Source organism: Aythya marila, assembly GCF_965140915.1.
Source record: "Aythya marila genome assembly, contig: HAP1_HAP1_SCAFFOLD_181, whole genome shotgun sequence".
Taxonomy (NCBI): domain Eukaryota; kingdom Metazoa; phylum Chordata; class Aves; order Anseriformes; family Anatidae; genus Aythya; species Aythya marila.
Window position 1 is genome coordinate 481,033 of NW_028137510.1, and position 71,006 is coordinate 552,038.

Here is a 71,006-nt window from a genome sequence, read left to right on the forward strand (position 1 = left end):
ATAATTAAGCAAACAGGTACAACTTTGGGAATGAAAGGTTTGATTATAGAACTAACTACTTGGTGGTATCATCCTGACCATATATATCCAGTACCAGATTTGTCCTCCATGGAACAACGCAGTGTCTCCACGTATCACTCTTTTGTTCAAGTTGTCATTTTTTTTTTTTCCTATAAAGTTGGACTTTGCCATGGTAGCACTAACGTTGAATTTAAGTTCTCACCTCTTTATTTGGCAAGTTGAAGAGGAAGTGTCTGCCAAAGCGTCCTGGTCTTCGTAAAGCAGGATCTATAGAATCCAGTCTGTTAGTAGCTCCGATTACCACGATCTCCCCTCTGTTATCTATGCCATCCATAAGCGTCTGAAGAGTTGAAACAATGGAAATAATAGAAAAATATAAGTTTTACTTACTGGTTCAGTACATTTTGTTACATTCCACATGACTTTCTTGATGCCGGAATAACCTTCTTCCTAGTGGTCATTCAAAACTGAGAAAAAAATAGTCTACCAAGTTGGGGTTTTTTTGATTTGATAATAAATCTGCAGACTGTTAAGTCATCAAGCACTTCAAGACTGTTTGAAATAATCTCTACGTTAATATAAAAGGAGTACCGCACACTTCTGCTCAGGAAGAAAATCACGGAAAATGTCAACTTTGATTTTAGATGTTGAATTTGTTGCAGTGAGATCTTCCTCATCGCACGATTCTATTTGGATTTAAACCATATTATCTATGGAGAGACCAAGATTAGGACAAGAACAGCACAGAGTTCAGCATGAAGCCAATCAGGAGTTCAAGTTTGTATTCTTTGTATTCCACTTTATCCTTCTCTTGCTGGAAGGACCTGCTTTTTGACTCTCCTTCTCTTCACTAGGAGCATGCTCCCTCTTGCTTTGGTAATGCTCTTTCTCAGTGGTTTTAGTCTTGTCCTCTGTATCTTGGCATCTCTCTGTAACAGCTGAGGAGGAAAGGTTTTTAGAGCTACATTCAGTGTCAGACTCGAGAGAGGAAGTATGCCGCAATTTCTCACCAGGCTCACAAGACTCTTTGCCGTACAAAACGGTTTCTTTTGAAATGAGGTCACGTTCTTTTGATCATCTTGCTTTCTCCTTGTCTCCACCGTCATCACATTGGTACTATGCGAGGTATTCATCGTTCCCAGGAGAGTTCGGAGGGTCCACGACACTGCACAAAATAAAATCACATTTCTCACTTCTGCTGAAGAACGTGAATATTAAGAGTAAAACCTTCCAAAGGCAAACAAACAAACAAAAACCTCCGGACTACAGGAACCCTCGCAAAGATATGCCATTTAGAAACCTCTCCGGTGATTAGGACACCTTCTTCAGCTCCCAGAGAAAGTGCTTTTGCCCCTCTTGCTTCTGAAGCCATTGCACTAAAAAAGCAAACGCATCTGTCTCCCTCCACATGCTGCTCTGATTAAGAGCCAGAATATTCAAAGCCACTCGATTTGTTCTCCCCACATAGCCAAAAAAACACCAGTTGAAACGGTTTTCTACCTCTCTCCACGAATTTACATTCACATATCCTATGACTGCAAAAATGGAAGGCGGAGCTCAGGAGGAACAGCCAGTGCTGGAATTAAAAAAAAGCAGCCTGTTTCTTCAGAGTCTTAAGCCTATGCTACTAGGAACAAAACAAAACAAAACAAAACAAGAGGAGAGGAGAACAACAGCGGGAAATTTACCTATTCTCCACGTGTTCAATTGCAAAGCCTCCTCTGGAGGATCAACAGTTGTGAATTCAGTGTGCTTAGGAGAAATCAGATCTACATCTGAACCGCAACTATTTCAGTAGTATCACGAACTTCTGTTACTCTGAAGAAGCAGTCAGCACCGTTTCTATGTTAGGAAAGAGCTGAACAGAGTCTGTTATTCACATCAAGTAGTCAGGCAGGTTTCTTCTTCTTCAGGCTGGGTTTCACTAGAACATGACTAGCCTGTAAGCCTCATGGCATCACCTTCCATCTTGACTGCTGAACCTCCTTGCTCCCTACTATCTTCTTTGCCAAGATACAGCTGTCCACATTTACTTTTCCTACTTGGCTGGACTGAATTTAAGAAGATCTTGCATCTAAGAAAGGGAACAAAAGCTGCTGCCCAGCAGCGTGTGGCTCAGGGAGGAGTGAGAAAGCTCTGTGCAGCCCCCAAGGTCCGTGCAGCAGGAGGCAGGAGGTGCTCCAGGCTCACAGCAGCAGTTCCCCTGCGGCCTGTGCAGGGAGAGGCCCCTGGTGGAGCAGGCTGTCCCCCTGCAGCCCATGGGTCCCCCGTGGAGCAGATCTCCACGCTGCAGCCCCCCTGCGGGTGGAGGAGCCCCCAGTGGAGCAGGTGGCTGTGGCCTGGAGGAGGCCGCGGCCTGTGGAGAGCCCCCGGTGGAGCAGGCCCCGGGCTGGACTGGAACAGGCTGTGCTGAGCCTGCTTTGCCCGTGACGCTCCTTGTGGAGTGATCTCCCTGTCCTTCTGGCAGCCCTTGAGCCCTTGCCAGCCTCTTTTCTCCCCTTGGCGTTGGAGGAGGGGCAGGGAGAGAGCGCTTGTGCTGGAGCTCAGCTGGCCGGCTGAGGAAAACCACCACGGCTCTGTCTTGCCGCTGCTGCAGCACGCTGGTAGCAGCCAGCACCGTCTGTTCTTCGAGCCTCAGCAAGCCCACAGCATCTTCCCAGAAGGGATCCCTTTCCTTCACGCCTCCAGAGGCTGAGGGCTTGTGCCCCGTTTGCAAGCGCTTTCTCAGTGCCCCCTTCCCCAGAGAAGGATCCCAGCTGCTTGGCTTCCCTGCCCTCTGCTGCCAGGCTCCCGCAGCTGCTATCCCAGCAGCGCAGCAGCCAGCTGACAATGTGCTCACCTGGAGGACAGCTGCAATCTTGTCCCATGGCTCGCAGCTCGCCCAGGGATGGGGATCACCTGCTTCCTGCTGCTTTTCTCTCTGCTCTCCTTTCCAACAGCTTCCTGTGCCCTGGGATGGCCCTACCTTGGGGTAGGCTGCCTCGCCTTCCTCTTGCTCCTTCCCCTTCTTGGGAGGACTTTCTGCCCTTCCGAAACGAGATGACTTCTGCATGCATTCCTTCCCCTTGTGTGTATTGGTGCCTGAGACAGCAACGGGGTCGTCCCCGGAGCCAGCTCTCAGGGCCTGTGCCAGGCTTGGAGGGGCTGCAGGGAACATGCCAGGGGCTGGAGGGGCTGCAGGGAACATGCCAGGGGCTGGAGGGGCTGGATGTGAAGTACTATCAGTAAAGAATTTCTTCCTAACATATATCAGAAATCTAACTTTTCAGTGTAAAGCTATTAGTCCATGTCCTGTCACTCCAGGCCCTGATAAAGACCCCCTCCCCAGCTTTCCTATAGGTTGCCTTTAAGTACAGGAAGGCTCTCAGCCTGGCTGAGTGATGGCAGATCCTTCACAATATTATTTGAATTTCACGTAAATAGAACAGACTATCAACTTACTTAGGAGAAGTAATACAATTTCAGAACTATTCAAAACCAAAGGCATTCCAAACTAAGTTTAAGTTCAGAGGAAATCCAAAGAAAAAAACTAATTTTGAAACTAATAATCAGAGACCATAATCTTCTTCAAATGATAGATTTTCCTCCTGTACTGGGTAATTTTGATCTGTCTTTAATGATCATCCAGACATGGCTTTGACACCGAGTATCTTGCTTTGCCTCTGCATTAAGTCTTCTTCTCATGTGAGGTAAATGTCCTGCTCTTATGGGATGGGCCTAGGAGACATACGCGCTGTGTCTCATGATGCTTGGATATCATCTTAATTCTGTGTGAAGATGAAAGGTCTCACTGCTTCCTGAACAGGGAAGTGGATGTCTGCAGTTAAGAACCCTCTGTCTAATCTAGAAACATGAAGGAAGGAGTTTGCTGGATTGCAAGTGACAGTGAAGAAAGCCACAGGTGACATATCAAACTGATTAAAATGTTATTTAGCTCAGGGCATGGCTAATGATGTGGAGCTGGAATAGTTTGATGACTGTAATTACACTCACTATCACTGTGACTTGTTTATAGGATGGTAATGCCTAAAGGTCCCACTGGAGCCTGAAACAAGGTTGTGCTGGGTGCTGCACGTGCATATCTCAGTAGCGCTTTGATAGCTAGTGATACAAACAGACAAAACAGAGATTGAAAGGAGAAACGGGGGGACAGAGATAAGAAGATCTTCCTGCAGGTCATTTAGGGTATGAGCCAGGACTTCAGTGCATCCAGCTCTCTAGTGCTCTGCTGGCCCAGTGAGATGAATGGAAAACATTGCAGCCTTGGAAAAATAGTGCTTCTTCTAATTCTTTGGCCAGTTTTGATGATTTAGGACTGCTCTATTTATTTATTTATTTATTTTACTTTCCCCATTTGTGCTGGAGAAGGTGAACTTTTTAAATACCTATTCTGAATTCAAATATCATTTTCATTGTTATGTTTCTGTTTTGTTGGCACTATTCGTAATGACTTCTACCCTTCAGTGGAAGCAAAAGCTTATCATACCATAAAAGTGGAAAGGTCACAGAAAACTTCAGAGCTTTTGAAGAAAGCTGAGGAAAATCCATTCCCTGTTCTAGGCAGAGGGAGTGGCTGATTTCCAGACAGGTAAATGGGCAGGATAAGGCCACTTCATGTCCGCTGATGGCCAGTTGTATGGACCGCGAAGATAATGGACTAGCAGCACAAGAGACAGTGCCAATAATCTAATCCAATACAATCTATTTCAAGTGGTAGAGACCTGATACTCTACGACAATGTGAGGAAGACCAAACTGTCAGGCAAACTTTGAGATGATCATGTTCAGGATCTAAAACTCTTAAGACAAGTGTCAACACAGGAAGGGTGAAATAAAGGCATGAATGCCATACAAGTACTGATAAATCTCAGGAAGTCTGGAAACCAGGGCAGATGGATGGAATAAGATGGTGCTTTGTGTTAGCAAGAAGCAGAGGTTAGGGAAATGTTATGGGTCAGCAATAGAGTGGTTTTGTGCAAATCGCTGCTAAAGAAAGACAGCCTTGCTAGCCTGCTCTTTGCTCTTAGCTCCAGTCTACAGTTATCAGACACATAAACAATAATGGGAATTACGGGAGACTTCAACTTCCCAGCAAAAGACTGAAAGATGATTACCACTTATTCTCATACAGATATACTATGTGATGGATTTCTTCACAAAAGTGAAAAAATATAAGACCATTTTAGACTTGGCTCCTGTACGGGTTTAAATGTAGTAAGATTTGAATAAAGTCTGATCATGAGCTGACTTTTCTCATTTTACATTTCAAGACAGACAACACCAGGCTTAGAACGAAGGTTTTGAGGCTTACAAATGCAAACTTTGAAATCTAAGGAAATGAATCATTGAGTCTGACTAAGCATCTCTGGGACTGGAGTGCAGAGAAGGCAGAGTTAAAATTCAAAATTCAGATGGGAAAAAAGCAATGAGAAAAGGTACATTTCAGAGGTTAAAAACTGCAAAAATAAAGTACGAATGACCCAAAACCTCCTTCACGTAGGAAATTAAACAATAATAGTAAATGATACTTAAGCCACAGAAACCAGGGGGAACAAAGAGAACAAATTAGGACAGTTGCATACTCGAGGCAAAAATAGATCAAAAGTTAATGATGTCTCAAATGCTGCAAATCTTATTTCCTGCATCTAACAGCAACAACAATGTGATATTAAGGGCAGTGACAGGATTCCCATTGCAAATGAGGGTAGGGCACTAGGCACAACATCATCTGAGGTGAAATAAAAATCTACAGTGATTCAAGTGAAAAATGACAAGCTGATATCTACCTAGCCTATTAACAGCATTGGCACACAGAACAACAAGTCATGTAGGAAAAATACATCACAACTGTGCAAATCAGGGATAGTCCCCAGAATGGGAGAGTAACAAATATACTTCTGTCCAGGAGAATGTAAAGAGTGATCCAGACAAGTGCAGGCCTGTTAGTTTGACATCAACGCTGAGCAAAGTTTTGTAGCAAGAAGAGATAAGACTAGGAAAGTAGCGGGTAATGTGGAATTTACAAGATAATTTATTAAAGCTAATTTGTTTCCAGAGAATTTAGTAGCTTGCCTTTGTAGGACCAGTGCTCCCCTACACAGGGGATGAACTACATCTATTTCACTTTCTGTGAGCTTCTGATACATTATCTATGGATTTGGGCTTTGGGGCTGCAAGTGAATCAAGGGAGTTTGCAATTGTTCACACTGTTCGAAGAGGGAATTACCAGCAAAGGAGAGGTTCCCTGTAGTGATTCTCAGAGACAGTTCTGAAACTGCAGCTGCTAAGGAGGCAAAGACTCATGGAGAAATGTAGGCTGGAAGGGAGCTCTGAAAACCCAACCTCCTATTCAGAGCAGAGATGACTTCAAATTTAGGTATGTTCAGTATGGACATGGTGGCCGAAGACTAAAAATTACATATGAGCTTTGAGATTTCCAGGTGACATAAAGTTGGGAAGTACTACCGAGCCTGACAGAAGGATATCCCTTGTGATTGAAATGGTTCAGGTGAAGTGACATTTGATAATACAAAGCAGAGCCATGCTAAGAGATTCTCAACCAAGGGTGGTTTTTTTTTTTTTTCTTTTTTTTTTTTTTTTTTTTGTCATGTTTGCTATATGGCAGTCAGGAGTTTAAAACAAACAATAAAACAACAAAACCCCATGTTCATGCACTGTTAACAGAAGAACTGAAAAAGTTAAGTGGTTATATGGTGTGTATGGCTATTCTTTTTTTTTTTTTTTTTTCTCCAGTATAAATACACCTGACAGGGCAGCCCTGCCACACATTTAAGACATGAGGCAAAATTCTGCCACTTGTATTCACATTGAACTTAGGAGGAAGTGTTCAGAAGACAGAAGGAACAAGTTGCCTATTGTGTGGAAGGGAATTAAAGGACATCATTCTGCTCAGCCAGATGCCAGTTGAGAGAAAAATATGACGTCTCTGTGAAAATGCATTTCTTGAGTAAATATCAAGGAGAATTAGGAAATGTGTAAGTTGGGAGATACATCTGAAATGATGATTGCAGTTGGCTTATGAGGAACTTTGGACAGGAAATTGGTAGAAACTTCCCATTTTAAGAATAAAGTGCACCATAGATATGAAGTCAGCATTCACCTAAAGAGTAGAGGCCAACTCAAAGCCCCCACAACAAAGCAGTGGACAAACCAGAACACTAACATGTTGTGGTCTAGAGTCACACAGATATACATAAGTTTACTATACCTAAACATCTGAGGGGTTCCTTTGAGAGGCGGAGGGCTTGTGCCCCGTTTCCATTTCCACTCTCAGTGTCCCCTGCCTCAGAGAAGGATCCCAGCTGCTTGGCTTCCCTGGCCTCTGATGCCAGGCTACCAGAGCAGGTATCCCAGCATCGCAGCAAACAGGTGACAATTTGAGTGCCACAGCAGTCCTCAATGCTAGCTGGACACTCAGGGCATTTGTGGCCACCCACCTTTGTGAGCTCCAAGGCTGACAGTGACTCTCTGCTGAGCTGCCACAGCTCTCAGGCGTCCCGGTGACAGAGCTTTCGGCGCTAAGCTGACTGCCAGGAGAAAAGGCTGCCGTGAAATGGCTGCTCCACAATGCCAGGAGCAAGGTCTGCTGGGCTGGGGGTTCGCAGGGGAGCTCAGCCTTGGGCCTGGCAACTGCGCCTGGAAGCCAGGGACGGCCTTGGTGTGCAGCTGGACACCTGGGCCTGAGAAAGCAAGGTCTCTTTCCAGACACTTGGCACCATCGTCACCCAGTGGCTGTCTGAGGGGGACGAGAGAAATGCACAGCATCTCTTGCTTTCCTGAAAAAGGGATGGATTTTGACCCCAAAGCGAGCTCCTTTCTCTCGGAAGCATCACGTCCTCCTGTCTTTCTTGTATTTGGCTATGACTTTAGGAATCCCTGCAATCCCTGCAGCTGTGTCCCCTGCCAGCTTCTTGTGTGCCCCAAGCATCCTCGCTTGCAGGGCAGTAGAAGATGCAGAAAAGGCCTTGCCTTAGTGGAAGCACTGCCCTGCAGGAGCTCCAACAACCCTCTCAGCAGCACGCTGTAGCCCCCAAATGCCCCCGAAATGGCACATTTCAGCTACTGGGAAGGAAACGAGCTCGCTCAAGGTGAGCTACCCGCTCAAGGCCCAGGTGTCTGTGAGGCGGTGTTGGCAAGGAGTCCTGTTGTGTGAGTCTGTTCTTTGTGGGTGCTCCGTCCCCACAAGGCTTGCTTTTCAGGGCCCTGGAGAGTCTTGTGGGCACTGGCCTGGGGTCTCAGGCTGAGCCAGCTGCTGGCTGGCAATCAGGGAGGCTCGCTCGGTGTCTTGGCTTGGGTTTGCATGGCCAGGCTGTGGGAGCGGGGGGCTGCAGGGGTGTCCTCTGTGAGGAGAATGCAGCAGCTGCCCCATGGGAGCTCAGGGCCGCTGCCAGGAGGCTCCTTCCAGGAGGGACCCACCCGCTGCTGCCCAGAACGCAGAGCAAAAGGATGATGTTTGCGCCTGGGGGAGAGCCCATCTAAGAAAGGGAACAAAAGCTGCTGCCCAGCAGCGTCTGGCTCAGGGAGGAGTGAGAAAGCTCTGTGCAGCCCCCAAGGTCCGTGCAGCAGGAGGCAGGAGGTGCTCCAGGCTCCCAGCAGCAGTTCCCCTGCGGCCTGTGCAGGGAGAGGCCCCTGGTGGAGCAGGCTGTCCCCCTGCAGCCCATGGGTCCCCCGTGGAGCAGATCTCCACGCTGCAGCCCCCCTGTGGCTGGAGGAGCCCCCGGTGGAGCAGGTGGCTGTGGCCTGGAGGAGGCCGCGGCCTGTGGAGAGCCCCCGCAGGAGCAGGCCCCGGGCTGGACTGGAACAGGCTGTGCTGAGCCTGCTTTGCCCGTGACGCTCCTTGTGGAGTGATCTCCCTGTCCTTCTGGCAGCCCTTGAGCCCTTGCCAGCCTCTTTTCTCCCCTTGGCGTTGGAGGAGGGGCAGGGAGAGAGCGCTTGTGCTGGAGCTCAGCTGCCCAGCTGAGGAAAACCACCACGGCTCTGTCTTGCCGCTGCTGCAGCACGCTGGTAGCAGCCAGCACCGTCTGTTCTTCGAGCCTCAGCAAGCCCACAGCATCTTCCCAGAAGGGATCCCTTTCCTTCACGCCTCCAGAGGCTGAGGGCTTGTGCCCTGTTTTCAAGCGCTTTCTCAGTGCCCCCTTCCCCAGAGAAGGATCCCAGCTGCTTGGCTTCCCTGCCCTCTGCTGCCAGGCTCCCGCAGCTGCTATCCCAGCAGCGCAGCAGCCAGCTGACAATGTGCTCGCCTGGAGGACAGCTGCAATCTTGTCCCATGGCTCGCAGCTCGCCCAGGGATGGGGATCACCTGCTTCCTGCTGCTTTTCTATCTAATCTCCTTTCCAACAGCCTCCTGTGCCCTGGGATGGCCCTACCTTGGGGTAGGCTGCCTCGCCTTCCTCTTGCTCCTTCCTCTTCTTGGGAGGACTTTCTGCCCTTCCGAAACGAGATGACTTCTGCATGCATTCCTTCCCCTTGTGTGTATTGGTGCCTGAGACAGCAGCGGTGTCGTCCCCGGAGCCAGCTGTAGGGCCTGTGCCAGGCTTGGAGGGGCTGCAGGGAACATGCCAGGGGCTGGAGGGGCTGCAGGGAACATGCCAGGGGCTCGAGGGGCCGCAGGGTGTGTGACAAGGCTTTGAGGGGCCTCAGGTCCTGCCGCAGTGGTTGAAGTCGATGCAGGGAACATCAGAGTTGTTGGAGGGGCTGCAGGTAAAATGCCAGGGCTTGCAGCAGCTGCAGGCTGCGTCACAGCTTTGCATCAGGTCAAGACGCATTTTCCTAGAACCATACATTTCCTCCTGAAGGGGCTGAAGAGCATGGAATGGTCTTCAAAATGCACAGAGCAGACCCCAGCAAATGTAGAGCTGCTGCTAGCAAGTAGGTAACTTTATTGTTCCTGTTGTTAATTTTGTTTCACAACAACAGATGCAAATATGTATCTTGAATGAGGGCAAAGGTGACCTTGGATCTGAAGCACACAGGCGTTCGCTAGTGTCCCCCCATCCGGAGTGAATCCAGAACGACTCGGAAGGAAAAATAAAATCCAAACCAGTGCGTTGTGATAAAGAGAGTTTAATAGGGTAGAAAAGGAATAAAAACCAACAAAATAATAAATAATGATACTTACAGTTTATAAGATATTAATATATAAAAATATTTAATGCTATTAAATACTTATAATTTTATAATAATAAAACAATGCCGTACCGTACAACACAGTCAATAAAGTGGATTTAATTAAATAAATAAGAAAACCAATAAATTAAATGAAAATTTTAAAATTTAAATTTAATACAAATAAAACCCATTTGTCCCATTCCAATGAATTGCTATCCCCATCATCACTTCCCATCCCACTGATCATTTGCTATCCCAAAGACCTCCCAGTTCTTATCCCCTTGGCATGCCAGTGCAAGAAGAAGTGCTCTGCAGGCAGAGGCCTTGCTGAGTGACCACCTAAGGAGAGGAATTTAATCCAGAAGGCAGGAAAGAAGAGCAATGCCCCGAAAGAAGAAGCAAGTCTTGTCTCTCAGCCCTTTGGTGTCCCAAGCAGCAGTTGCCATGGCCAAGCTTTCCCAGCCCAGCTGCTGCCAGCATCTCCCCAGCTTGCCATTGCCACCTTCCTGGGTGAGGCGCGCGCGCATTTGCCATTGGCGCTGTTGCCATCCCTGTGAGTGGCAAGCCCATCCCCTAGCTCCAGCACGAGAGAGGGGAGAGGGCAAGCGAGAGGGGCAAGGGCTGAGGAGCGTGGCTGAAGCTGGAGCAGGTGCCTGCAGAGGTCTCTGTGCCTGCCTGGGTGCTGCGGGGGCCGTCGAGGAGAAGCCCGAGGTCGGTCACGGGTGGCTGTAATAGTAGGCTATGGCGTGGTCCTTCTGCCGCTGCACGAAGAATTGCACGGGGCCGATCTTGGTCTGGTGGGCCGCCCGCTGCCGCTCCTCCTGGGCCAGCTTCTTCAGGCGCTCCCGCTCGGGACGCTGCTGCGGCGTGATGGGCACCGACTCCTCCTGCTCCTCCAGCGGCGTGGGCGCTGCGTCGCGGCCCGCCCAGGGCCCCACGCAGGGCACGTAGTCCACGCGGGGCTGCGCCGGACGCTGCAGTGTGCGCGGCTGCGTGGGCAGAGCCGGACGCTGCGCTTGGCCCCCTGCGGCTGGCAGGCCCCACACTCTGGGCGCCTGCTCTGGGGGAGCTCTCTGTGCTCCTGTGCTGCCTGGTGGTGCCAGCAGCGCCTGGGCCTTGTGGCCAGCTGGGGGCCGGGGGGCAGCGGGCACAGCGCTGGAGCCTGGCAGCGTCGGCCGGGCCCTGGGCATGCCGCTGGAGGTGGGCTGCGGCTGCACACAGGGCGGCTGGCGCACTGGCCCCAGCGCCTTGGCCCTGGCCCCCAGCGGCTGCAAAGTCTCGCTGGGGGTCTTTGTCCCCGGCTGCTGGCGCTGCAGCGTCTTGGCCCCGCTGGCTTGGGGCCGGAGCCTGTCCTGGGGCCGCACCACACGGGCACGGGCACGGGCACGGGCATGGGCACGGGGCTTCATGGGGAGGGGCTCCGGCAGCAGCCGCGCTCTGCAGAGAGGCGGCGCCGCTGCTTCTTGCCCCCCAGCAGCCCCCGGGCTTCGCGCTCTCTTGCTGGGCGCCCTGGTGCTGTCGCTCGCTGGCTGCTGCCTGCCGCTGCCCGCTTGGCTGCTGCTGCCAGGCAGCGCGCTGTGGCCAGCCGTCTTGCCCTGGCGCAGCGTCTTGGGGCCTTGGCCAGCCTGGCCCAGCAGCAGCGTCTTCTCCTTGCCGGGGGTCTTGTCCGTCGTGGGCCTCCTGTGCTGGGAGCTCTGCGCTGTGCTGGGGGTGCTGGTGGGCGCGGGGCGCTTGGCCCCCCACTTGGTGCCGGTGGGCGCAGGGGCAGGCGGGGGGCTCTGGAGGGGACTGCGAGGGGGACTGGGCAGGGCTCTCCTCAGGGCTGGGAGAAGTTGAGGCCTCTTGAGGGGAGCCAAGGGAGGCTGGGGCAGGGTTCTCTTGCGGGCAGGGATGAATTCCTGCTCGGGGGGCCTTTTGGGGAGAGGCTTGGGCAGGGGTCTCCTGCGGGCAGGGTCGGGGGGGCTCTGGAGGGGACTCAGGTGAGGCTTGGGCAGGGCTCTCCTGAGGGCAGTGAGGAAGTCAGGGTCAGGGGGGCTCTGGACAGGAGCCGAGGGAGGCTTGGGCAGGGGTCTCCTGCGGGCAGGGTCGGGGGGGCTCTGGAGGGGACTCAGGCGAGGCTTGGGCAAGGCTCTCCTGAGGGCAGTGAGGAAGTCAGGGTCGGGGGGGCTCTGGACGGGAGCCGAGGGAGGCTGGGGCAGGGTTCTCCTGCGGGCAGGGATGAATTCCTGCTGGGGGGGCCTTTTGGGCAGGGCTCTCCTGAGCTGGGGCCGGGCTGCAGGCTTGAGGGGGGAGCTGAGTGGCGGCACAGCAGCTGCAGGGGGCTGCAGCGCCCGCCCAGCCTGCACCTTGTCGGGGCGCAGCCCAGGGGTTGAGGGGACCTCACCCAGCGCTCTGGTGGCTTCCAGTCCCTGTGTGCTCGGCTCCTCGATGTCCTCGCAGAGGTCGGGCAGCTGCGAGAGGAAGCGGCTGAGGGCAGGACTGCTGGGCAAATCGGGGAAGGCGTCCTGGGGCTCCACGGCATCCAGGCAGCTGAGCTGCGCCTCCAAGCCGGAGCTGTCCAGATCGGCCGGGAGCTGGTCCTGCACGTGCTGCAGCTGCTGGCTGTCCCCTGCCAGCTGGGGAAAGGCCTCAGTGAAGGCATCGGGTCCCAGCTCCAGCAGCTCCAGGGGCTCCTCAGGCACCTCTGCAAGTGTCGCCGCTGAGGAAAAAGCAAGCCAATGCAATCCCCCAGGCATCCCCCGATGCCAGCTTTGCCATGGCTCCTGGGTGTGGGGCGCCCAGCGGCCGGCTGGGCCAGCCCCAAACTCACCGTCGGGCGTCGCCGTCTGGGTGCTGGCGGTCCTTGGAGCCTGGGCAGACTCGGGGGCAGTGGGGCCAAGCAGCGGGGGCCCCTGGTCCTCGCTGAGCCCCACGGCGTGCAAGCAGGGCTCCGGCAGCTGCCCCCGGCTGCTGCTCAGGGTGCGGGGCGCGGGGAGCGCCTGCGCCCACAGCGGAGGCCCCGGCACGAGGAGTGGGGGGGGGCCGGGGTGGGCAGGAGCCTGCAGCAGGCAGGTGCCTGCGGGGTGCAGGAGCTCCCCTTGGAGCACGGCCCTGGGCCCCAAGCAGAGGGGATCCTGGGGCACCAGCGTCTCCGTCAGCAGGGGCTGTCCCCACTGGGAGACACTGGGGGCACAGGGAGGAGCGGTGTGGGGGAGCTGCCCCACAGCAGGGAGCTGCCCCCCGGCGGGGAGCTGCCCAAGCTGCAGGTGGTGCCCCTGGGCTGGGAGGTGCCCCCCAGGTGGCAGCTGCACCCCGGCGGGGAGCTGCAGCACCTGCCCCTGGACCCCCGGCACCACGTGCCAGACGGTGGCCTGGGGCAGCGCGGAGGGGAGGGTGGGTACCTGCGGGGGCTGCAAGGGCAGCGCCGTCGCTCCGGGGAGGGAGGGCAGCAGCCAGGCAGCCACCGTTGGCGGCACGGCTGGGACGACGAAGGGGGAGTTTTGCATCTGCGCAAGCCGCGGAAGCCGTCTGGGGAAACCCTCTGTGGGAAAAAGGCCGCTGGGCTGAGCTCTGGGGCGCTGGGCTCGCCAGCAGGGCCGCAGCCCCGGGAGGAGCGGGAGCCGGCTGCTGGACCTGCCATGGTGGCTGGAGAGTGGGGCGGTTGCTTGGGGAACCCGGGCAACGGGGGTTCCGTCCCAACGGCTCACCAGCCCCTCGCCGACATCTTGGGGAGGACTGCAGGCTTTGGACCCAAGCAGGCTGCCCAGCGCAAGACTTGGCCATCCCCAGCAGGCTTGCCCTCCCACGCAGCACTTGCCATGCCCACCACGCTTCCACACCGCCTCTTTTCCCTGGCATTTCCCATGCCAGGACCAGCTTTCATCCTCATGGTCATTTCCCATCCTGACAAGTTCACATGAGAACAGATTCCCAGACAAAAGATTTCCCATCAACACGAAGCGTTTCTTCATCCAAAGAGATCTCGTCCCAAAGAATTTCCCTCTCTTGGATGACTTTTCCAAGTATTTCCTTCCTCAGCGAATGTTACCCACCCCTTTCAAGACTTCCCATCCCAATGTTTTCCCATCCCAGGAGCGATTGCTCATCCCAATGCTTTTGCTTCCCAGTGCTTTCAAAGCCCGGGAACATTTCCCACCTCTCTCATTTCCTAGCCCAATGCCTTTCCACGCCAAGGAAACCTTCCCATCCCAGCAAGGATTTCTCGGCCCACTCAGCCTTCCCCATCCCAAGCGTTTCCCAGCTTCACCATCCAACACACAGCTTGGCGAGCCTACAGCTCTAGAGAGGGATTTGGACGATGCTGATAGACACAAGGTCACGGGGATTTGCTGTGCTGATGATTGCTCTTTATTACAGATCAACACAGATCCCCAGTCCCAAGGGTGCTAGGATGAATCTGGCAAATATGTAGATACGAGGCTCTTCCATTTCTTACCGGGAAAGAAAGAGATCTGTGCGTTTCTCTCTCTCCACCTTAGGAAAAACATAGGAAGGGGAGAGTACTAATGAACAGGAGCATGCTCAGCTCAGCCACCACGAAGGAGGCTGCCCGCTCCTCAGCACCTCTAAGCAGCAGCACCTTCAAGTCTCCTCCTGCAGCAGCAGCACATCAGTGTCTCTTGTCCCACCAGCAGGACAGTGGCGTCTCCCATTGCACCATGCCGACCTCCACGCCTCGAGTGCCAGCACCAGTCCTCAATGCGAGCTGGACGCTCAGGGCACTTGCGGCCACCCACCTTTGTGAGCTCCAAGCTGACAGTGACTCTCTGCTGAGCTCCCATGGCTCTCAGGCGTCCCAGTGACAGAGCATTCGGCGCTAAGCTGACTGCCAGGAGAAAAGGCTGCCGTGAAATGGCTGCTCCACAATGCCAGGAGCAAGGTCTGCTGGGCTGGGGGTTCGCAGGGGAGCTCGGCCTTGGGCCTGGCAACCGCGCCTGGAAGCCAGGGACGGCCTTGGTGTGCAGCTGGACACCTGGGCCTGAGAAAGCAAGGGCTCTTTCCAGACACTTGGCACCATCGTCACCCAGTGGCTGTCTCAGGGGGACGAGAGAAATGCACAGCATCTCTTGCTGCCCTGCAGTGCTGCTGTCCTACGCCCTTGGGGGTCTGCGGGATAGAAAAAGGGATGGATTTTGACCCAAAACCCAGCTCCTTTATATCAAAAGGATCACGTCCTCCTGTCTTTCTTGTATTTGGCTATGACTTTAGGAATCCCTGCAATCCCTGCAGCTGTGTCCCCTGCCAGCTTCTTGTGTGCCCCAAGCATCCTCGCTTGCAGGGCAGTAGAAGATGCAGAAAAGGCCTTGCCTTAGTGGAAGCACTGCCCTGCAGGAGCTCCAACATCCCTCTCAGCAGCACGCTATAGCCCCCAGACTCCCAAGAAACGGCACATTTCAGCTACTGGGAAGGAAATGAGCTCGCTCAAGGTGAGCTACCTGCTCAAGGCCCAGGTGTCTGTGAGGCGGTGTTGGCAAGGAGTCCTGTTGTGTGAGTCTGTTCTTTGTGGGTGCTCCGTCCCCACAAGGCTTGCTTTTCAAGGCCCAGGAGAGTCTTGTGGGCACTGGCCTGGGGTCCCAGGCTGAGCCAGCTGCTGGCTGGCAATCAGGGAGGCTCGCTCGGTGTCTTGGCTTGGGTTTGTGTGGCCAGGCTGTGGGAGCGGGGGGCTGCAGGGGTGTCCTCTGTGAGGAGAATGCAGCAGCTGCCCCATGGGAGCTCAGGGCCGCTGCCAGGAGGCTCCTTCCAGGAGCGACCCACCCGCTGCTGCCCAGAACGCAGAGCAAAAGGATGATGTTTGCGCCTGGGGGAGAGCCCATCTAAGAAAGGGAACAAAAGCTGCTGCCCAGCAGCGTCTGGCTCAGGGAGGAGTGAGAAAGCTCTGTGCAGCCCCCAAGGTCCGTGCAGCAGGAGGCAGGAGGTGCTCCAGGCTCACAGCAGCAGTTCCCCTGCGGCCTGTGCAGGGAGAGGCCCCTGGTGGAGCAGGCTGTGCCCCTGGTGGAGCAGGCTGTCCCCCTGCAGCCCATGGGTCCCCCGTGGAGCAGATCTCCACGCTGCAGCCCCCCTGTGGCTGGAGGAGCCCCCGGTGGAGCAGGTGGCTGTGGCCTGGAGGAGGCCGCGGCCTGTGGAGAGCCCCCGCAGGAGCAGGCCCCGGGCTGGACTGGAACAGGCTGTGCTGAGCCTGCTTTGCCCGTGACGCTCCTTGTGGAGTGATCTCCCTGTCCTTCTGGCAGCCCTTGAGCCCTTGCCAGCCTCTTTTCTCCCCTTGGCGTTGGAGGAGGGGCAGGGAGAGAGCGCTTGTGCTGGAGCTCAGCTGCCCAGCTGAGGAAAACCACCACGGCTCTGTCTTGCCGCTGCTGCAGCACGCTGGTAGCAGCCAGCACTGTCTGTTCTTCGAGCCTCAGCAAGCCCACAGCATCTTCCCAGAAGGGATCCCTTTCCTTCACGCCTGACAGGCGCCGCCTCCAGAGGCTGAGGGCTTGTGCCCCGTTTGCAAGCGCTTTCTCAGTGCCCCCTTCCCCAGAGAAGGATCCCAGCTGCTTGGCTTCCCTGCCCTCTGCTGCCAGGCTCCCGCAGCTGCTATCCCAGCAGCGCAGCAGCCAGCTGACAATGTGCTCACCTGGAGGACAGCTGCAATCTTGTCCCATGGCTCGCAGCTCGCCCAGGGATGGGGATCACCTGCTTCCTGCTGCTTTTCTATCTAATCTCCTTTCCAACAGCCTCCTGTGCCCTGGGATGGCCCTACCTTGGGGTAGGCTGCCTCACCTTCCTCTTGCTCCTTCCCCTTCTTGGGAGGACTTTCTGCCCTTCCGAAACGAGATGACTTCTGCATGCATTCCTTCCCCTTGTGTGTATTGGTGCCTGAGACAGCAACGGGGTCGTCCCCGGAGCCAGCTGTAGGGCCTGTGCCAGGCTTGGAGGGGCTGCAGGGAACATGCCAGGGGCTGGAGGGGCTGCAGGGTTTGTGACAAGTCTTTGAGGGGCCTCAGGTCCTGCCGCAGTGGTTGAAGTCGATGCAGGGAACATCAGAGTTGTTGGAGGGGCTGCAGGTAAAATGCCAGGGCTTGCAGCAGCTGCAGGCTGCGTCACAGCTTTGCATCAGGTCAAGACGCATTTTCCTAGAACCATACATTTCCTCCTGAAGGGGCTGAAGAGCATGGAATGGTCTTCAAAATGCACAGAGCAGACCCCAGCAAATGTAGAGCTGCTGCTAGCAAGTAGGTAACTTTATTGTTCCTGTTGTTAATTTTGTTTCACAACAACAGATGCAAATATGTATCTTGAATGAGGGCAAAGGTGACCTTGGATCTGAAGCACACAGGCGTTCGCTAGTGTCCCCCCATCCGGAGTGAATCCAGAACGACTCGGAAGGAAAAATAAAGTCCAAACCAGTGCGTTGTGATAAAGAGAGTTTAATAGGGTAGAAAAGGAATAAAAACCAACAAAATAATAAATAATGATACTTACAGTTTATAAGATATTAATATATAAAAATATTTAATACTATTAAATACTTATAATTTTATAATAATAAAACAATGCCATACCGTACAACACAGTCAATAAAGTGGATTTAATTAAATAAATAAGAAAACCAATAAATTAAATGAAAATTAAAAAATTTAAATTTAATACAAATAAAACCCATTTGTCCCATTCCAATGAATTGCTATCCCCATCATCACTTCCCATCCCACTGATCATTTGCTATCCCAAAGACCTCCCAGTTCTTATCCCCTTGGCATGCCAGTGCAAGAAGAAGTGCTCTGCAGGCAGAGGCCTTGCTGAGTGACCACCTAAGGAGAGGAATTTAATCCAGAAGGCAGGAAAGAAGAGCAATGCCCCGAAAGAAGAAGCAAGTCTTGTCTCTCAGCCCTTTGGTGTCCCAAGCAGCAGTTGCCATGGCCAAGCTTTCCCAGCCCAGCTGCTGCCAGCATCTCCCCAGCTTGCCATTGCCACCTTCCTGGGTGAGGCGCGCGCGCATTTGCCATTGGCGCTGTTGCCATCCCTGTGAGTGGCAAGCCCATCCCCTAGCTCCAGCACGAGAGAGGGGAGAGGGCAAGCGAGAGGGGCAAGGGCTGAGGAGCGTGGCTGAAGCTGGAGCAGGTGCCTGCAGAGGTCTCTGTGCCTGCCTGGGTGCTGCGGGGGCCGTCGAGGAGAAGCCCGAGGTCGGTCACGGGTAGCTGGAGCCTGGCACTGTCGGCGGGGCGCTGGGCATGCTGCTGGGGCTGCTGGAGGTGGGCTGCGGCTGCACACAGGCCAGCTGGCACGCTGGCCCCAGCGCCTTGGCCCTGGCCCCCAGCGGCTGCAAAGTCTCGCTGGGGGTCTTTGTCCCCGGCTGCTGGCGCTGCAGCGTCCTGGCCCCGCTGGCCTGGGGACAGAGCCTGTCCTGGGGCCGCACGGCACGGGGCTCCCCACTCGGAGTCTCCGGCAGCAGCCGCGCTCTGCGGGGAGGTGGCGCCGCTGCTCCTTGCCCCCCTGCAGCCCCCGGGCTTCGCGCTCTCTTGCTGGGTGCCGTGGTGCTGTTGATCGCCAGCTGCTGCCCGCTGCTGCCTGCTTCCCTGCTGCTGCCAGCCACCGTGCTGCTGCCACCCGTCTTCCCCTGGCACGGTCTCTTGCGGCCTTGGCCAGCCTGGCCCAGCAGCGTCTTCCTCTCCTTGCCGGGGGGGTTCTCTGTCGTCGGCCTCCTGTGCTGGCAGCTCTGCGCTGTCCCGGGGGTGCTGCTGGGCGCAGGGCGCTTGGCCCCCCGCTTGGTGCCGGTGGACGCAGGGGCAGGCGGGGGGCTCTTGAGGGGACCCAGGGGGCGTTTGGGCAGGGGTCTCCTATGGTCAGTGCGGCCGTTGGGGTTGGGGCGTTTCTTGGGGGAACTCGGGGGGGATTTGGGCTGGGGTCTACTAAGGGCACTGGGGACCTTGGGGTTGGGGCGTTTCTTGGGAGAACTCGGGGGGGATTTGGGCTGGGGTCTACTAAGGGCACTGCGACCCTTGGGGTTGGGGCGTTTCTTGGGAGAACTCGGGGGGGATTTGGGCTGGGGTTTACTAAGGGCACTGGGGACCTTGGGGTTGGGGCGGGTCTTGAGGGAACGCTGGGGGGGTTGGGGCAGGGGTCTACTAAGGGCACTGAGGAGCTGGGTGTCAGGGAGGCTCCTGGGGGGACTCAGGGGTGGACTGGGTAGGGGGCTCCTAAGCGCACTGGGCAGGGGACTGGCTGCAGGGCTGAGCGGGGGGCTCACTGCTGGCACGACGGGGGACTGCAGCGACAGCCCACCCTCAAGCTTCTCGGGGCGCAGCCCAGGGGTTGAGGGGACCTCACCGAGGGCTCCTGTGGCTTCCAGTCCCTGCGTGCTCGGCTCCTCGATGTCCTCGCAGAGGTCGGGCAGCTGCGAGAGGAAGCGGCTGAGGGCAGGACTGCTGGGCAAATCGGGGAAGGCGTCCTGGGGCTCCACGGCATCGAGCCAGCTGAGCAGCTCCTCCATGCCGGGGATGGGGATGTCCAGGTCGGCCAGGAGCTCGTCCTGCATGTGCTGCAGCTGCTGGCTGTCCCCTGCCAGCTCTGGAAAGGCCTCGGCAAAGGCATCAGGGCCCAGCTCGGGCAGCTGCGGGGGCTCCTCAGGCACCTGCGGGGCTGTCGCCGCTGAGGACGAAGCAAGAAAATCCCCCAAGACGGGCGATGTCAGCTTTCCCATGGCCCCTGGGTGTGGGGCGCCCAGCGGCCGGCTGTGCCAGCCCCAAACTCACCGTCAGGCGTCGCCGTCTGGGTGCTGGCGGTCCTTGGAGCCTGGGCAGGCTTGGGGGCAGTGGGGCCGGGCAGCGGGGGCCCCTGGTCCTCGCTGAGCCCCACGGCGTGCAAGCAGGGCTCCGGCAGCTGCCCCCGGCTGCTGCTCAGGGTGCGGGGCGTGGGGAGCGCCTGCCCCCGCAGCGGAGGCCCCGGGACGAGGGGTGGCGGGGGGTTGCGCTGGGCGGGGGCCTGCAACAGGCAGGTGCCTGCGGGGTGCAGGAGCTCCCCATGGAGCACGGCCCTGGGCCCCAGCCCCAGCGCATGGTGGGGTACCAGTGTCCCCGTCACCATGGGCTGTCCCCACTGATGGACGGGGGCACAGGGAGGAGCGGTGTGGGGGAGCTGCCCCCCGGCGGGGAGCTGCACCAGCTGCAGCTGGTGCCCCATGGTTGGGAGCTGCACCAGCTGCAGGTTTTGCCCCACAGCGGGGAGCTGCACCAGCTGCAGCTGGTGCCCCACGGCGGGGAGCTGCCCCACAGCAGGGAGCTGCCCCCCGGCGGGGAGCTGCCCAAGCTGCAGGTGGTGCCCCTGGGCTGGGAGGTGCCCCCCAGGTGGCAGCTGCACCCCGGCGGGGAGCTGCAGCACCTGCCCCTGGACCCCCGGCACCACGTGCCAGACGGTGGCCTGGGGCAGCGCGGAGGGGAGGGTGGGTACCTGCGGGGGCTGCAAGGGCAGCGCCGTCGCTCCGGGGAGGGAGGGCAGCAGCCAGGCAGCCACCGTTGGCGGCACGGCTGGGACGACGAAGGGGGAGTTTTGCGTCTGCGCAAGCCGCGGAAGCCGTCTGGGGAAACCCTCTGTGGGAAAAAGGCCGCTGGGCTGAGCTCTGGGGCGCTGGGCTCGCCAGCAGGGCCGCAGCCCCGGGAGGAGCGGGAGCCGGCTGCTGGACCTGCCATGGTGGCTGGAGAGTGGGGCGGTTGCTTGGGGAACCCGGGCAACGGGGGTTCCGTCCCAACGGCTCACCAGCCCCTCGCCGACATCTTGGGGAGGACTGCAGGCTTTGGACCCAAGCAGGCTGCCCAGCGCAAGACTTGGCCATGTTCATTAGAACATTACTAGCCTCTAAGCCTAATGGCATCACCTTCCATCTTGACTGCTGAACCTCCTTGCTCCCTACTATCTTCTTTGCCAAGATACAGCTGTCCACATTTACTTTTCCTACTTGGCTGGACTGAATTTAAGAAGATCTTGCATCTAAGAAAGGGAACAAAAGCTGCTGCCCAGCAGCGTGTGGCTCAGGGAGGAGTGAGAAAGCTCTGTGCAGCCCCCAAGGTCCGTGCAGCAGGAGGCAGGAGGTGCTCCAGGCTCCCAGCAGCAGTTCCCCTGCGGCCTGTGCAGGGAGAGGCCCCTGGTGGAGCAGGCTGTGCCCCTGGTGGAGCAGGCTGTCCCCCTGCAGCCCATGGGTCCCCCGTGGAGCAGATCTCCACGCTGCAGCCCCCCTGTGGCTGGAGGAGCCCCCGGTGGAGCAGGTGGATCTGCCCTAGAGGAGGCTGCGACCTGTGGAGGACGCCCCAGAGGAGCAGGGTGTTCAAGGACAGGTTGGAGCTGGTGCTTAGGAACATGGTTTATTGGGTGACATTGGTAGTACAGTGATGACTAGACCGGACAAATGTGAAGGTCTCCTCTAACAATTGTGATTCTATGATACCTCCAGCACGTCCTCCTCCACCACTTCCTCCTCATCATCCACAGCCTTTTTCTTGTCCACTGCCTCCTCCTCATTCGCTGCCTCCTCCTTGTCTACCGCATCCTCCTCGTCCCCCGCCTGCTAATCCTATTTCTCATTTTCCTCCTCCTTCTCCTCCTTCCCTGCCTCTTGCACCTCCAACACCTCCTCCACCTCCACTGCCTCTTCCTCCTTCTCCTTCTCCAGCCCTACGGACTATTCCTCCTCCACAGCCTCCTCCACCTCGGCAGAAACTTCCTGGCCAACTTCCTCTGCATGCTCCTTGCTGAGGCATGCTGGTAGCAATGATGGTGAGCCCAGAGATGTCAGGAAAAGTTGCCACGAACCAGGTGTGCCAAGGCGGCTTCTCTGGGAGGCTCTGGTTGTGAGCGCTGCCCACCGCTCCTAATTCTAGTTCCATTTGTCACCCCACAGGACCGTGGCACCGTGGCCCTGTAAGGTAGCAGCTGGCGGCTCCTATCATCTTGATGACGCTCTGTGATGCGTTGCTTGTTGCCTGGGTAGCGATTGTTAGCTCTTATGCAAATGGCTTGTCATCAGTCAGGGGTGTGGCTGCTCCTCCCTATAAAAGGGCCAAAGGGGGGCAGTGGGAGCCAGAGTGCTGGAGAGGGGAGATGGGAGAAGATGGAAACAGAAAAGGAGGACGATGAGGAAGAGGCATAGGTGGAAAAGGGGGGGGGGGTAAGAGGGGAAGGGGGCAGTGGAGGTGGTGGCGGAGAAGATTGAGGAGGTGGCGGAGAAGATTGAGGAGGTGGCGGCATTTCTGGAAAAGGAGACGGATGAGTACGAAGCGGTGACAAAAGAGGAGGTGAGCAAGGGCTAGGCAGAGGGACACGATGGAGGTGGAAGAGGAGAGAAGAAGGTGGAGGAGAAATAGTAGAATGTGAGAGAAGGAAGTGGCAGCAAAAAAAAAAAACAAAAAGGAGGAGGTGGAGGAGGACTAGGAGGTGGTGGAGGAGGAGGCCAAAAAAAAACAAAAAACAAAAGAGAAGGAGTAGAAGGTGGAGGAGGAGAAGGAGGTGGAGGAGGAGGTGGTTGAGGAGGAGGAGGCGGAGGACTCCAAAACAAAACACCCTCTCTGGCGCTGAGCGTTGACCACCGCTCCTAATTCTAGTTCTGTTTGTAATCCCACAGGACCATGGCACCGTAGCCCTGTAAGGTAGCAGCTGGCGGCTCCTAGCAACTTGATGACGCTCTCTGATGCATTGCTTGTGGCCTGGTTGCCTGGGTAGCGATTGTTAGCTATTATGCAAATAGCCTGTCATCAACCGGGGATGTGGCTGCTCCTCCCTATAAATGGAGAGGAGGAGGAGGAGGAGGTAGTGGAGGAGGTGGTGGTGGTGGAGGAGGAGGAGGAGGAGGAGGAGGCGGTGGAGGAGGAGGAGGAGGAGGCGGTGGAGGAGGAGGAGGAGGCGGTGGAGGAGGAGGAGGCGGTGGAGGAGGAGGAGGCGGTGGAGGAGGAGGAGGCGGTGGAGGAGGAGGCGGTGGAGGAGGAGGCGGTGGAGGAGGAGGCGGTGGAGGAGGAGGCGGTGGAGGAGGAGGAGGAGGCGGCGGTGGAGGAGGAGGAGGAGGCGGTGGAGGAGGAGGAGGCGGTGGAGGAGGAGGAGGAGGAGGAGGAGGCGGTGGACGAGGAGGCAAAAAAAATCGAAAAAATAACAAAATAATAGTAGGAGGACGTTGCGGAAGGAAAGGTGTTTGAGGTTGAGGCCAAAAAAAAAGAATCCAAACAAAAGAAGCATAGGTGGAGGAGGTGGCGGAGGAGAAGGTTGTGGAGGAGGAGTCCAAAATAATAATAAATAAAAAAATATATATATATATATAGTAGTATGTGGTGGAGGAGGAGGAGGAAGTGGTGGAGGAGGAGTTGAAAAGGAGGAAGAGGCCAAAATGTAAAAGACAAAAAAAGAGGAGGAGGAGGACGTGGAGGAGGAGGAGGTTGTGGAGAAGGAGGCCAAAAAAATCACAAATACAAAAAAAGTGGGTGAGGAGAAGGAGGTGGGAGAGGAGGAGGCCAAAAAATAAAAAACAGAAAAATCCTAGAAAATGAGGAGGGGGAGGATGTGTTGGAGGAAGTGAAGGTGGAGGAGGAGGCCCCAAATAAAATATATGAAAATATTTTAATTTGAAAAATGGATGGATTTGGACCCCAAAGCAAGCTCCTTTCTCTCGGAAGCATCACGTCCTCCTGTCTTTCTTGTATTTGGCTATGACTTTAGGAATCCCTGCAATCCCTGCAGCTGTGTCCCCTGCCAGCTTCTTGTGTGCCCCAAGCATCCTCGCTTGCAGGGCAGTAGAAGATGCAGAAAAGGCCTTGCCTTAGTGGAAGCACTGCCCTGAAGGAGCTCCAACATCCCTCTCAGCAGCACGCTGTAGTCCCCAAATGCCCCCGAAAGGGCACATTTCAGCTACTGGGAAGGAAATGAGCTCGCTCAAGGTGAGCTACCCGCTCAAGGCCCAGGTGTCTGTGAGGCGGTGTTGGCAAGGAGTCCTGTTGTGTGAGTCCGTTCTTTGTGGGTGCTCCGTCCCCACAAGGCTTGCTTTTCAAGGCCCAGGAGAGTCTTGTGGGCACTGGCCTGGGGTCCCAGGCTGAGCCAGCTGCTGGCTGGCAATCAGGGAGGCTCGCTCGTCTTGGCTTGGGTTTGCGTGGCCAGGCTGTGGGAGCGGGGGGCTGCAGGGGTGTCCTCTGTGAGGAGAATGCAGCAGCTGCCCCATGGGAGCTCAGGGCCGCTGCCAGGAGGCTCCTTCCAGGAGGGACCCACCCGCTGCTGCCCAGAACGCAGAGCAAAAGGATGATGTTTGCGCCTGGGGGAGAGCCCATCTAAGAAAGGGAACAAAAGCTGCTGCCCAGCAGCGTGTGGCTCAGGGAGGAGTGAGAAAGCTCTGTGCAGCCCCCAAGGTCCGTGCAGCAGGAGGCAGGAGGTGCTCCAGGCTCCCAGCAGCAGTTCCCCTGCGGCCTGTGCAGGGAGAGGCCCCTGGTGGAGCAGGCTGTCCCCCTGCAGCCCATGGGTCCCCCGTGGAGCAGATCTCCACGCTGCAGCCCCCCTGTGGCTGGAGGAGCCCCCGGTGGAGCAGGTGGCTGTGGCCTGGAGGAGGCCGCGGCCTGTGGAGAGCCCCCGGTGGAGCAGGCCCCGGGCTGGACTGGAACAGGCTGTGCTGAGCCTGCTTTGCCCGTGACGCTCCTTGTGGAGTGATCTCCCTGTCCTTCTGGCAGCCCTTGAGCCCTTGCCAGCCTCTTTTCTCCCCTTGGCGTTGGAGGAGGGGCAGGGAGAGAGCGCTTGTGCTGGAGCTCAGCTGCCCAGCTGAGGAAAACCACCACGGCTCTGTCTTGCCGCTGCTGCAGCACGCTGGTAGCAGCCAGCACCGTCTGTTCTTCGAGCCTCAGCAAGCCCACAGCATCTTCCCAGAAGGGATCCCTTTCCTTCACGCCTCCAGAGGCTGAGGGCTTGTGCCCCGTTTGCAAGCGCTTTCTCAGTGCCCCCTTCCCCAGAGAAGGATCCCAGCTGCTTGGCTTCCCTGCCCTCTGCTGCCAGGCTCCCGCAGCTGCTATCCCAGCAGCGCAGCAGCCAGCTGACAATGTGCTCGCCTGGAGGACAGCTGCAATCTTGTCCCATGGCTCGCAGCTCGCCCAGGGATGGGGATCACCTGCTTCCTGCTGCTTTTCTATCTAATCTCCTTTCCAACAGCCTCCTGTGCCCTGGGATGGCCCTACCTTGGGGTAGGCTGCCTCGCCTTCCTCTTGCTCCTTCCCCTTCTTGGGAGGACTTTCTGCCCTTCCGAAATGAGATGACTTCTGCATGCATTCCTTCCCCTTGTGTGTATTGGTGCCTGAGACAGCAACGGGGTCGTCCCCGGAGCCAGCTGTAGGGCCTGTGCCAGGCTTGGAGGGGCTGCAGGGAACATGCCAGGGGCTGGAGGGGCTGCAGGGAACATGCCAGGGGCTCGAGGGGCCGCAGGGTGTGTGACAAGGGTTTGAGGGGCCTCAGGTCCTGCCGCAGTGGTTGAAGTCGATGCAGGGAACATCAGAGTTGTTGGAGGGGCTGCAGGTAAAATGCCAGGGCTTGCAGCAGCTGTAGGCTGCGTCACAGCTTTGCATCAGGTCAAGACGCATTTTCCTAGAACCATACATTTCCTCCTGAAGGGGCTGAAGAGCATGGAATGGTCTTCAAAATGCATAGAGCAGACCCCAGCAAATGTAGAGCTGCTGCTAGCAAGTAGGTAACTTTATTGTTCCTGTTGTTAATTTTGTTTCACAACAACAGATGCAAATATGTATCTTGAATGAGGGCAAAGGTGACCTTGGATCTGAAGCACACAGGCGTTCGCTAGTGTCCCCCCATCCGGAGTGAATCCAGAACGACTCGGAAGGAAAAATAAAATCCAAACCAGTGCGTTGTGATAAAGAGAGTTTAATAGGGTAGAAAAGGAATAAAAACCAACAAAATAATAAATAATGATACTTACAGTTTATAAGATATTAATATATAAAAATATTTAATGCTATTAAATACTTATAATTTTATAATAATAAAACAATGCCATACCGTACAACACAGTCAATAAAGTGGATTTAATTAAATAAATAGGAAAACCAATAAATTAAATGAAAATTTAAAAATTTAAATTTAATACAAATAAAACCCATTTGTCCCATTCCAATGAATTGCTATCCCCATCATCACTTCCCATCCCACTGATCATTTGCTGTCCCCAAAACCTCCCAGTTCTTATCCCCTTGGCATGCCAGTGCAAGAAGAAGTGCTCTGCAGGCAGAGGCCTTGCTGAGTGACCACCTAAGGAGAGGAATTTAATCCAGAAGGCAGGAAAGAAGAGCAATGCCCCGAAAGAAGAAGCAAGTCTTGTCTCTCAGCCCTTTGGTGTCCCAAGCAGCAGTTGCCATGGCCAAGCTTTCCCAGCCCAGCTGCTGCCAGCATCTCCCCAGCTTGCCATTGCCACCTTCCTGGGTGAGGCGCGCGCGCATTTGCCATTGGCGCTGTTGCCATCCCTGTGAGTGGCAAGCCCATCCCCTAGCTCCAGCACGAGAGAGGGGAGAGGGCAAGCGAGAGGGGCAAGGGCTGAGGAGCGTGGCTGAAGCTGGAGCAGGTGCCTGCAGAGGTCTCTGTGCCTGCCTGGGTGCTGCGGGGGCCGTCGAGGAGAAGCCCGAGGTCGGTCACGGGTAGCTGGAGCCTGGCACTGTCGGCGGGGCGCTGGGCATGCTGCTGGGGCTGCTGGAGGTGGGCTGCGGCTGCACACAGGCCAGCTGGCACGCTGGCCCCAGCGCCTTGGCCCTGGCCCCCAGCGGCTGCAAAGTCTCGCTGGGGGTCTTTGTCCCCGGCTGCTGGCGCTGCAGCGTCCTGGCCCCGCTGGCCTGGGGACAGAGCCTGTCCTGGGGCCGCACGGCACGGGGCTCCCCACTCGGAGTCTCCGGCAGCAGCCGCGCTCTGCGGGGAGGTGGCGCCGCTGCTCCTTGCCCCCCTGCAGCCCCCGGGCTTCGCGCTCTCTTGCTGGGTGCCGTGGTGCTGTTGATCGCCAGCTGCTGCCCGCTGCTGCCTGCTTCCCTGCTGCTGCCAGCCACCGTGCTGCTGCCACCCGTCTTCCCCTGGCACGGTCTCTTGCGGCCTTGGCCAGCCTGGCCCAGCAGCGTCTTCCTCTCCTTGCCGGGGGGGTTCTCTGTCGTCGGCCTCCTGTGCTGGCAGCTCTGCGCTGTCCCGGGGGTGCTGCTGGGCGCAGGGCGCTTGGCCCCCCGCTTGGTGCCGGTGGACGCAGGGGCAGGCGGGGGGCTCTTGAGGGGACCCAGGGGGCGTTTGGGCAGGGGTCTCCTATGGTCAGTGCGGCCCTTGGGGTTGGGGCGTTTCTTGGGGGAACTCGGGGGGGATTTGGGCTGGGGTCTACTAAGGGCACTGGGGACCTTGGGGTTGGGGCGGGTCTTGAGGGAACGCTGAGGGGGTTGGGGCAGGGGTCTACTAAGGGCACTGAGGAGCTGGGTGTCAGGGAGGCTCCTGGGGGGACTCAGGGGTGGACTGGGTAGGGGGCTCCTAAGCGCACTGGGCAGGGGACTGGCTGCAGGGCTGAGCGGGGGGCTCACTGCTGGCACGACGGGGGACTGCAGCGACAGCCCACCCTCAAGCTTCTCGGGGCGCAGCCCAGGGGTTGAGGGGACCTCACCGAGGGCTCCTGTGGCTTCCAGTCCCTGCGTGCTCGGCTCCTCGATGTCCTTGCAGAGGTCGGGCAGCTGCGAGAGGAAGCGGCTGAGGGCAGGACTGCTGGGCAAATCGGGGAAGGCGTCCTGGGGCTCCACGGCATCGAGCCAGCTGAGCAGCTCCTCCATGCCGGGGATGGGGATGTCCAGGTCGGCCAGGAGCTCGTCCTGCATGTGCTGCAGCTGCTGGCTGTCCCCTGCCAGCTCTGGAAAGGCCTCGGCAAAGGCATCAGGGCCCAGCTCGGGCAGCTGCGGGGGCTCCTCAGGCACCTGCGGGGCTGTCGCCGCTGAGGACGAAGCAAGAAAATCCCCCAAGACGGGCGATGTCAGCTTTCCCATGGCCCCTGGGTGTGGGGCGCCCAGCGGCCGGCTGTGCCAGCCCCAAACTCACCGTCAGGCGTCGCCGTCTGGGTGCTGGCGGTCCTTGGAGCCTGGGCAGGCTTGGGGGCAGTGGGGCCGGGCAGCGGGGGCCCCTGGTCCTCGCTGAGCCCCACGGCGTGCAAGCAGGGCTCCGGCAGCTGCCCCCGGCTGCTGCTCAGGGTGCGGGGCGTGGGGAGCGCCTGCCCCCGCAGCGGAGGCCCCGGGACGAGGGGTGGCGGGGGGTTGCGCTGGGCGGGGGCCTGCAACAGGCAGGTGCCTGCGGGGTGCAGGAGCTCCCCATGGAGCACGGCCCTGGGCCCCAGCCCCAGCGCATGGTGGGGTACCAGTGTCCCCGTCACCATGGGCTGTCCCCACTGATGGACGGGGGCACAGGGAGGAGCGGTGTGGGGGAGCTGCCCCCCGGCGGGGAGCTGCACCAGCTGCAGCTGGTGCCCCATGGTTGGGAGCTGCACCAGCTGCAGGTTTTGCCCCACAGCGGGGAGCTGCACCAGCTGCAGCTGGTGCCCCACGGCGGGGAGCTGCCCCACAGCAGGGAGCTGCCCCCCGGCGGGGAGCTGCCCAAGCTGCAGGTGGTGCCCCTGGGCTGGGAGGTGCCCCCCAGGTGGCAGCTGCACCCCGGCGGGGAGCTGCAGCACCTGCCCCTGGACCCCCGGCACCACGTGCCAGACGGTGGCCTGGGGCAGCGCGGAGGGGAGGGTGGGTACCTGCGGGGGCTGCAAGGGCAGCGCCGTCGCTCCGGGGAGGGAGGGCAGCAGCCAGGCAGCCACCGTTGGCGGCACGGCTGGGACGACGAAGGGGGAGTTTTGCGTCTGCGCAAGCCGCGGAAGCCGTCTGGGGAAACCCTCTGTGGGAAAAAGGCCGCTGGGCTGAGCTCTGGGGCGCTGGGCTCGCCAGCAGGGCCGCAGCCCCGGGAGGAGCGGGAGCCGGCTGCTGGACCTGCCATGGTGGCTGGAGAGTGGGGCGGTTGCTTGGGGAACCCGGGCAACGGGGGTTCCGTCCCAACGGCTCACCAGCCCCTCGCCGACATCTTGGGGAGGACTGCAGGCTTTGGACCCAAGCAGGCTGCTCAGCGCAAGACTTGGCCATGTTCATTAGAACATTACTAGCCTCTAAGCCTCATGGCATCACCTTCCATCTTGACTGCTGAACCTCCTTGCTCCCTACTATCTTCTTTGCCAAGATACAACTGTCCACATTTACTTTTCCTACTTGGCTGGACTGAATTTAAGAAGGGAGCTTGCAACTCTTCCTCTTGTTTGCCACTTCATCATCAAACCAAATGAAAACCATTTGCCTTTAACCTCTTTATTTCAGGCCTTCTTTCCTAGTGGCCATTCAAAACTGGGAAAAAAATAGTCTACCAAGTGGGGTTTTTTTTTGATTTGATAATAAATCTGCAGACTGTTAAGTCATCAAGCACTTCAAGACTGTTTGAAATAATCTCGAGATTAATATAAAAGGAATTCCTCACACACGCTGCGGCCGCTTACCTTTAGTATAGTCGTTGGATGCGATGGAGCAGTATTTCTTGCTTTCGCCTGCACTGGAAGTCTTCCCTTCCTTGTAAGGTTGTTTACTGCTCTCACTTCTGCATTACTGACATGAAGAGCCATCTGGAGGATGGCATTCTTCCTTCTTCTCCCGCGTTATCTTCTGGAAACGAGGATCTAAGTGTTCCAAGGAGCCTTTCGCTTTCCTGGTGTTTCTCCTTTTTCTTCTTTTTCTTCTCCTTTTTCTTCTTTTTCTTACGCTTGCGATTGGCATTGTCAAAGCGGAGCGCACAGAAACACAAATCATGAAGTCTGAAAGAAACATGCAAGTTAAAAAGGGAAAAAAAGATGTGGCACTTGTTGCCTATATGAAACCTGATTTATTTTACCACAGGTGATGATTTGCAGCATGTCAGCTATTTTGTGGTGCTTTGTGCACACGCAACTTACTTTAGATGCAGCAAACTTAAGCCGTCAGATTGAAGGACCATAGGTCCTGGTTTGTACACAGATCATTAACAACGGCTAGCTCTGGAATACGTGCAAGCAGAAAAAATCTTTTAACCTAATCTGGAATGGTGTACGGATGTGATTCGAACTATGTGGTCCAAAGCTAGTGCTCTGACACAATTCAGCAAGAGCTTTCCTGTCTTCACTGATCAACCTAACAACATGATCCCCAGCCAGCTGGTGCTATCTAAATAATTTAAAAACTACCAGAAAAAAAAAAAAAAAAAAAAAAAGGAAGACATGAGAAGCACCCAGAAAAGAATTAGGATAAAAAATGCGGAGTATGCTGGAATCCTTGCTTACTTGGAATCCTTCTCTCCATCTTTATCCTTAGACTTCTTTTTCTTCCAGAACTTGTGATATTTTTGCATTTTTTTCACCACCTACAAGCTCCTTTTCTATCTTTCTGTCTTTCCTTTCTATTTCACTTTCACTACCTTCTGCACGGGTATATTTTCTTTTTCTGTTTCCTTCTGTTTCAGTTTTCTGGCGACAGTTCTCCAAATGAGCTGACACAGGTGGAAGCGCATGTCTTTCACGAGAATGTCTTCTGGAATGTTGCTGAGGTACCGAGCAACGATGCAAGTCTGCTCGGGGTGTGCCAAAGCGACGTACATCTTCCTCTCTCAAGAGGGAACCGTGAGGCCATCCGCTTTTGTAATGATAATGCTTATGTGACCTGCTGTAGTAAGTTGCAGTCGATCTGTCAAAGGCTGAATCGCCGTGAGAGAACTTTCTCTCTCTACTGTCTCCTGTCGCATGAGGTGAATAGTAATCCTTGTAATAGCCACATCTTTCCCATCTCCGTGCTTCGTCTCGATAGTATCTTTCTCTGCTCCAACTTCTTTCCCCTTTGGATCGGTAGTACCTATTGCTACCTTGTTCTGATCTTCCTCCGCTGCCAGATCTGTACTTTGAATATTTGACTGCTCTTCTGCCATTCTCAGGGCTGTTTCTTTCACGAGGGAAAGATCTGTACCTGCTTCCCTCCCAGTACTCCTGCTTGTGACTCTTTTGCTCAACAAATTCCACGCTCTGAGAACACCTCCTCTTGCTGGAAGGACCTGCTTTTTGACTCTCCTTCTCTTCACTAGGAGCATGTTCCCTCTTGCTTCGGTAATGCTCTTTCTCAGTGGTTTTAGTCTTGTCCTTTGTATCTTGGCGTCTATCTGCAATAGCTAAGGAAGAAAGATTGTTAGAGCTACATTCAGTGTCAGACTTGAGAGAGGAAGTTTGCCGCAATTTCTCACCAGGCTCACAAGACTCTTTGCCGGACAAAACATTTTCTTTTGAAATGAGGTCACGTTCTTTTGATCTTCTTGCTTTCTCCTTGTCTCCACCGTCATCACATTGGTACTGGGCGAGGTATTCATCATTCCCAGGAGATTTCGGAGGTTCCGCAACACTGCATAAAATAAAAACCCATTTCTCACTTCTGCTGAAGGACGTGAATATTAAGAGTAAAACCTTCCAAAGGCAAACAAACAAACAAAAACCTCCGGACTACAGGAACGCTCGCAAAGATATGCCATTTAGAAACCTCTCCTGTGATTAGGACACCTTCTTCAGCTCCCAGAGAAAGTGCTTTTTCCCCTCTTGCTTCTGAAGCCATTGCACTAAAAAAGCAAACGCATCTGTCTCCTTCCACCTGCTGCTCTGAGAAAAAAGGCATAGGGGCGAGCGGGGAACAGCCAGTGTTTCTCCAGACAGTGGAGAAAAATGGAAAAAACATTCTATAAAGGAACACAAGTTCTCCTTGAGGCACCAACCTGCATCAGAGTGATATGCTCAGTGCTGATCATTAGTTCTGTTCGTGACACTGGACACACAGTATGGAATTGTACTAATTTAAATTCTTCCATTAAATACTATTAGTAGACAGATAAAACTGTAACGAACTTCCATAAAGTCTTGTCTTAATCAGACTGTGCTCATTTTACCTCATTTCCTCTGACAAGCTGTTCAGCTGGCTGGCTCTGAAGGACTCCGTGATGACTTCTCGATTGACTGAAGGCATAGCTCCAGGCATCTGCAATTAAAACGCACAAGTCAGCGGACAAAAAAATACTATTTGTAGTAGTACTGAGGACTAGTCTTGTCAGAATGTCTCCATTAAATGGTAAGCAAGACCGCTGTGAGTTGTATGCATTATCTACACTTCAAAGATAACCCCAACTCACCCCCCAAAATCTACTTTATGAAACTTAGGAATTTTTATCTCAGCTGAGCTTAAGTTGACAAGTTCTAATGTAAGCTCAGGTCTGCAAATTCTAAGGGGATAATACCACAAAGCCTTACGATCACATGTGTGCTGTGTTTTCTCAGTATTTCACCTGAATTAGGAACACAATAAACACTCCCGAATACATCGTAGGTGAGAAATTCTCGATGGAGCAAATCTATGTTTCAAGCGATCCATTTGTTTTAGAAAAGAACATCTCAGAAGGTTTAACAGGTTCAACTCGGCAAGTGGAATCATCAAGTTTCAGTCCGTTTTCTTTAGATTCATTAACTAACCTAATAGCACCATTTAGTGAATCTGTTTTTGGCAGCTCATGCTGGGATCTTCCTTTGTCAGCATTCTGACAGGAAGAATTGGAATGCTGCAATGTACGGACTACCTTTCCAACCAAAATTCCATTAGAGGACATTGCATTGCATTTCAAATTCCTTTGAAATAAGCCCTTTGACTCCTCCTCAGATTTTCCTGAAGATTCTGCACCATAAGGGACTGTGTTATCTGAGCTGAGTTTAGGATTTTCATTCACTGTTGGCTCCACAAAAATTTCATCAGAAACTTTTTTGTTTGTTTGCATTTGCTTCATTTGCATTACCGAATTTGTAATTGTGGATGAAGGAACAGCCTGGTAGAGATCTTCATCCTCCACAGCACTGCTAAGAAAGTCAGGCTGTGACACAGTCTGACGAGCAGGCAATTTATTGTGAATACTGATGGTGATCTTCTGTTTTCTTGACGTATCAGTCATTGAAGGCCTGGTAATTGCCTGGTTTTGAACACAGGCCATTGGTGGTGCTGAAGATGGCCTTTTTAGGGTGACACCAGTGGTCTTTGTGTCCTCTTTTATGGATCCATTTCCATTTAAACGGCTTGAATTCTGTATTTAAAAAGAAGAAATTGCAAGATGGATTAACGCAAACACTGCATGTAACATTTTGAAACACAAAACTCTCCTACTGAGTGTTTCTACAAATGGTCTTAACACCTAAAAAGAAAAACACACTGCCCTTTAAGGATAAATGCAAGTCCAATAAGCGTATTCAATTCCTGCTTTTGGTTTACTGCAGATTGGTATCAAATTAACATCATCTTTGAAAAACAGCCAAGCAACTTAACATTACCTGCTGCTATTCCCAAATATATTTATTTTCCCCTTTAAACATACCCTGAAAAGCCTGAAGTAATCGTTCTGGTGCTCAGGAATAAGACATTTAGTTTTCCCTGTCTTAGCTAAAGTGACGAGGATAGGAAAAACAAGTCCTCTTTTAAATGATTTGAGGATTAGTACACTCTGCTTAAATAGTCAAAGAGCGTAGCTCTCTGTGCTTTAGAAAGCTGTCTTGGAGGTATAAAGTAAAGGAGTCGCATGGCTGCACAATTTAGCAGTAACCACTGTTTGAATGACTCTGGCTGTAGCATGAGGGCTGTGAAGAAAGCTGCAGCGTGGGAAGGAAAACAAAACTAAGATGCTGAAAACCAAACAAAAAACCCCACACCAAACCCCAAACCCACTAGCAGTTTGGTGCCGTTATCTGCCCTCCCGCTTCCCTGAATTACCTTAATCATATGAGGAAGAAGTCGTGGTCCCAGAAATCCAGCCTGCTTACTATTAGCCCCCTGCTGACCAGGAGGGAATGAACAGGGATAAGATGGTGCTGGCAAGTAAAACGCACGTTCTCCAAGTGTCAAATCATAGCGCCTTCAGAAAAGAGCAGTGATCGTAGTTTAGTTTTTCTTTCAGCCTACTCTTGGATTAAATCCCATCCTATCATTTTAGAGGAACAGCTCATACGATATGGAAGCCTTCTCTACAGAAGGCTTCGCCAAGACTACAGACTGAAAAGTAGAGAACAGTCTTCCTACTAAGACTATCACTTGCACAGCAATAATTCATTCTTACACCACAGATGACCTTCATTTCTCTCCTTCTCTAAAGTAGCCAGCTACAGATAACACATAGATAGCAATTTACACGAGTGCTGCAGTTTAAGGCCAAGCAACAAAAGATAATAAACGACACAGAGAATTTCAGGTTAGACAGAACTGAATTAGACAAATAATAATCTTCTCCCGGGATAGCAAGAAAAACACTTGCAAAACAGAAAAATATCAATAACAGGAAAGTAAATCTCTTCTGAACACATTTTAAGATTTGTTATTACCTGATATAAAAAAGTATGTAAGCTTGCTGACCAAGAACTCTTTTAATGTCAGTACGCACTACTTTAGCATCATTCATCTGATACCAAAGTCCATTACCAGCCTGCAAATAAAGACAACGATTTCTTTAGGTGAATTGCACGTTTTCCAATTGAAATCACGGATAGGAACAAAATACACACATGTCAAATAAAAATATAATGAAATCTTTTTCCCTAGAAACAGTAGCTGCTAGTCATGCTTTAATTGGTTTGCCAGCACAACCTTTACCCTGTTAGAAATGCTGTTGACTTCTACCTTTACATAGCATATATAGTGTCCTGAGTGACAGCTGACACCGTGATGTACCAGCACCGCGTATAAGGCATAGAGCAGTGGTTCTCCCATTGACTGCGACATGTAGGCTCTCAGGTCCAAATACTCCGGATATTTCACCTCCTAAAGAGACATCAAGAAGATAGAAAAATTATCCCAGAGTACTTCGTGGACTAGCCAGAGAAAAACACTTCCAAAAAACACAGACTAGAATTGATTTCTAGAATATATTTCTCGAATATATTTCTTGATTCACTACAAATAAGTCTTCCCATAAACAACGGTTAAGACTAGAAGTTGCAGAGAACTGTTTCCTGATGAATCAGCCTTCTCAGAGGAAAGCATATGCTTCTTGTCAAGCGGGAACTTTATTGATATTAAGAGAAAGAATAAGCCATAGTCATTAGTCTACAATTATTGTCTGAAAATATTAACAACTTTCAGCTTTGGGGGATGTCCCATTACACAATGATATAGTTGCATTACAGTGGTAAATATACCTTGTTGATCTTTCCACCTGTGAAATCTGCAAATCTTTTCAGTGATATTGTGAGAACCTTGGAAGAACGGTGTATGGTAAATCTCTTGGATGCAGGAACCATCTTTTTACACCTTAAAAACAAGCAGAGATAAGTGTTTGAAGGCATCTTCTTTTTTCGCCCCCAAAACAAACTCCTTTTAATGTCTCACGCATGCCTGTGCTATTTGAATGATATTTACTTGCATAATAGGTTGGTCTTTTTTCTTTTCATAAACCCATGCACTGCGTGTCAGGTTTGTTAATACACAGAAGAAGGTCAATTTTCCCAACAACTCAGAGCATAGCGGGAACAGGAATCTCTCACAAAAGGGTATGACCAGGTTGGATGGCAAGGTACCATTTCTTGGTCTACAAAAGTGGCTATTTGAACTCCAATCCTGGATACATTCTTTCAGCTTTCAAGGGAAATACAAATACTGAAAGCGGAACGAGAGAGCCTTGGTCCCCAGGGCTAGAAATTGCAAATAATCTCCAACATAGGTCGACTATCAACATCAAAAATACAACAGAAGCACATGGTCATTCTACAGGAGGGAGACATTTAACAGTAGGAAGTCTTCATGTACTGAGCTTGTCTGGAAAGACACTGAAACCATCTGCCATCCTTTGAAACAAAATAGTTCAGTTTGACACATTGCCCGCTCCAAGGTAGGACCTACGGTGTAAGCAGTGAAAATTAGCCACTAGCCCAGAGAACAACGGAAACTGGGCAGTTTACATCAAGAAAAGTACTGTCGAGAGCTAATAAATAGAAAGAACAAAAGTAGCTCTTTTTGAATTCTGATGGCAAAATACAAGCCAGAGAATTGCAAACCCATAGGGAATGCCTATGAACAAGACTTCCCCCCTCCAAGGAAACAAAAATCCAAGTCTTTTATAAACTTCCACAAAACTTGTAAGTAGATCCAAAGTTTAGAGGTAGTCCAACAGAGTCATGCAACATAGAAAACTGACGTCAAAATCTTACTCGCTACATTTATAGCAATTCTCTCCATCCAGCTCTTCAGGTTTCACAAAGAGTTCCAGAGCTCTGCTAACAGACGAAACCGCCTAGAGCAGCGAGAAAGAAGAGCGTAAAGTCACCGTAATTCAGAATTCCAGAGACATACTAGTAGTTTATAAGAGAATCTTACTAACATACTCAAGCGATCTACTAGGAGCACTGTGAAGAAGGAGGCAGAAAGAGCATGCTCAGCATTGACCTCACCTGGAAGGCATTTGACTTTGGAACAAATACTTTTCCAGTAGCCTAGACAGCATCTACAGTGTGCTTTGTCATCAATACTGGGGACAAATTCATCAGTCTAACAATTAGATGTATATTGAGGTAGAACAACAAAGAAGTATGACAGCATTATAATTTTTGCAGAAAGAGAATTCTTTCCCCTTAAACCCAATGCAAATGTGGAGACTATTTACATGGGTTCCACGGAAGGACAAAGTCCAATCCACTTCCTTAGCACCACCAAGCTCTTACGTTTTAACATTATATGTGGTTTGGTTTTTTAAGTTAAACAAGTTTAATTTAGAAAGTTATGCATGTACTTAAACATCATGAATTATATTTAGAAAACATCTTACCTTTATATCCAAAGTGATATCAAGAAATGCCTCATACGTATCCGAAACTGCTTTGCAATTCAAGCACTTCACTGGAAACAAAATATAAATGCTTAACATTATGTGAAGGAGACTAACTGTCCAAATTCAAGTTGTTGACAGATACTACTTTAGACAAACTACAGACTGCTTTACTACCGACAAAAGACACAGATCAGTTCTAAGGACAGGAATATTTTTTCAAGTACCTCTCGATCTTAGAAATCCTCCAAATATTTGATGAATGATGGTGGTAGCTTGAGAAGATCTGTCCAATCTGGAAATAAATTATAATCAGACCTCAGAAGATTTAAGGCACAGAATTAACTCTTCAAAGAGTTTGATGAAAACCAAGGATGATGTAGACTTGCGTTGCTGATAGTAAATAAGGCACTAAAAGGTGCTAGAGATCATTTCTGAGAGTAAATAAAGGACTAGAAGGTGCTAGAGAATGTATGAAAGTGAACTTGTTTATGCTTACTCGGTGCTTCCGTTCAAGCACGCTTCCTGCATAGCATCAACAGTATAGCGCAAGAACTCGTGTGCGTCTTCTTGACTGCCAAAACGGAAATGTTGTCCTATTCCTAAATAAGAAGATGATAGTATTGACCTCATTTAAAAATGAAATCATTCTTGTATTTCTAAAATCTCTCTTCATTGGAGTGTTAAAACCACTTAGACACATCAAATAATTATTTGAAGATTACAAGCTATCGAAAAGAAACACATCTGAAGCCACTTACGACTGAGATTACTGATAACATGCGTAGGCTCGATGGCATCAACAGTGCAACGCAGGGCCTGGTTAATGTGAGTCTCCATCGTGCACATCATGCAAAAATCTTGTTCACGACCTGAAGAGTGAAAGAACAAAGCATCCCAGTCCAGCGAAATATCCAGAACTACAAACATCTAAGTACAATTTAAACTATAGATACAATATCCACTCTCCTTGCTACATTCTATTCTCCCAAGATGCCAATGTCCCAACAGTCTTGTAACATTTCATTTCACACAACTTGACAGAAGAAAAATATCCACTAAGCCTGTATTCAAATGCATGTTGTGATGAGAAATCTAAAAGACTACTGCAAAGTCGCAGTTGTAAAGGCTGACAGGAATGTGAACTCCACAGGCTGCAAAATGTATTACTCTCTAAAATTACTACCAAATGCATTACTGTCCAATGCACTTCATTATTCCCATGAAGCAATAAATAATCCTTTAATAAACAAACAAACAAACAAACAAATAACTAACTAAATAAATAAAACATGGTGCATTAATTGCACTCCATATGCTATTCGGAGCCCACTGCTAATACAGTGCTCAAAGCCAGCTGCTACAGGTAAAATCAGGCAAATAAGCTTATCTCACAGAATCACTGCTGTTCTTTCACCTTCAGAGCTATCCAACAGATTCAAAATACTGTTAGAAAGTACTCACATGACTGGCTGTGCTCAAGAGAAAGCATGTAATTGGCAAGTGGGGGTGTGTAGGTCAAACACTGTAGAGTAGCATTAAGAAAACATGTGTTGCCAAGATTGTACAGGCCAACTCCAACACTTTGTGTTTCTCGCCAATCCATACAAATCTTCTCAGGTGGAAAAAGAATGCTCTGTGGCGGAGCAATTCCATCATTAACGACTGCAAGAAAGTTAAATTTAAAAAGAGATCTTGTTTGTTTGTTTCGAAGAAAGGTATTTAAAAAAATACTATTCTGCAGGAGCACCTAGAGGAGCTAGCTACAATCCAAACCAGAAAAACTTATTGCAGACAGCTTTAATACCACCAAATTCAAATTGGCTGGTCAACACAATGTTTTGGGGAAAAAAAAAAAAACAAAAAAAAAAACAATTTTAGTCAACCATTTTAATTCTTCTAAGGCAAGGCTAACTGCCATTCTGTTTGTAGCACCTAACGCCAAGTTCCTCTCCATCTATAATCTTTAACCTGATTAACTCAACTACTGTTTTTTTCCTTATTATAACTTAAACCACAAACTTAGACTTGAAATTATACGGTAAAAACGTAAAAACTAGGAACTAGGAATGACGGTACCCCTACAGATACCAGATTTTTTCCTGAGCAATGTTATCCTTCAAAAAACCTGTGAAAAATGGAAGCTGTGAATAGCAACAATCAAACACTTTTCTCTGCAAAACAGAAAAGACATGGAGGAATCTGTGCATTACAAAAAGCTCCCCGTATTTCTCTGTTGACTGTAAATATATCAAAATTAATTTCTGTAACATCAGTCACTTCAGTTGCCTTAGGGGATTCGCTTTTGAAGTCTTTCTTCACAGTAGTCCCCTTCTCTATCAGTGCAACAAGTAAGAACTGCATTTTCTACTTTTGCTTTGAAGACAATGGAGGCAGGATAGAACGCACACTTACTTAGATCTCTTGGGGCAAAAGCCTTAGATTTTTCAGATGATCTACAGTAAATAGCACCTCCACGTCCTTGGGCCACAGAGACTTGGCTTGAATCTTCTGCAGGCACTATCCGGCCCCAGTTGGCGGTGCGTGACATCAGTATTTTAGGACTTGGTTTCTTGGATTTGCCAGACCGCCTTGAAGAGGGCTTTTTAGGCTTTGAAGATTTGGGCTTCTTAGCTACGGTCATTGTTCACATCTGCGACAGAGACAGAAGTTCTGGTTGACGTAAGACTATCAAGAAGCACTCCAAGAAGAAAAGAGTAACAGAAGTCCTGTCACTTAATCTCAAAGAAACAGCCTTAAGAACTAAATCGCTGGTATGAATGATTTAAAAAGAATCCCCAAACTAAACACACAAAGTGAAAATTTCCATCTAAACTCTATCAGTATTACTTTTCGCTTCTGCAGAACTAGTGGCTGATGCCATTTCTTTCCCTTCCGTAGGATTTTAATCCATTACAACTCTGGAGTCTTTTTAATATAAAAATGTAGAAGACATTCTCTGAGGGGAATCAGTTATTTATTGATTTCCGGAGTTGCGCAATTATCTGTTAATTAGTACCTATGATCTAATAGATAATTGTTGCAATTATCTATTGCTGGCATTAGTAACGGAACACTATTACTTCACTGCCTGCGTTTTTCTGTTTCGTCTGCACAAAGGTACCCAGAACTCACTGCTACTTTTCTTCTGTCTTTCCAGGGCTCGCCCTCTACCTCACTGTCTACTGCACCAGTCATGAGGGGTTTGTTGTGATTCTATAATGAGCCTAGCTTTTAAATACACCTTTCATGGGCGTCACTTGGTGATAGCAAGTTAATCTGTGAGGGCTCCTCAGTCTACATCATGCGGTCGCTTTTTCCAGGTGAAAAAGCGGAGCTGTAAGTGGCAGTACACCAAAGCCCTGGCATGCTGAGATCCAAGAGGAGAGATGTTTGGCCCTCCTTTTCACTCCTGGGAACCATATACCTCAAAACCCACAGAGGATGGGCTATATCTCAGAGAAATCTTGGGAAAGGAGAGCATGAAGAGCATGTTTGCAAATTTATTTCTCCCTGGGCTTCTTCTGCTTCTCCAAGAAAGACGAGTTTGAATATAACTTTGGCAGCAGTACTTCTGGTGTTTTACTCCTACCACATTTAAAACTCCTACGACAAACTGAAAAGTTAGACTAAAAAGCAGCTCTTTCCGTTCTCCTTTCTAAAGTTGCACGCTTTCCTCATGCAAAACAACAGGGGAATGTAAGCTAGAAACGGAAATGCTGAATGTAAAACAAAACAAAACAAACCTCAGCCCTCCAGGACAAAAGCCAATAACTGCTACAAAGTCCTTTTTAAAATGCTGATTAGGTTTCAAGGTGATACCGCTTTAAATAAGCGTAGTTGTGTGTCCATAGGCAGAAGCTGAATAATGACAGGATGAACTTCTATACTTCATGTTTTGTTACTGTCTTACTGTAGCACACAGGGACTTGTTACCTTTAGGGAAACCACTAACCTCATGGAGGGTTTAAAACATAAGCTAGTTTGTTATACCAAAATGACGGAGAGAACAAAGCATAAAGTGCTTTCAGATTTCTAGCACGCCTTGATTGCTGTCCATTAAACTTCAGACACGTTAAACAAAACACAGTAAATAAGAAAACTCCTAGTCCCACAGCTGGCAAATTGTGTGCAGAGGTTGTAATTAGAACTTTTTTGCCTTGACGTTTTACATTTAAAATTGATTTTAAATCCATTCTATACACACTTTCCATTCCTGAAAAAACAATACGCAAACCTGACAAATGCATTTACATGAGAAATGAAGTCGTCCTTGTCCGATTGGAAGACTAAGGTGACAGCTCCTGGGCTCAGGGATAAGCTCCGATCTTCACCAGTGACAGCTCCTTTTTTAGGATTGAAAGGGAAAATGTTTCAGCAACACATTGGAAACATACTTAAGGGACAAGAAACAAAATCAAGACTGCAGTGAGAAGGAGAACAGAAAAACAATACTGGGGAAAATGGGAAGGGAAGGGAAGGGAAGGGAAGGGAAGGGAAGGGAAGGGAAGGGAAGGGAAGGGAAGGGAAGGGAAGGGAAGGGAAGGGAAGGGAAGGGAAGGGAAGGGAAGGGAAGGGAAGGGAAGGGAAGGGAAGGGAAGGGAAGGGAAGGGAAGGGAAGGGAAGGGAAGACCTTGATCTTTATACTGACCAATGAGATAAGCCTTACACATTTTTAAGTTTATTTTTGACAACTGATTGAGGTGTTACCAGCTATTAAGTACGATTCAAGAGCAAATATTAACACTAGAAAGAAGAAATCCGATCCACCACCACTGTTTCAAAATACATCCATTTCTCATTTGGAGATGACGTCTCTCTGGCAAGGTAGTAGAAAAACTGTAAATACCGATAGAGCTTCCTCTCCCGATGTTCCATATACATACCGATGCTGTTCCTACACCTACGCTCTGAGCATAAATTTATGTTGACATGAGTGACAAGAGAGGGTGTTACTCCTCTCTTTGTTTGCCTTGAGAGACACACCTCTTGTCCATTGAAAAGTAAATTCAAGATTCCAGATCACTTAAGACAGTTGCTATCCCCCCATTCAGAGTTCTGCAGCAGCACTCTTCAGATGTGTTTAGCAGTCTCTTTAGAAAATGTTATCACTTAGGACCTGCTTCTCAGTAGGTCCACGTTTGGCCTCCGCTTAGCAGAGAGTCAATCCCAGCTTAAGCTTTCGTACAAGAGCCCCTTCACGAAACGGAGTTGAACCCTGACATAACTGAGTTGAACCTTTAACCTTGAAGCTTCCTTAAAGAAGAAAGCAGCACCCAGGCCAGGAAATAGAAATTAATCGTCACTTTACCCTGAAACGCAGTGGGCTATTCTGTGCTGGCAGGATTGCTGCCGGGCTGGCCGACGAGGCGGCGGGCAGCTCCCCGGGGCCACAGGGCCTGGCACAGGGAGCCGCCGGGGGTCTCCAAGGTCCGGGAACAGCGGCAACAGCGGCAACAGCAGGGACAGAGGGGACAGCAGCGACAGCAGCAGCCACCTCAGCCGGGGCCGTCTCCACAACCGCCACAACGGCCTCGGAACGCCGCCGAACTCGGAGCTCCAGCGTGACGCCTTGTGAACCTGGCCGCGCTGCTCATGGCTAAAACCAGAGCGTTTCCTCCGGCGTGTGTTTACTGTCGGTGCCGGATCGGCCCTCACCCCGAGCTCTCCCTGCCGGGAGGGCTTTGGGGTTGGGGTTTCCCTCCCGCCGCCGCCGCGGGCAGGCCCCGCGCGCAAGGGGTCCGCGCTGGGGAGCAGCATCTCACCCGCGGCGAGAGACCGAGGGCACGACATGAAAAAGCCCCGACACAAAAATGCCACGACATGCGGCCGAGGCGGCGGGGAGACAGCTCTGAGGGAGCTGCCACTTCGCCCCGCCGTCCTCCCCTCCCGGGCCGCCCCGCCGAGCCCCGTGCGCCTCAGGCGCTGCGCTGAGGGGGTGGCTGGCTACTGAGACAGCTGCCCAGGGCACTGCTCATGGCACCGAGCCTGACGGAGGTCAACAAGTGTTGAACAATGCTCTCAGACATCGGGTCTCACTTTGGGGTGGTCCTGTGTGGAGCCACGAGTTGGACTTGGTGATTATTGGGAGTCCTTTCCACCTTGGGATGTTCTCTGATTCTAGGTCAGCAATCCAGTAGCTGATGAGAAGTGTGGAGTCATTCAAAGGGAAGAGAGAGCACAACACTTCTCGTTTGCAGAAGCGGCTATTTGGTAACCAAACCGATGATTCCTTTGCTTCTAGAGCAACTAACAGCAGGGATCCACTTTACAATGGAGGGAAAAGAGTCGTTGGCATGTCATGTGAAGTAAGCTTCAAATCCCAGAGGATGATTTTGTTGGAACTTTATTCAGCTGAAAACACGGAAGCCTTGCTTCTGCTTGTGTTAGTTACAGCTCCAGTTTACTTTGGTTGGGAGGGAAGGCATTCCAGGCTAATGTGCTGTACCTGTTCCTTCAGCTCATTGTCCATAAACGGAGGAGCAAATGAAATCAGTTTAATCTCCATTAAATGCAGCAGACAAAGCGGAGTAGAGGGCGATCTAGCACTTAATTTTTCCTGTAAGCAGGAAACCCAGAACTCAACAACACTTTTCAAATCTTGTCCTGCAGTAAATGACCAGCTGAGTGAAGCTTGCATTTAGAGGATGTGCTCCTCCAGTAGACGGAAATAGCTTTTCCTCTTCACAAGTGCAACTGAGTGGTGGACTGGCAGCTACGTGGTTAACTAGTTGTGCCAAAGGGGTTGTGTTGAATGCACAGAAAAATATGCAGGAATAAATAAACAGCAGAGGGTTGTCTGTAGGCATGACACCGAGTACAGATGTTGTCTGCAGGTTCGTGCAGAGTGCACCGCGCCAATAAGCACCCAGAGTCGGAATGCACACGAAGGTCTTTTAATTATATAATTACTTATAGAACTCTGCAGAGTCAGGCACTTGGCCATCTTTCGCAAAGCAAGCACACCTCTGACTCGAATCACCGTCATTTATACACAGGAAACTTGTGAAAACTCTCTCTTTGGCTCCTTTGGATTGGTTATTACAGCTCACCTAACTTATCTCCACTGAGCTTGTGCATTACAGAGGAATACCGGGGGGGAGGGGGAACAGGAGAGGGGGGACACACACCGAATCCCACATTAGCATAGATTAGCATTTTGACAGGTGTGATTTTTAATGTGCTAATGACCCTTAATGAGAAAAAGGTTACTATAGGTCAGTCTGGAGCTGGTGTTCTCCTTCCTGTTTTTTCCCTTTTAGCCCTTCTCTTCCTTGCTTCTGCTAGCTCAAGGCTACCTGTCTCTCTCCTTCTTTATTTTCTCAGCTAAAAGACTGCACAAGCTACACGCCTCCCTATTTGCTTCAACATTTCCTTGGTTTTGTTTTTGTTTTTTTCCCAGCTTTGGGACGACACAGGTGTGGTTTGATATTTGCCAGTATAGCTAAAACTCACGCCAGTCTGCTCACGCACAGTAAGTAGTAAGATTTAAGGACTGGTTTCATCGGCTTCTTCCATACTAACATCCTTCTTATGTTTTAGATATGCTGTAGTTAAATCAACACTAAGTTACTACTTGTGGAGTAATCGCCTTAAGCGACTAGGCATCATAAGCACACCTCCATCCCAAAAGCTACCCGCCTCCAAGGTGCAACCACCCCTCACTGAGCACGCCCTCGGAATTTCTCACAGTCTGTACCTTTAAACGCAAGTGAGATCATTTCTACCAAGCACAACCAAGATATGCATGACTAGAGTCACTCAAGCTCCACCTTAAAGATAGAAAATAATACCAATTGCTTTAAGAGAAAGGGGATGTTAGGGAAGATACTATCAGGAAGGATTCCTTCTGACATCACTCGACAGGCTGAGCCTCTCACTCCCCCACCCCCACTCCATTGGGACGCCGTGGGGTAAGATCTGAACGCTTGCTTATACCAGGCGTCTCTGTGGAATCTTAGAAATCTCTAGAGTTTTGATGCTTTTTAATGTCTTAATACCTAGGCTGTGTACCTGTGCATTTCATGCATGCTAGCTTGCTTTTGCAGACAGTGAATTTATCACTGACAATCCAAAGAACCTGTGTACCTGTCGCCGTAAGAAATTGCACTTAATTGCATTCTTCCTAGCTGTGAGAGTTCTCCTTGAATGCGACTAGAGCGAGGCCGTACTGCGTTGTTGGTGAATCCGTGACCGTGATAGTTCAGCACCCTGAATCCGACGGGACCCATGACGGTCAATCGGCTACACCCCTTAACGCGACACTACTAGACGAAGAAGATGACAGGGCTTGCATGCACTGCATTAGGCTTTGCATGTGAAAACACCCCCAAATAATGTCACGTACACTTAATGTTTTTAAAGGGAAAAAAACAGGAAGGTGTAGTCTCTCTGTAAGCTACAGCCCTACATAGTTAAGGCATCAGCATTCATTCCTTTGCTTGATAGCAAAGTATGAACATACAGAAGAGTTAAATATTTTCTTTGCATTCTTAAAGGCGATTTTTCAGACTTGGGCTTCAGTTGTTGGAGTTGAAGAAATCAGTAGACATCCTTACTTTTACGTTAAGACCAAAATCTTTATCTAAGATTGTGTTATCTAACGCAACTAAACTCCCACCCCCACATGGTTTTTTTGTAACTTCGCAATGATCTTGCTGCAGTCCCACTCTGATGGTCTTTCAGTAACATGCAAACTGCCGTGGCAGATTCTGTTACAGTGCTTTTCTATTGACAGTGTGCATAACACTCAAGGTAAAGCCCCTCATTTCGCAGTGGGGACATAAAGTGTTTCTTTGGACCCTGCTGCTTCTGTTAGTACTCATTTTTTCACAAACTTGTTGAACCTGAGCCGTGCCTACTGAGCCAACGAATGCTTTGATGACACAGTATTTTGTCAAAGCAGTTTTGCTTCTTGGAGCTACAGAAGCAGCTCTGGCTACGTGATAGCGAATTGTGCTGCATTGGCAAAACCAGACTTAGCTACAGACTTACAACACTTGCTAACTCGATCTATTTCAAATCTCATTTTAACTTTAAAGGACAATCAGTTTTGTGGCTCCTGTCTTACTAATTTGCCTTGTTTTGCATGGAAGGGCAGCCTGTGAATGTTTTGCTTTATTGCATGCTTCAAAAAAAGGCTGAGGAAGAGACTGGAGGAACCTTTTCTATTCTATGGACTTTCCCCCGAGAGTGTGGAATTGCAGGCTACTTGGATGAATGTTCCAATGTGAGTAAGGGAGCAGACCTCAGCCAAAGGAGGTGGAATCCTTGCTTAATAGTAAGTATCAGTGTGGGGACATCTTTGCTTAACGGGAGCCATTTAAACTCTTCATAGAAACAAAATAAGCTGGACATCTTATGCTTGGAAAGCAGTATGGTTACACAGCGGCTAACATAATGACTTGAGTCTACTGCTCTGCAACTTCAGGTTTTGTTTTCAAGCAGTGCATACATCAGTTTAAGCTTTGGACAAGGAGATTTGCAATGCAAATAGTGATAAACCAGAATCAGCGGCGCTGACGAGTGTAATGGTGAAATGCAGCAAATCAAGTATTCCTGGAGAAATGTGAGATTACAAAACTAGCAAGCCATGAAGCACTTTTGTTGCTGTTGTTGTTTTTTAAATCAATTCTTATATGCTGAAATAGCACCTTCAAGAAAATCTGTTTATCTAGCCAGGTAACGGTGTCTCCCTGTAAACAGGAAGGAAATGCCAGGAGCAGCCATACCTCTTTGCTGTCAAAATAAAGAGCAAGTCGAGGCCAACATCATGCCATAGTGCAAAGGCTTGCTAAGAAAGATCATTCTAAGAGGTCTGCAAGAAAAGATGACTTACTTTGTCATAAGTTTGTCAAATAGAATGGACGAGTTAGTAGTCGAGTACCGACTGTGTCCGACTCTACAGCTGCGGCGCAGCTCCAAGTCCCTGTTTTCTCCGTGGACTCGTCTCACAGTTTTTGCACCAGCTCTACTCCTCAATGTTCTGGTGACTGAAACGCAGAAACAAAGGATTTTGAAACAGTGAAGATGGGATTCTCCTTATTTCACCGTTGCTCTTGTAAAATGGAAACAGACAGACAAAAAAGGCACCCTGAAGTGGATTGAGTTTTCTTTACATTTCAGATCAGAAGTTGGTGTCACAACCACTGCATTCCACTAATTTATCGCTCTGCACGTTTAAACTGTCTACTTAAAACTGGGACCTGTAGGGAAATTTTTAAAGAGACTGAAAGCTAGACAGACAAAAACAAACGTGCAACTTTTGTTCCATGCAGGAGGGAAATCTACTCCACTTATTTCTGTCTTGGAAAAGTGAGAACAATCAACACCTTTCTCTAAGGTGTTTTCACTCCATTCATGTCAAACTGTATCTAACAGTGCTCAAAACAAACACTAGGACATTGCAAGCCTCTTCCTAAGAGGTGTATGTTTGATTACTCTGTTTATGCATGCAGCACTTCCATTTCCTGCATTAGGATCTAACAGCTCAAGGAGGGAAGAATCGTTTCAAGAGAAACACCCAAACACCACATAACTCAAACTCGTGCTTTTTAGAAAAAAGCCTGCCCATTGTTTGCCATACAGCACCCTTTGGCACAGGTTGGTTGCTTGCACTGTCATTAAAAGAGCCAAGAGGACAAGGGGAAGGGAAGAGCTACACCGCTGTGCTGCTAGGATCACAGCTAAGGTTTACTTTTGTGCTTGCCAGCTATAAAACTGAGTTTGAACTTACCAAGTATCGATTTACTTTGCACAATTAGAACAGTTTGCTTTGTGCCTACCAAGCTGCAATTCACACTGCTCCCTCCCCAAGGAATTCATAAAATCTCCTATTTGCACCTACCTCTCTTCACAGAAAAGTCACTGAGGAGTGAATTCAGCTGACTACAGAAGGCTTTGGGGCCAAATGAAAGCCATGGAGTGACCAAGTGCCATCCTCTTCAGTAACCTGCGCAAATAGGTATCCCGGGGACTTACAGCCACTTACCTGTGCTATATTCTTTTTTTTCGTTCCAATTTTAGCTTTCTCAACTGCCTACATTAAGAAAGAGGACACGGCAGAGAAGGGAGAAAAGACTTGTTGTATTAGACCCATCAAGGATGGGAAATTTCACCATGTTTACAAGCCAGTGCTCCATGGTATACAAAGAGAAGCCTGTAGGCCTCACGCAGGATCCACATCCCAAGTCTGTTGCGTGCCATATACACGCGGTTCTGTATGTACCCACATTTCCTAGCTTGCTCATGTTGAATTCTCAAAATTATGAGCAATAGCACCCAAGTGGAAAAGATACATGTCCTGGTTTCAGTTAGGACAGCGTTAGTTCTCCTCCTAGTAGCGGGTAGGTTGCTATGTTTTGGCTTAGAATGTGTGAAAGGATGTTTAGAAGATTGCTGATACCACCCCGATGTTTCAATTGCTGCAGAGCAGTACTTACAACAAGCCAAGGACCTTTCGGTGTCTCACTGTCCTACTGGCGATCAGAATCGGCGCACAGCAACAGCTGCGAGGGGACAGACTCAGGATGGCCGACCCCAACTGGCCAAAGAGTTCTATGCCTTATGGCAACACGCTGCACCATGGATAGGGCGGGGCAGCCGGGCTGCTAGGGGTTACGCTGGGCACTGGTCAGCGGGTAGTGAGCAACTGCATTGTACATCACTTGTTTTGTACACATTACTAGTAGCAGTACTATCATCATCACCATCATTATTATTATTTTCCTGTCTTAATAAACTGCCTTTATCTCAACTCGCGGGCTTCACTGTCCCGTTTCTCTCCCCCATCCCAGAGAGGGAGGTGGGAGGGTTGCAGAAGGGCTGTGTGGTGTTTAGCTGCCGGCCGGGTTAAACCACAACAACACCTCAAAGGGGTTGGGGAAAAAAACAGGTTTTTTTAGAAAAGCAGAAGACTTTCACTGAGAAGAGGGATTCTAGTTTTAAGGTACTGGTACGCCATCAGCATGCTCATAGGCCTCTGCTGATTTTAGCCGGAGGTTTATCAGGCCACAACTCACTGCACATGCTTTCTCTCTTGCTTTTCAATCTACAAATCGAACAGAGATTGAACATATAGAAATACAGTACCTTGAAAAGCATCTTCTCTTGACATTTCCCCTCAGTACCGCCATACTTTCTTCAAAGCTGGAGACTGAACACCGCAGGATGCTTTTGCTCATTGATCTTAAACGGTGTCTGTTGAAACATTCAATACTGGGAGAAGAATAATCCTAGGGAAAGAAGGAAACAAGAATATATTTATGTGAACCACGTAGACTCAGATAAAGAAATTCTGCCTCACGCAAGTTTAATTGACCCTCCTGACTTGGTAGTGGGGCAACTAATGGCAGGCAGACACTGAAACGCTGCTGTGCTCAAGAAAAACCGGGAGAGAAAAAAAAAAAAAAAGCTTTCAAAACTAAAGCTTCCCTTTCCCCACCGTTTTCTTGTGGATAACTTAAGCTTAATATCCTTGGAAAAAAGATATTGCAGCAAAACCTTTCACATAAACTTAGTGTTTCGTGAAAAACTACAACAAAAACAAAAAACTTTATATTCAAATGAATTTAAATTAAAAAAAATAAACTAATTAATTTAAATTAAAAAAAAAAATAATTCAATTGACTGTTCAGAGGAACAGTCAAGCTTGACATTATACATCCTAGAATTAAAATCTAGTTTGAGTTTTTCTCCCATCTCCAGACCTTGCTAAAGATGCTTATTAGGAGCTCTGTCAAAAAAAGTGTAAGGCTTGTTATATCAAAGCTTCGAACCCTTCTTACTGCCCTTGACCTTCTTCACATTGCTGCTCCTACAAGGGTGAGCACTATCATTTTTAGTACGGGAGGGAAGCTGTCATATCCTTGAGTTGGGGGTCGTTCTGTTTACAAAATGAAGTTCCAGTAAGAGTACATCAAATGAACCAACTTTCTTTGAACTTTAATTCATCGCTATATTGAATGAATGACCTCTGGATTTCTCTCTCCCATTTGGAAGTCAATTTGAAAACAAACTACCTCTGCCATAAAGAGCCAGGCATCAGAGACACCTGTTGCGCCTCAAGAACAGAGAAGGTATGAACGACAAGAGCAGCTGAATAAAATGCAACTTGCCATTAGAAATGGGTGTACTGGCATCTACAGGTGCCGCTGGCATCTCCTCATCTGGTTTCTCGTCTTCAGTAGCAGGGTTCTGCTGTGGTGACTTGGAGTTGTCGCATGGAGCACACGCTGCAGAGGTGCGACCTTGCAAGAAAGAATAGATACCAAAGATCTTCGTCGTGCATTTTCAGTTACAAATGCAGAGACAAGTCTTCAAATCCTTAGCGTTAAAGCACGTACCTCTTTTCTCACGAGATTCTTTAATTTGTTCACAAAGTCGTCTAAACTCTGTATCCATTTCGTTCCTCACCATTGAATATGCAGTGTCTTGCAAAACATAGGCGCTGTGACTATCTGAAATTTTACACACTTTAACTGAATGTTGTCTACCAACCAATGAAACTGTTTTGATCACAGAAAAAAATTGCTTTCTTCATAGGTTTGTTCCAAAAGGTTCTCTCAGTGAATATTTTCAGCATAACAACATCGAAGTTAATTAAAACAAAAGCACTAGTTCCTTGGGAACACTTATATCACAATTCCATGCCCAAGTAGCAAAATGATAAAATATTTACAGTCTGGACGTCCAAAATCATCTAATCCATCCGAAGTCTATTGTCCGCACACAGCATTTATCCATCTATATGTTTGACAGATTTTTTAAACTAGGGCTAAAAAGCACATCCTCACCTGTAGATCTTTGATCCAGGTAGTACTCGAAGGCATTGTTACAGATTAGATCGATGTCCTTCAGCTAGTCTCCTGCAGCGAGGTACTGGCGCGAGTCAATTTGAGTCAGAACTGTTGAAAGATCCATCGGCTCTTTAATCCTTGTGGCATAGTCAGGTACCTGCAGATCAAATACAAGCATTCAGAGGTTTTCTTAACCTTGCACACTGTCTACCAAAATTATTCTGAAGACTTTAAATAAACGACTTCCTAAAAACTCTGAACATTTGCGATGCATCAGAAGATGCTGAAATTAACCAGTTTGCTTCTCAAAAATGGAAGGGCTTTTTCATTTTTCATTAGAGCGGCCACGAGAGGACAACAAGAAGTAGGGAGGTCAGAAGCACGTGCATGGTAGAGAAGAAACACTGAGGGTGGGAGATTCATTTCACTTTGCTTCAGAAAATCACAACAGTGAAAGCTGAGCAAGCCATCCGGCATTCTCTTTGTTGTCGACATTGAGGAAAAGGTGCATGAATTGCACCTGTGAAGTACCTATTGCAGGCATCTACTTTAGAATGAGATAACTGGGCCCTGAGGTGCTCATTTCTTCCCTCAGAGCAGAAGAGGAGCCTAATGACCAGTTCAGATGAGGACATATGTATCTGTCTAGATTTTTCACAGCTCAAGAACCTAGGAGAAAAGGGGAAGAAAAGCCAGTGGAGGCCCACATGAAGACGACTTTGCTGATCCCCAGGTATATTCAAGTTACACCTGTCTTTGAAATATACGCCCCTAGTTTAGGCTTATCTCATAAATTAAGGAGAAAAAGGCATCTAAGCAGCCAATTGGAGGAAAAAGAAAACACACTGCACTTATGGTTGATTCCTATTGAGGAGTTCCAGATGAAACAGAGAACAGGATCTCAAAACTTATTTTTACAAACTGCTGCTCCTATTCCTGTTCCCACAGGAACTGACAGTCCAAGAAAGGGCTTCAGACTTCACTCAAGTACTCCTGTAAATACTGTTTGTAATTATAAGGAAAGATCTCTGTGCTTTTCAGTGCTGTGACATGCCTACATATCAAAGCCTTTTCACGAGCAAACTGTGTTGGCATTTGGACTGGCTTTTTAGAATGAAACCAGGGCTTTCAGCAAATAATCCCATAAGAGACATTTGAGAGTCAGCAGAAGTAAAAGCACTGCCTCTGCTTCTTGCAAAATCCTAACAGTGCAGCCCTAAAAACAAAGTTGAACCTTCCCCAAAACGCTGAGAAGTACAAACACTGAGAAGTTACAGACACACACGGATCAGCACTACTTTACCTTCTGTGGGTCAACGGGCTTTGCAAATTCCCTGAAACGTCTGTCAGTGGCAAGTCTGTGAGTAACGTCCCTCAAGAAAATTCTAAGGTCACGCAAGGTATCCTCCTCTTCCTCCTCCAGCATCCCTACTTTTGTGGGGATCACTCTTGTGGCTTCTGAGGCTCAGCTGGTGGTGCTACAGGCAATGTCTTCCAATGTCCAATCAACTTCAATTCATCAGGAAAAATTGGCCAATTTACAGTACTCAAATACAAGCATATGACAAATTACTGACAGAAAATGACCACCAAAGCAAAGCCCAAAGAGCTAGTAACTTCGATAGGAAAGTTTTAGATGTACTTCTCATATCCTCCTCACCTCTTTTCTTTACAGGAGGCTTAGCCACTTCATTTAGAATTAGGTCCTCAGAAAAAGGCTGCTCTCTCTGCCCTACCAGGCAACTCAATATTGCACACTTCTCCAAATTCCGTATTAAATCATTTTTGCATCTAAAGCAGAAGGAGGAGAGACATTTCAGATTTAAGGCCACAAAAAACTCATCTTCTATTCCAAAAAGATGAGTACCTTTTCAAATTAATTATAACCTGAAGAACACAAACTGAAAAAAGTTATCTTCCTGGCCTTAAAAGGCTACATTTTCACAGGTTGGCACGGCAAATTCAAATATCACCTTTAAGAATCACCTGTAGAATTAAAGCTCGCTGAAGGGATTGTACGCTACACTGGTAAAGTAATGGCTTTCACCACATCCAACAGCGCCTCCTTTGTATTTACTTGCCTTGCTGCAGCCTTTACTTAGAACCTTTATGGCTATCGAGGGAAGAGACAGGCTTCAGCAGACAAGTGAGGGCTTTTTGCTGAGTTTTTATTTCTCTACCAAAAGGTGTCTGAAGTAGCTAGTACCTCTACGTCTTCCTCCATTTTCAAGTTCTAGTATTAAAAGGTAGGTGAGGAATTTCACTACTTATTTTAGAAGGAATTTACAGCCTGTACAAAAACTTCTGTGGGAACTCAAGCACTTTCAAAGCAGTTGATAATAAACACGTCTAGGTAAGACCCGTTCTCTTCCCCCAGTGACTGAGACCAAATCATCAGAATGAGAACAGTGTGGTCCTGTTTTGGGCACCTTCCCTTAATGTAAACTCTCAGAAGTCAATGAAGTTCTGCACCTACTTTTACTACAGTTTATTTAGGATTACAACTAGAATTCGATTCCAAAGTTACTTTAGCAGAAATTGGAACTCAGCTTTCCAGCTTGGAAAGCTTTGGCCTATATGAAGAAAGAAACTGATTTACTTATTTTTTTTTAATCAAAGTGTTTCAATTCTCTACTAAATTGCATTATTAGCAGTTTACCCAACGTAGCATGGAATGGCAGACTGTCAGAAGAAATCTCTTCAGTAAAAACATCCTCTTGTAATTTCAAGCACTTCATATTCTTGACTAAACCACTTTGTAGCCATCAGAATTATTGTATTAATTTATTATTTGCATGTGTGAGAAGGGGGTGAAAGTCACTTGCTTGACTCAGAAAAAACCTTAAGCAGATGCTTTCACAGTATTCTTTTTCTCTAAGCAAATTTTAAGTGATTTGTTAGGGTGCCTGAGTAATAACAGCATGCATTTAAGAAAGCACAGCATTTTGATGCTGAAAGCATTCATAAATTACAAGACACTGAAGAAATAGTAAGGAAAGTATTGACAAATACCTCTTCTGGGAGATCTGAGTGACGTACATCAGACGGAGCAAGCAGCAAAACTGGCAAAAATGCTGGAATGTTAAGTAGTAGAGTTAGAAAAGTAAGTTTCAAGGCAGGTCCAGCGTTGTCCCACCATAAATGGATATCTGGGACATAAATTGTGCTTGGTGCTGTCTTCTGAGCATTTCGGATCAGCTAGTGAAAAGGAAAGCTTGGGTAAGAAAACTAAAACACGTACAAGAACCTCTTAATACATAGCTACATAGCCATCTGACTGCCCCATGAAATGAAACTGCGTGAACAGAGTGGCAAGCATCCTTTCACATAAGGAATTTCTCTGTGCACCCTTTCAGATTATCAGTATTCGGAGAACTCTAGTCAGAAGATGGGAAGGATATATTCAGGCAGTGGCTAGACACCGTAGCTATATGGCCACAGCCACAATCATCGCATAACAAAGAAAGGAAATGTCCCTCTTAAGGGACACATCAGTATTCAGTCGTGTAACATGTCTGTCCTTACTTGTATGGCTCTCAAACGTTTCCACTAAAGGTAAAAATATTTTAAGGTAGTGATGCCAAACAAGAAAATGGATTTCCTGCCTAAAAGTAAAAACACCAAATCTGGTCATTTTTTCTAGTTAAAACCACATCACTGTGCAAATGAAGTGTTTTCTGAATGTTAATGCTTTTATTGCACATACTGCAACAGCACAAGTTGTGTATGTCCGTGCGAAAGCAAAATAAACAGAAGCCCCAAACCTCAGTTGCCTTACTAATATAATTTAGAAGAAGCCTACAAAAAGTAGCCGACATGCAGTCTGATACAGAGCCATCTACTGGGAGCACACAGTCTTAGGAGGCAATGAGAACTACTTTCTGGATCCCAGTGACATGAACAGCATTTCTTTCCACAAAGAGATGTTTATTAGCAACACCGCCCAGCTTCCTGAGCTGCTAGCAACAGCCTCACTGTAAAACTGGGTATGGAAAATGTGGACATGTACAACATCCAGATTGTTTGTGGTGCTGTCTAAAAGAAAAGGGGATTTTCAGACAGAAGCAAACATCCCAGCGCATTAAAACAAGGCCACCTCCATTACCAATTAATTTTGCTCACCTTACTTGCAACTCGATTGATCCTTTACATACAGTCAGTGAATCCGATGAGAAGAAAAAGAAAAAAAGGTACCTGTCCGCAGATTTCTTCTGGCGATGCAACGTTTGTAAGCAGAACAGAAAGGTCCAGGGTGTGAACGGGAAACTTCTCCAAAGCGTGCAACACCACGGGTGCCACGTAAGAAACCTGGCCGTACCCTTCTTTTCCTACTATTAGCAGACGGGGCTGGCGTGATGTTGGTTCGCAGAAAGCACTCCTAGAACAAGAGTTAAGAAAACAAGCTTATAAATGAGGTGCTGAATAGACACACAGATGTTCCAAGTAATTTTCCTATAGACTTTCTTTTCCCTCCCCAAATAATCCAAATGGCAGCGGTACATTAAATACATGTAAGATTTCCAGTTAAGTTATTCACTCATTCCAATTGTTTCACCTTCTTCCCTTGTGTTTCCTATTCTTTAGTAAACCAAGACTGCAAATTAATATCCCTGCAATCTTGCTTTACTTTATTATAAATTTATTATTTATTATATATTTATTATTTACTTTATTATAAATTTATTTTTATTTAAAAATTAATTGGTGAGGAGCATTTGTTTCCCCACTACAATCAGGCTGTACCTCTGCTGGCTTAAATCAAAGATGCTAGAGACTTAGCCTTGCTCTAAAGCACAGAAAATCTTCTGGACAGCACAGCAATAGAAACGGAGAAAAATAACTGATCCAGCTGTGACAACATGATCTAACTTTCCAACTGTGGGCTTGCATGACTTCCATACTAAAATATCACAAGATTAACACAACTTGGTGGCTTAACAAATAAAGACACCATTCAATTTTTTCTCAAGGTGTTTTAACAAGCCATTTCTCAGTTTTCTTTCTGCTACATAATTCACTACTGGTTTAACAATCCTGGAAAACAGAAGGGCAAAAGGTGGCAACACAAACCCATAAAGTTGGGGTATTTTTAGCTAAAAGGACAGACAGCACATTTATGTGGTCTTGAGTCTTTCAAAGAATGCCATGGATTAAGTCAACGTGTTCTGGTAGTCTACTAATCACTTTGGCTTACAAAGAGAAGCCTGGGCTTTTCAATTTGGTCATTCAGAGCAACTTCGTTACAACTTTAGTCCCTCCACCCTTTCTTCTTGTGAATACCAAGCACCCCTTCAACACACAAACTTGATGTTGCCCCTTCCTCTACCACCCCTCGCACTTTTAACAGCTGGAACTGTTCACAAAGACTCAGCAGACCTGAGAATTTAAACGTAACAGGGATCTATCTTTCTTTACCTGCTGAAACAGAGGCGTTTTTTCTCTGGTCCGTCAGGCATTCCATCTTTTAATTCATCTCCAGAAACCAAGCATGCATCGTCATCACTGTCAAACATATCATCTTGTAAAATAGGATTGAAATGGTCTGAAAGGCAAAAGAGGTTTGTTAACTTTCCTGAATAGCCTTTGTCTCTTTCTCTTCCATTAATACAGCTTCTAAATCAGTGCCAAAACCCTTTCTTCATTTGAGAGCACACACTGAAAGCTATTTCCTAGAGTTCAGCCCACCACAGATCTAAGGAGATGGCACAAGGCCCTACAAAGCTCTACTAAGTCCCACTGATGTGTACGTGTAAGGTACGCTACTCTTGGTGATTTTTTTCTCCCCCTTAGAATAAAGGAGATTACAAACACTTTCTGCAGTTGCTTAATAGCTAAAAAAGAAACAAACAAGACCATTTCTTTCTGGAGGAGGTTCCCACAATGAAAGCACAGGGATAAAGGATGTGATGGCCACAGAATTCCATTCATCTAGTAAGTATCAATGCTAATTGATCTCACGTGTATAGTACGATCCACAAACATTTAAATTAGGAGACTGGTTAAAAAGGACGATAGCTAAAACAATATTTAGCTTAGACCAGTTATACTTGTATCCTGGTTCTGACATTCTTCAGAAAGGAATTAGAAACATTGACCTAGAAATGCTTCCCCTCCAAAGATCTGAGTTTTGATTTTTTAAAGAAAAATAGGTGCATTATACTTCAAACCTCAAGTCAACCTCTACAAATGCTAATTATCTTAGCTGCCGTCAGAAGCAGCATGCTTCAGTAGAGAACGCATCGTCCTTTACTGTGTATTGAGTCATTCAGAGCTTCCATTTGGCATTTCAGTTTTGAATCCACAATAAAACCTATGTGTTATATTCCAGACTTGCCCAAAAAAAAGACACGCACATGCAAATAATAAAATTCTACCACCATTATGTCTGAAAGGTTTAAGTTGATTGCACAAACCACAAGTTTTTGCTTTAGCAGAATTATAAAGAAGTGGATGCTGTGGTTATACCTTGCTGTCGGTCCTCCTTTAGTGCAAGCTGTGCATGCGGGAAGATCTTCTGCACAACTTGTAAAATATTCTCTACTGATCTTTGAAAAAGTGGCTTGAAAATGGGTGAGAGTGCTTGTATGGGTGAAGCCTTGATCCTGTTTGAAGCTGGAACAACCTTCTTCATAGCCATGAAAAAGTCCTTTGCTTTTATTTTAATAGAATTAACGTCTAGTAGCAATTTCTCCCTACTTGCATAAATCTGAGGATAGCATCGGCGTAGAGAGCACAGCGCAGCTTCAGTACATAAAGATTTGATATCTGCACCACAGTCTCCTAACAAACAAAAATCAAACGTTACATCAGTCAAGGCCCAGGTTTACAACATGCAACATTTAAAGAATTTGTAAGGCCAAAACCAAACAGCTTAACAGGGAATTCAAAGTGCTACCGCTCTGCAGGGAAGTTTCATGTTGCTCACTGCCTGATATCCTGCGCTTATGCAGCTGAAGCAGACTCCTCATCAAAAACTATACTCTTGAGGAAGATGCCCCAGAACCATTTAACGTTCTTAGACAACAAGAGGAACGACAACAAAGAGTAAATAGATGAAAGCATCTCACTCTGATTGCTATGAAGGTGTGCCAGCTGCCTCGTTGACTACTTGTGCAGCAAGGCACAAGAGCATGGGTACTGCCTGGTACAAGCTAAGGTTCTTTACAACTTGGTCACAAGCAAGAATCCGTTTCTGTTTCAGTCTTACCAATGCATTTCTCAGCTAGTTCATCAAGCAACATGTCCGGTGGCTGAGGGGTCCAGTCACGAGTATGAATCTTGACAATTTCTTTTCTAGCCTGGAAGCAAAATCATTGCATTTTAGCTTGTCCCAAGTTTTCCTTAAAAATACCAACAAGAAACAAACAAACCAAAAGGCAAACAAGTAAACAAAAAACAAAACAGTCCTCCCTCAAAACCCCTCATCTATTAATACGCTTTTCTTACTTGCTCAACTTTCAAGTATTTTACAGTTATTTAATATACACTCTGCATTGTCAACCAGGAAATTGAATAGTTCTTATTTGTTATACTGAACTTTTTCTAGGAACCTACAGTGAAAGAAAAGGCATTTATAGCTTCAATAACAAGTTTCCAAACTACGAGACCTAAGGACCCAGAAGAAAATACTGTAATGAAAAATTTATCCAGAAACATTTCTTTGCTGTCCAAAAAACTTCTCTAAAACTTAGCAAGCTTTCATTGGGACAGTCTCATTACTTCATCACATTTGATTTTCAGTCAGTAAATTCACAGAAAGCACTTCTGGCACAATGCTTCCAATTGCTACAATTACTATAAAGAAGAAAAGAATTATGACTCAAACTACTACCACTGATCCGGGGCACAATCAAATGCAAACACATCCCCTATTCATTCATAAGCGAAGGATTGAGACCAAAAACACAACTTCATGATGAAAACACCCAAGTGGACTAAATAATTAAGCAAACAGGTACAACTTTGGGAATGAAAGGTTTGATTATAGAACTAACTACTTAGTGGTATCATCCTGACCATATATATCCAGTACCAGATTTGCCCTCCATGGAACAATGCAGTGTCTCCACATATCACTCGTTTGTTCAAGTTGTCAATTATTTTTTTCCTATAAAGTTGGACTTTGCCATGGTAGCACTAACGTTGAATTTAAGTTCTCACCTCTTTATTTGGCAAGTTGAAGAAGAACTCTCTGCCAAAGCGTCCTGGTCTTTGTAAAGCAGGATCTACAGAATCCAGTCTGTTGGTAGCTCCGATTACCACGATCTCCCCTCTGTTATCTATGCCATCCATAAGCATCTGAAGAGTTGAAACAATGGAAATAATAGAAAAATATAAGTTTTACTTACTGGTTCAGTACATTTTGTTACATTCCACATGACTTTCTTGATGCCGGAATAACCTTCTTCCTAGTGGTCATTCAAAACTGGGAAAAAAATAGTCTCCCAAGTCGGGGTTTTTTTTGATTTGATAATAAATCTGCAGACTGTTAAGTCATCAAGCACTTCAAGACTGTTTGAAATAATCTCTACGTTAATATAAAAGGAGTACCGCACACTTCTGCTCAGGAAGAAAATCACGGAAAATGTCAACTTTGATTTTAGATGTTGAATTTGTTGCAGTGAGATCTTCCTCATCGCATGATTCTATTTGGATTTAAACCATATTATCTATGGAGAGACCAAGATTAGGACAAGAACAGCACAGAGTTCAGCATGAAGGCAATCAGGAGCTCAAGTTTGTATTCTTTGTATTCAACTTTACCCTTCTCTTGCTCGAAGGATCTGCTTTTTGAGTCTCCTTCTCTTCACTAGGAGCATGTTCCCTCTTGCTTCGGTAATGCTTTTTCTCAGTGGTTTTAGTCTCGTCCTTTGTATCTTGGCATCTCTCTGTAACAGCTGAGGAGGAAAGGTTTTTAGAGCTACATTCAGTGTCAGACTTGAGAGAGGAAGTTTGCCGCAATTTCTCACCAGGCTCACAAGACTCTTTGCCGTACAAAACGGTTTCTTTTGAAATGAGGCCACGTTCTTTTGATCTTCTTGGTTTCTCCTTGTCTCTACCGTCATCACATTGGTACTGGGCGAGGTATTCATCATTCCCAGGAGATTTCGGAGGGTCCGCGACACTGCACAAAATAAAATCACATTTCTCACTTCTGCTGAAGGACATGAATATTACGAGTAAAATCTTCCAAAGGCAAACAAACAAACAAAAACCTCCGGACTAAAGGAACGCTCGCAAAGATATGCCATTTAGAAACCTCTCCTGTGATTAGGACACCTTCTTCAGCTCCCAGAGAAAGTGCTTTTGCCCCTCTTGCTTCTGAAGCCATTGCACTAAAAAAGCAAACGCATCTGTCTCCCTCCACATGCTGCTCTGAATAATAGCCAGAATATTCAAAGCCACTCTATTTGTTCTCCCCACATAGCCAAAAAAACACCAGTTGAAAGAGTTTTCTACCTCTCTCCACGAATTTACATTCACATATCCTATGACTGCAAAAATAGAAGGCGGGGCTCAGGAGGAACAGCCAGTGCTGGAAATGAAAAAAAGCAGCCTGTTTCTTCAGAGTCTTAAGCCTATGCTACTAGGAACAAAACAAAACAAAACAAAACAAGAGGAGAGGAGAACAACAGCGGGAAATTTACCTATTCTCCACGTGTTCAATTGCAAAGCCTCCTCTGGAGGATCAACAGTTGTGAATTCAGTGTGCTTAGGAGAAATCAGATCTACATCTGAACCGCAACTATTTCAGTAGTATCACGAACTTCTGTTACTCTGAAGAAGCAGTCAGCACCGTTTCTATGTTAGGAAAGAGCTGAACAGAGTCTGTTATTCACATCAAGTAGTCAGGCAGGTTTCTTCTTCTTCAGGCTGGGTTTCACTAGAACATTACTAGCCTGTAAGCCTCATGGCATCACCTTCCATCTTGACTGCTGAACCTCCTTGCTCCCTACTATCTTCTTTGCCAAGATACAGCTGTCCACATTTACTTTTCCTACTTGGCTGGACTGAATTTAAGAAGATCTTGCATCTAAGAAAGGGAACAAAAGCTGCTGCCCAGCAGCGTCTGGCTCAGGGAGGAGTGAGAAAGCTCTGTGCAGCCCCCAAGGTCCGTGCAGCAGGAGGCAGGAGGTGCTCCAGGCTCCCAGCAGCAGTTCCCCTGCGGCCTGTGCAGGGAGAGGCCCCTGGTGGAGCAGGCTGTCCCCCTGCAGCCCATGGGTCCCCCGTGGAGCAGATCTCCACGCTGCAGCCCCCCTGTGGCTGGAGGAGCCCCCGGTGGAGCAGGTGGCTGTGGCCTGGAGGAGGCCGCGGCCTGTGGAGAGCCCCCGGTGGAGCAGGCCCCGGGCTGGACTGGAACAGGCTGTGCTGAGCCTGCTTTGCCCGTGACGCTCCTTGTGGAGTGATCTCCCTGTCCTTCTGGCAGCCCTTGAGCCCTTGCCAGCCTCTTTTCTCCCCTTGGCGTTGGAGGAGGGGCAGGGAGAGAGCGCTTGTGCTGGAGCTCAGCTGCCCAGCTGAGGAAAACCACCACGGCTCTGTCTTGCCGCTGCTGCAGCACGCTGGTAGCAGCCAGCACCGTCTGTTCTTCGAGCCTCAGCAAGCCCACAGCATCTTCCCAGAAGGGATCCCTTTCCTTCACGCCTCACAGGCGCCGCCTCCAGAGGCTGAGGGCTTGTGCCCCGTTTGCAAGCGCTTTCTCAGTGCCCCCTTCCCCAGAGAAGGATCCCAGCTGCTTGGCTTCCCTGCCCTCTGCTGCCAGGCTCCCGCAGCTGCTATCCCAGCAGCGCAGCAGCCAGCTGACAATGTGCTCACCTGGAGGACAGCTGCAATCTTGTCCCATGGCTCGCAGCTCGCCTAGGGATGGGGATCACCTGCTTCCTGCTGCTTTTCTCTCTGCTCTCCTTTCCAACAGCTTCCTGTGCCCTGGGATGGCCCTACCTTGGGGTAGGCTGCCTCGCCTTCCTCTTGCTCCTTCCCCTTCTTGGGAGGACTTTCTGCCCTTCCGAAACGAGATGACTTCTGCATGCATTCCTTCCCCTTGTGTGTATTGGCGCCTGAGACAGCAATGGGGTCATCCCCGGAGCCAGCTCTCAGGGCCTGTGCCAGGCTTGGAGGGGCTGCAGGGAACATGCCAGGGGCTGGAGGGGCTGCAGGGAACATGCCAGGGGCTGGAGGGGCTGGATGTGAAGTACTATCAGTAAAGAATTTCTTTCTAAAATATATTAGAAATCTAACTTTTCAGTGTAAAGCTATTAGTCCATGTCCTGTCACTCCAGGCCCTGATAAAGACCCCCTCCCCAGCTTTCCTATAGGTTGCCTTTAAGTACAGGAAGGCTCTCAGCCTGGCACACAGTAAAAGTGATGGCAGATCCTTCACTATATTATTTGAATTTCACGTAAATAGAACAGACTATCAACTTACTTAGGAGAAGTAATACAATTTCAGAACTATTCAAAACCAAAGGCATTCCAAACTAAGTTTAAGTTCAGAGGAAATCCAAAGAAAAAACTAATTTTGAAACTAATAATCAGAGACAATAATCTTCTTCAAATGATAGATTTTCCTCCTGTACTGGGTAATATTGGTCTGTCTTTAATGCTCATCCAGACATGGCTTTGACACCGAGTATCTTGCTTTGCCTCTGCATTAAGTCTTCTTCTCATGTGAGGTAAATGTCCTGCTCTTATGGGATGGGCTTAGGAGACATACGCGCTGTGTCTCATGATGCTTGGATATCATCTTGATTCTGTGTGAAGATGAAAGGTCTCACTGCTTCCTGAACAGGGAAGTGGATGTCTGCAGTTAAGAACCCTCTGTCTAATCTAGAAACATGAAGGAAGAAGTTTGCTGGATTGCAAGTGACAGTGAAGAAAGCCACAGGTGACATATCTGACTGATTAAAATGTTATTTAGCTCAGGGCATGGCTAATGATGTGGAGCTGGAATAGTTTGACGACTGTAATTACACTCACTATCACTGTTACTTGTTTATAGGATGGTAATGCCTAAAGGTCCCACTGGAGCCTGAAACAAGGTTGTGCTGGGTGCTGCACGTGCATATCTCAGTAGCGCTTTGATAGCTAGTGATACAAACAGACAAAACAGAGATTGAAAGGAGAAACGGGGGGACAGAGATAAGAAGATCTTCCTGCAGGTCATTTAGGGTATGAGCCAGGACTTCAGTGCATCCAGCTCTCTAGTGCTCTGCTGGCCCAGTGAGATGAATGGAAAACATTGCAGCCTTGGAAAAATAGTGCTTCTTCTAATTCTTTGGCCAGTTTTGATGATTTAGGACTGCTTTATTTATTTATTTATATATTTTATTTTTTCTTTTCCCCATTTGTGCTGGAGAAGGTGAACTTTTTAAATACCTATTCTGAATTCAAATATCATTTTCATTGTTATGTTTCTGTTTTGTTGGCACTATTCGTAATGACTTCTACCCTTCAGTGGAAGCAAAAGCTTATCATACCATAAAAGTGGAAAGGTCACAGAAAACTTCAGAGCTTTTGAAGAAAGCTGAGGAAAATCCATTCCCTGTTCTAGGCAGAGAGAGTGGCTGATTTCCAGACAGGTAAATGGGCAGGATAAGGCCACTTCATGTCCGCTGATGGCCAGTTGTATGGACCGCGAAGATAATGGACTAGCAGCACAAGAGACAGTGCCAATAATCTAATCCAATACAATCTATTTCAAGTGGTAGAGACCTGATACTCTACGACAATGTGAGGAAGACCAAACTGTCAGGCAAACTTTGAGATGATCATGTTCAGGATCTAAAACTCTTAAGACAAGTGTCAACACAGGAAGGGTGAAATAAAGGCATGAATGCCATACAAGTACTGATAAATCTCAGGAAGTCTGGAAACCAGGGCAAATGGATGGAATAAGATGGTGCTTTGTGTTAGCAAGAAGCAGAGGTTAGGGAAATGTTATGGGTCAGCAATAGAGTGGTTTTGTGCAAATCGCTGCTAAAGAAAGACAGCCTTGCTAGCCTGCTCTTTGCTCTTAGCTCCAGTCTACAGTTATCAGACACATAAACAATAATGGGAATTACGGGAGACTTCAACTTCCCAGCAAAAGACTGAAAGATGATTACCACTTATTCTCATACAGATATACTATGTGATGGATTTCTTCACAAAAGTGAAAAAATATAAGACCATTTTAGACTTGGCTCCTGTACGGGTTTAAATGTAGTAAGATTTGAATAAAGTCTGATCATGAGCTGACTTTTCTCATTTTACATTTCAAGACAGACAACACCAGGCTTAGAACGAAGGTTTTGAGGCTTACAAATGCAAACTTTGAAATCTAAGGAAATGAATCATTGAGTCTGACTAAGCATCTCTGGGACTGGAGTGCAGAGAAGGCAGAGTTAAAATTCAAAATTCAGATGGGAAAAAAGCAATGAGAAAAGGTACATTTCAGAGGTTAAAAACTGCAAAAATAAAGTACGAATGACCCAAAACCTCCTTCACGTAGGAAATTAAACAATAATAGTAAATGATACTTAAGCCACAGAAACCAGGGGGAACAAAGAGAACAAATTAGGACAGTTGCATACTCGAGGCAAAAATAGATCAAAAGTTAATGATGTCTCAAATGCTGCAAATCTTATTTCCTGCATCTAACAGCAACAACAATGTGATATTAAGGGCAGTGACAGGATTCCCATTGCAAATGAGGGTAGGGCACTAGGCACAACATCATCTGAGGTGAAATAAAAATCTACAGTGATTCAAGTGAAAAATGACAAGCTGATATCTACCTAGCCTATTAACAGCATTGGCACACAGAACAACAACTCAAGTAGGAAAAATACGTCACAACTGTGCAAATCAGGGATAGTCCCCAGAATGGGAGAGTAACAAATACACTTCTGTCCAGGAGAATGTAAAGAGTGATCCAGACAAGTGCAGGCCTGTTAGTTTGACATCAACGCTGGGCAAAGTTTTGTGGCAAGAAGAGATAAGACTAGGGAAGTAGCGGGTAATGTGGAATTTACAAGATAATTTATTAAAGCTAATTTGTTTCCAGAGAATTTAGTAGCTTGCCTTTGTAGGACCAGTGCTCCCCTACACAGGGGATGAACTACATCTATTTCACTTTCTGTGAGCTTCTGATACATTATCTATGGATTTGGGCTTTGGGGCTGCAAGTGAATCAAGGGAGTTTGCAATTGTTCACACTGTTCGAAGAGGGAATTACCGGCAAAGGAGAGGTTCCCTGTAGTGATTCTCAGAGACAGTTCTGAAACTGCAGCTGCTAAGGAGGCAAAGACTCATGGAGAAATGTAGGCTGGAAGGGAGCTCTGAAAACCCAACCTCCTATTCAGAGCAGAGATGACTTCAAATTTAGGTATGTTCAGTATGGACATGGTGGCCGAAGACTAAAAATTTCATATGAGCTTTGAGATTTCCAGGTGACATAAAGTTGGGAAGTCCTACCGAGCCTGAGAGAAGGATATCCCTTGTGATTGAAATGGTTCAGGTGAAGTGACATTTGATAATACAAAGTAGAGCCATGCTTAGAGATTCTCAACCAAGGGTGTTTTTTTTTGTTTTTCTTTTTTTTTTTTTTTTTTTGTCATGTTTGCTATATGGCAGTCAGGAGTTTAAAACAAACAATAAAACAACAAAACCCCATGTTCATACACTGTTAACAGAAGAACTGAAAAAGTTAAGTGGTTATATGGTGTGTATGGCTATTCTTTTTTTTTTTTTTTTTTTTCTCCAGTATAAATACACCTGACAGGGCAGCCCTGCCACACATTTAAGACATGAGGCAAAATTCTGCCACTTGTATTCACATTGAACTTAGGAGGAAGTGTTCAGAAGACAGAAGGAACAAGTTGCCTATTGTGTGGAAGGGAATTAAAGGACATCATTCTGCTCAGCCAGATGCCAGTTGAGAGAAAAATATGATGTCTCTGTGAAAATGCATTTCTTGAGTAAATATCAAGGAGAATTAGGAAATGTGTAAGTTGGGAGATACATCTGAAATGATGATTGCAGTTGGCTTATGAGGAACTTTGGACAGGAAATTGGTAGAAACTTCCCATTTCAAGAATAAAGTGCACCATAGATATGAAGTCAGCATTCACCTAAAGAGTAGAGGCCAACTCAAAGCCCCCACAACAAAGCAGTGGACAAACCAGAACACTAACATGTTGTGGTCTAGAGTCACACAGATATACATAAGTTTACTATACCTAAACATCTGAGGGGTTCCTTTGAGAGGCGGAGGGCTTGTGCCCCATTTCCATTTCCACTCTCAGTGTCCCCTGCCTCAGAGAAGGATCCCAGCTGCTTGGCTTCCCTGGCCTCTGATGCCAGGCTACCAGAGCAGGTATCCCAGCATCGCAGCAAACAGGTGACAATTTGAGTGCCACAGCAGTCCTCATTGCGAGCTGGACGCTCAGGGCACTTGCGGCCACCCACCTTTGTGAGCTCCAAGGCTGACAGTGACTCTCTGCTGAGCTGCCACGGCTCTCGGGTGTCCCGGTGACAGAGCTTTCGGCGCTAAGCTGACTGCCAGGAGAAAAGGCTGCCGTGAAATGGCTGCTCCACAATGCCAGGAGCAAGGTCTGCTGGGCTGGGGGTTCACAGGGGAGCTCAGCCTTGGGCCTGGCAACTGCGCCTGGAAGCCAGGGACGGCCTTGGTGTGCAGCTGGACACCTGGGCCTGAGAAAGCAAGGTCTCTTTCCAGACACTTGGCACCATCGTCACCCAGTGGCTGTCTCAGGGGGACGAGAGAAATGCACAACATCTCTTCCTTCCCTGAAAAAGGGACGGATTTGGACCCCAAAGCAAGCTCCTTTCTATCAAAAGCATCACGTCCTCCTGTCTTTCTTGTATTTGGCTATGACTTTAGGAATCCGTGCAATCCCTGCAGCTGTGTCCCCTGCCAGCTTCTTGTGTGCCCCAAGCATCCTCGCTTGCAGGGCAGTAGAAGATGCAGAAAAGGCCTTGCCTTAGTGGAAGCACTGCCCTGCAGGAGCTCCAACATCCCTCTCAGCAGCACGCTGTAGCCCCCAAATGCCCTCGAAATGGCACATTTCAGCTACTGGGAAGGAAATGAGCTCGCTCAAGGTGAGCTACCCGCTCAAGGCCCAGGTGTCTGTGAGGCGGTGTTGGCAAGGAGTCCTGTTGTGTGAGTCCCTTCTTTGTGGGTGCTCCGTCCCCACAAGGCTTGCTTTTCAAGGCCCAGGAGAGTCTTGTGGGCACTGGCCTGGGGTCCCAGGCTGAGCCAGCTGCTGCCTGGCAATCAGGGAGGCTCGCTCGGTGTCTTGGCTTGGGTTTGCGTGGCCAGGCTGTGGGAGCGGGGGGCTGCAGGGGTGTCCTCTGTGAGGAGAATGCAGCAGCTGCCCCATGGGAGCTCAGGGCCGCTGCCAGGAGGCTCCTTCCAGGAGGGACCCACCCGCTGCTGCCCAGAACGCAGAGCAAAAGGATGATGTTTGCGCCTGGGGGAGAGCCCATCTAAGAAAGGGAACAAAAGCTGCTGCCCAGCAGCGTCTGGCTCAGGGAGGAGTGAGAAAGCTCTGTGCAGCCCCCAAGGTCCGTGCAGCAGGAGGCAGGAGGTGCTCCAGGCTCCCAGCAGCAGTTCCCCTGCGGCCTGTGCAGGGAGAGGCCCCTGGTGGAGCAGGCTGTCCCCCTGCAGCCCATGGGTCCCCCGTGGAGCAGATCTCCACGCTGCAGCCCCCCTGTGGCTGGAGGAGCCCCCGGTGGAGCAGGTGGATCTGCCCTAGAGGAGGCTGCGACCTGTGGAGGACGCCCCAGAGGAGCAGGGTGTTCAAGGACAGGTTGGAGCTGGTGCTTAGGAACATGGTTTATTGGGTGACATTGGTAGTACAGTGATGACTAGACCGGACAAATGTGAAGGTCTCCTCTAACAATTGTGATTCTATGATACCTCCAGCACGTCCTCCTCCACCACTTCCTCCTCATCATCCACGGCCTTTTTCTTGTCCACTGCCTCCTCCTCATTCGCTGCCTCCTCCTTGTCTACCGCATCCTCCTCGTCCCCCGCCTGCTAATCCTATTTCTCATTTTCCTCCTCCTTCTCCTCCTTCCCTGCCTCTTGCACCTCCAACACCTCCTCCACCTCCACTGCCTCTTCCTCCTTCTCCTTCTCCAGCCCTACGGACTATTCCTCCTCCACAGCCTCCTCCACCTCGGCAGAAACTTCCTGGCCAACTTCCTCTGCATGCTCCTTGCTGAGGCATGCTGGTAGCAATGATGGTGAGCCCAGAGATGTCAGGAAAAGTTGCCACGAACCAGGTGTGCCAAGGCGGCTTCTCTGGGAGGCTCTGGTTGTGAGCGCTGCCCACCGCTCCTAATTCTAGTTCCATTTGTCACCCCACAGGACCATGGCACCGTGGCCCTGTAAGGTAGCAGCTGGCGGCTCCTATCATCTTGATGACGCTCTGTGATGCGTTGCTTGTTGCCTGGGTAGCGATTGTTAGCTATTATGCAAATGGCTTGTCATCAGTCAGGGGTGTGGCTGCTCCTCCCTATAAAAGGGCCAAAGGGGGGCAGTGGGAGCCAGAGTGCTGGAGAGGGGAGATGGGAGAAGATGGAAACAGAAAAGGAGGAGGATGAGGAAGAGGCATAGGTGGAAAAGGGGGGGGGTAAGAGGGGAAGGGGGCAGTGGAGGAGGTGGCGGAGGAGGAGGTGGTGGCGGAGAAGATTGAGGAGGTGGCGGAGAAGATTGAGGAGGTGGCGGCATTTCTGGAAAAGGAGACGGATGAGTAGGAAGCGGTGACAAAAGAGGAGGTGAGCAAGGGCTAGGCAGAGGGACACAATGGAGGTGGAAGAGGAGAGAAGGTGGAGGAGAAATAGTAGAATGTGAGAGAAGGAAGTGGCAGCAAAAAAGAAAAACAAAAAGGAGGAGGTGGAGGAGGACTAGGAGGTGGTGGAGGAGGAGGCCAAAAAAAAACAAAAAACAAAAGAGAAGGAGTAGAAGGTGGAGGAGGAGAAGGAGGTGGAGGAGGAGGTGGTTGAGGAGGAGGAGGCGGAGGACTCCAAAACAAAACACCCTCTCTGGCGCTGAGCGTTGACCACCGCTCCTAATTCTAGTTCTGTTTGTAATCCCACAGGACCATGGCACCGTAGCCCTGTAAGGTAGCAGCTGGCGGCTCCTAGCAACTTGATGACGCTCTGTGATGCATTGCTTGTGGCCTGGTTGCCTGGGTAGCGATTGTTAGCTATTATGCAAATAGCCTGTCATCAACCGGGGATGTGGCTGCTCCTCCCTATAAATGGAGAGGAGGAGGAGGAGGAGGTAGTGGAGGAGGTGGTGGTGGTGGAGGAGGAGGAGGAGGAGGAGGAGGAGGAGGAGGAGGAGGAGGAGGAGGAGGAGGCGGTGGTGGAGGAGGAGGAGGAGGCGGTGGAGGAGGAGGAGGCGGTGGAGGAGGAGGAGGCGGTGGACGAGGAGGCAAAAAAAATCGAAAAAATAACAAAATAATAGTAGGAGGACGTTGCGGAAGGAAAGGTGTTTGAGGTTGAGGCCAAAAAAAAAGAATCCAAACAAAAGAAGCATAGGTGGAGGAGGTGGCGGAGGAGAAGGTTGTGGAGGAGGAGTCCAAAATAATAATAAATAAAAAAATATATATATATATATAGTAGTATGTGGTGGAGGAGGAGGAGGAAGTGGTGGAGGAGGAGTTGAAAAGGAGGAAGAGGCCAAAATGTAAAAGACAAAAAAAGAGGAGGAGGAGGACGTGGAGGAGGAGGAGGTTGTGGAGAAGGAGGCCAAAAAAATCACAAATACAAAAAAAGTGGGTGAGGAGAAGGAGGTGGGAGAGGAGGAGGCCAAAAAATAAAAAACAGAAAAATCCTAGAAAATGAGGAGGGGGAGGATGTGTTGGAGGAAGTGAAGGTGGAGGAGGAGGCCCCAAATAAAATATATGAAAATATTTTAATTTGAAAAATGGATGGATTTGGACCCCAAAGCAAGCTCCTTTCTCTCGGAAGCATCACGTCCTCCTGTCTTTCTTGTATTTGGCTATGACTTTAGGAATCCGTGCAATCCCTGCAGCTGTGTCCCCTGCCAGCTTCTTGTGTGCCCCAAGCATCCTCGCTTGCAGGGCAGTAGAAGATGCAGAAAAGGCCTTGCCTTAGTGGAAGCACTGCCCTGCAGGAGCTCCAACATCCCTCTCAGCAGCACGCTGTAGCCCCCAAATGCCCTCGAAATGGCACATTTCAGCTACTGGGAAGGAAATGAGCTCGCTCAAGGTGAGCTACCCGCTCAAGGCCCAGGTGTCTGTGAGGCGGTGTTGGCAAGGAGTCCTGTTGTGTGAGTCCCTTCTTTGTGGGTGCTCCGTCCCCACAAGGCTTGCTTTTCAAGGCCCAGGAGAGTCTTGTGGGCACTGGCCTGGGGTCCCAGGCTGAGCCAGCTGCTGGCTGGCAATCAGGGAGGCTCGCTCGGTGTCTTGGCTTGGGTTTGCGTGGCCAGGCTGTGGGAGCGGGGGGCTGCAGGGGTGTCCTCTGTGAGGAGAATGCAGCAGCTGCCCCATGGGAGCTCAGGGCCGCTGCCAGGAGGCTCCTTCCAGGAGGGACCCACCCGCTGCTGCCCAGAACGCAGAGCAAAAGGATGATGTTTGCGCCTGGGGGAGAGCCCATCTAAGAAAGGGAACAAAAGCTGCTGCCCAGCAGCGTCTGGCTCAGGGAGGAGTGAGAAAGCTCTGTGCAGCCCCCAAGGTCCGTGCAGCAGGAGGCAGGAGGTGCTCCAGGCTCCCAGCAGCAGTTCCCCTGCGGCCTGTGCAGGGAGAGGCCCCTGGTGGAGCAGGCTGTCCCCCTGCAGCCCATGGGTCCCCCGTGGAGCAGATCTCCACGCTGCAGCCCCCCTGTGGCTGGAGGAGCCCCCGGTGGAGCAGGTGGCTGTGGCCTGGAGGAGGCCGCGGCCTGTGGAGAGCCCCCGGTGGAGCAGGCCCCGGGCTGGACTGGAACAGGCTGTGCTGAGCCTGCTTTGCCCGTGACGCTCCTTGTGGAGTGATCTCCCTGTCCTTCTGGCAGCCCTTGAGCCCTTGCCAGCCTCTTTTCTCCCCTTGGCGTTGGAGGAGGGGCAGGGAGAGAGCGCTTGTGCTGGAGCTCAGCTGCCCAGCTGAGGAAAACCACCACGGCTCTGTCTTGCCGCTGCTGCAGCACGCTGGTAGCAGCCAGCACCGTCTGTTCTTCGAGCCTCAGCAAG

At 49.3% G+C, this 71,006-nt stretch overlaps 1 protein-coding gene across 1 annotated transcript; it reads right to left on the minus strand.

Moving 5' to 3' along the window:
* Positions 1 to 34,810: 34,810 nt before the first annotated feature.
* LOC309890762 (putative ubiquitin carboxyl-terminal hydrolase 17-like protein 23) lies at positions 34,811 to 38,622 on the minus strand (the record flags this gene model as incomplete). Its single annotated transcript, XM_082785167.1, has 3 exons — positions 34,811 to 34,951; positions 37,536 to 37,583; positions 38,491 to 38,622. The coding sequence occupies 3 exons, from the start codon at positions 38,620 to 38,622 to the stop codon at positions 34,811 to 34,813; spliced, it is 321 nt and encodes a 106-aa protein (XP_082641293.1).
* Between the last annotated feature and the right edge of the window lie 32,384 nt (positions 38,623 to 71,006).